Here is a 71,281-nt window from a genome sequence, read left to right as displayed (position 1 = left end):
TAAATGAGTAGCTTAAGGGATCCGTGTGGTGATTGGCTGTTTTGCATCCTGATTGTGGTGGTTTCACATGTGATAGACACCACACACACACACACAAACGTGTGCAGGGAAAATTGGTGAAAGTCTAAACAAACTCTGGATTGTGCCAATGTCAGTTTCCTGGCTTTGATGTTGTACAATAACACATAAGAAGTGCCCATTAGGAGAAATTGAGGGAAGGATACATGGAACTTCCCTGCATACTCTTTTTTTTGGGGCAATATCCTGTGAATCTATATTTTCAAAACAAAAAGTTTTTTTGGAAAAACACAAGCAAAATCCCAGTGGTAGACATTGTGCCCATGTTCCCCACTATGGGTTGATTCTGTGTGCTGATCACTCTCCCCTTCCCACAATGCTGTCCTGCCCTGCACGTGCTCCTACGGACAGGGAACTGTAAGAATTAAAGAAAGAGGAAAGAAACATGAAAGGTAGCTTGATGGTCAAGACAGGATTATTTTAGAGAAAACAAACCTGAGAGGGGCATCTGGCCATATTAGGTCAGAGGCACACTTTCTTACAGGCTAAGAGTTTTTAAGGATTTAGGGTGGGAGAGTTTATCAGAGGCTTGGACTCCTTCTGTGTCTCTTTGTTGTGCTTATCTGCAAGGGAGAGTTATGTGTCTGTTCCCATACATCTTTCTGCAGCTGCAGGCATACCCCCGAGTCTGCTTTTATGTTCCCTATCTTAGTGCACCTGAAGGGAAAGGAATGTGCTTATTAAGGCCCACTGTTTTACTGGGGCCCATGGTACGAGGGTGAAGTTTGGCAGTTACCCAAGAGAGTTTCCCCCACCTCCCCTCTGGGCGGGGGCTGTCTTCTCTGTGTTTTACTGACTGCTCTTTCTGGCTGCTTGTAGTTGAAAAGAAGTGATTTCCTTGAAACGCATGAGGCTAGAAAAGGAGCTGGAACTTAAAGTGTCTGAGATGTTGGTGCTCCTGCTCTGTCAGGAACCAGCCTCTTTGCTACACCGCACCACCAGCAAACACACAGGAAACCATTCCCCAAGGCTTTTGAGAATGCCGCAGAGCACGCTGACGGCTTGAAGGAGGCACGCACAACCAGTCCTTTAGTAAGACACATCTTTAAACGATATTTCGGCCATTTCGCAGGATGGTTTGGTCATCCCCTTTCCCCACTTCCTCTCTGTTCTTTTCATGTCCCACCCCTTTGAAATCATACACACAAAAAAACAAAAAGCAAAAGTGAGGAGTTCTCCCTTTCTAACACGGAGTCCTTTGGCTTTCTCCCTTCGTGTCTTGATCGGGGTCTTTCCTTCCACCCTCAGGTAAACTGTCAAGGTGATTTCCTGAATCAGGACAGTTCTGCTGTCAAGAGAAGAATAGGGCAAGCTGCACCAAACAACGTCCTCTCCTCTGGTCCCTGGCTCTGAGAGAGTGTTTCTGGCCGGAGCCGCACCCTTTGGGAGTCCAGCTTTATCAGCCTTCTCCAGCCTCCCTCTGACCCATAGTGGGCTGCTTGTTCACTGCCAACCTGCTCTGTCCTTCTTTCCTTCCTTTGCTTTGCAGATACTTGGTCAGCCTCTCCCTAGGGCAGCCCTGAAGACCCAGAATTGAGGAGGAGCCCCTCAGCATATGGAAGACAAAGCAGTCTCTTCCCATGAGATCTCTTATCGACCTAAATGTAGCCCTTGTTCCAAATGAAAATTGTCCCTTCCCTGTCCAGGGCAATGATTCTGAATTTTAATTCTGGAGAAAATATGTTTTGGAACCTGTATCAAGAAGAAGCCAGAGGTAATTAGAGCAGGAAAGGCAAACCATGAATATGTTTTCAGCTACAGTTTGGGGATTCTGTTTTATATTGTTTTATTATAGTAAACAGCCTTTATAATTTCTATAAACAGAGATGTTAAAGAAGTGCTAAGGTGCATATCATGTTAAACTTAAATATAGACAACTAATCTTAGAGATAAACCAAACCCACTGCAAATTTATTTTGAACACTCAGCTCTTAGAACCAGGTAAGCTTATTGCACAATTGTACGTTCAGGTTCATTCATTCAACAGACATCTGTTGATTGACTGCCATGTGCCGTGCACTGATCTGGTACTGGGGAGAGAACCGCAGCAGAAAGAACCCTCACCTTGTCCTAACCTAGGCACATTGTACGTTTTAATTACATTTATCCATAGCAGACCACGAGCACCCAATTTTTGGAGGAGATACCAGCAATTCTTTTTTTTTTTTTTTTTTTTTTTTGAGACAAGGTCTTACTCTTTCACCCAGGTTGGAATGCAGTGGTGTCATCATGGCTCACTGCAGCCTCTGCCTCCCGGGCTCAAGCCATCCTCCCACATCAGCCTCCCGAGTAACTTGAACACTGTCATGCATCACTACACCCAGCTAATTTTTGCTTTTTTTTGGTAGAGATGGAGTTTTGCTATGTTGCCCAGGATGGTCAACTCATGGGCTCAAGTGATACGCCCACCTCAGCCTCCCAAAGTGCTGGGATTACAGAAGTGAGCCACTGTGCCTGGCCCCAGCAACTTTTAATCCTGGGGAAAATAAAGGAGACAAGGAAAACTGGGGTTGCAATTTTTTTCTTTTTTTTTTAAGACAGGGTCTCATCCTCTTGCCCAGACCAGAGTTCAGTGGCACAATCACAGCTCACTGCAGCCTCGACCTCCTGGGCTCAAGCAATCCTCCTGTGGTTGTAATTTTTAATAGGGAGGACTGGGAAGGCCTCAGAGACAGAGCAGTTGAACAAAGACTTGCAGAAAGTGGAAGAACAAGTATTGCTATTGGGGGGAAGAGCATCCCCACAGAAGGAACATCAAATGCCAAGTCCCTGGGGTATCAGCCAGCTTGGGGTGTCTGAGCAACAGCAAGAGGCCACAAGGTGGGAGCAGGTGGAAGATAGGGTGGCCCACTGTGATGTCTGAGAGGAGAAGGGCACCGTGGAAGGGTCCTGCTTGGGTGTGGTGGCGTTGGGCGTGGTGGCGTTTGGAGTGGTGGCGTCTGGAGTAGTGGCATGATAGACAGATCAGGGTGGGGGCCAGGAGGTAAGGAGAGGTGGCCAGATTCTGAAGACACTTTTGAGGTAGATGCATTTGCTGATGGAATAGATTCATCTGTGAGAGAAAGAGGAACCTCTAAGGTGTTCAGCCAGAGCATCTAGAAGGATCCCCATTAGCTGTGATGGGAAGACTAGGTAAAACAGCATTCAGGTGGAGGGAGCAAGTGTTCTGCTTTGGACAAGCTACGTTTGCCCATTAGACATTTTGACAGGGATGATGGGGGGCAGATGGATCCCAGGGTCTGGAGTCAGGGAAGCAGTCCCCATTGGAGAGGGGAAGCCATCATGCATACCCAGTTCACTGAAAACATCGAAACTGGATAGGATCCCCAAGGGAAAGTGTGGGGAGAGGAAAGATCCAAGGGCTGTGCCTGGGTTCCCCCATCTTTTCTTGAGAGGCCAGGAGGAGAAACTGGAAGCAGCACCGAGATGAGGGGGTAGCCGTGAAGAGGGAGAAGCAGAGGTGTGGGGCATCCTGGATGCAGGAAACTCCTGTATGCGTTTCCCCCAGCTGCTGTAATAAATGACCACAGACTGAGTAGCTTAAAGTTCTAGAGGTCAGAAGTCTAAAACGAGTCAGCAGAGCTGTGTCCCTTTTGAAGGCTCCAGGGGAAAATCTCTTTCTTTGCCTTTTCCAGCTTCTAGAGGCCACCACCATTCCTTGGCTTGTGGCCCCTTCCTCCATCTCAAAGCCAGCTGCCTCTAATCTTCTAATCTCTGTCTCTCTGCTTCCTTTTCACATTTCCTTCTGACTCGGATTCTCCTGCTTCCCTTTTATCAACCCTTGGGATGACATTAGGCCCACCTGAAGAATCCAGGATAATCTTCCCACCTCAAGATTCTTACCTTTCTCTTTGCACTATTAATGTGTACTTTTTAAAGCAATTATGCAAAGGAGAAAAAGTCATCCTTCACATCAGCCCCTTCACCATCTGCCACCCAAATGACCATTTATGGGTTAAAATGCACTTTCCAGATTCTTCTCCCCCAAGATGCTTGCCTTCAGACCCCATTTAATGTGGGCAGAAAGGGGACCTCCAGCTGAGTATGCTAAGCACGAGACATGGTTACTTCTCAGATGTTCCAGAAAGTCCTATCCCCTTTTCATGGAGAAAGAAATAGAAAGTTTAAGAAGCTTGCTCAAGGCCAGGCAGGGTGGCTCACACCTGCAATCCAAGGAGGGAAGGTAGGAAGGTGATAAAGCTTTTATTTGCTGATTTACCAAATGCTTCTTCATGGATAAGTAGGAGAAGGAAGAGGTTTTAATGATAAAGTTCTGGGGAGTTCCAGAACACCTGCCACACTTGTACAGTCGAATTCCCATTCTTTACTCCACCTCTTCCTCTTCACAAACATTACAAACAGTCTTAAAAATTCTCTCTTGGGCTTCATGTGTCCCAAAACTCCTCACCTCTGTGGCCAATTCCATGAGCAAAGCTGAACTGCTTGTTCAATAAGGGTACACCCTCTCTGTGTTCATATCAAAGTTCAAAGTATAGTGCTCTGTATATAAACAACATTTGCCCAACAAGTTAACTGACATGCTCTGAAACGGACACTCCTTTGCCATTCATTGGTTGAAATCAGGTGAAAGAGAACTAAACTGTTTATGTGCTTTTTTGGTACAAATTACCTTTATAACACTAAGAGGAGCCAGACACCACGTAAGCGTGGATGAAATAACAGTTTACATTCCAGCTGCTGGTCAGGCTTCAGAGTGATAATAAATAAATACAGAAGAATCAACTGTGCAGAAGAAAAACTTGGTGTCTACCCTCTAGTTCTGCCATTTGACAAGGTAGCAACCCACTCCCAGCTGCTTTTCCTGAGAATTGAGCTGATTATAGTAATGCATGCAGTCGAGGCCGTACTAATAAATCTTAACACTAAGACCTATTTCCTGGCCTGGTATGTGCTAACTTCTCTCTGCCTTAATGCAGGTCCATAGTGTATCCAGGGGAACTGACACATAAAGTGTCAAAGCTGGAAATTCTGGGCACCGGATTACATTTCAGAAAAGACTTCTGGGCTGGGTGCAGTGGCTCATGCCTGTAATCCCAGCACTTTGGGAGGCCATGGTGGGTGGATCACTTGAGGTCCAGAGTTCGAGACCAGCCTGGCCAACATGATGAGACCCCCACGTCTCTACTAAAAATACAAAAATTAGCCGGGCATGGTGGCGTGCACCTGTAATCCCAGCTACTTGGGAGGCTGAGGCAGGAGAATCACTTGAAACCAGGAGGCGGAGGTTGTAGTGAGCCGAGATCATGCCACTGCACTCCAGCCTGGGTGACAGAGCGAGACTCCATCTCATGGAAAAAAAAAGAAAAGAAAAAGAAAAGAAAAGCTTTCTGAGGACCCCGTTTCTCCACAATATAGATATCACAGTTCATTATAAATACCTATGGCATCAATAGACAACTGTTGAATGAAGTAAAAAGTTCTTGAAAGGTTTCTTAAAATGAAGAGGTCAGAGACATCATTAAACTGTCCGGGTAAATATCACTGCAGAACAACAAGAGAAAACGCATCATGACATTTATTTGTGTAAGGCTGTGGGATATAAAACTCAGATTCACCCTTCATGTATTCCAGAGGGGCCGTAAAAAAGAGTGGCCGAAGGCCAATGGACTCCAACACTCAGTTATTCCACAAATTGTTGTCAAGGGTCCTGTCCCAGGCACTTTGGATACAACAGTTAACAAAACTCACAAAGATCCTTACCCATGTTGAGCTTTCTTACCATATATATTACATAGCACATATATGGGGAACATATGTAGAAATATGTATTTAATATATAAGTATATATAATATATATTTAAAAACATAAACATACATATAATTTCCCATGTGGAAATTAAGAAGAAGCATAATAAATAACACATTATAAAGTATTTAAGACAAAGATCCCTGAATAACTGTTTCCACCACATGAGCAAGTTTTTATTTTTTACTTTTTTGGTTTTTTTGTTTTTGTAGAAACTGAGTCTCACTATGTTGCCCAGGCTGGTCTCAAACTCCTGTCCTCGAGTGATCCTCTGGCCTCAGCCTCCCAAAGCACTGGGATTGCAGGTGTGAGCCACCATGCCTGGCCTTGAGCAAGTTTCTTAACCTTTCTATTTCTTTCTCTGTGAAAAGGATATTATGATACTGCCCCCTCACAGGGCTTTCTAGAAGATTTGAGAGATAACTCATGTCACTTGCTTGGCATACTCAGCTGGAGGCCCCCTTCCTACCCAGACTTTAGGGCAATTCCAGCCTTCACTCACCATTTCACTATCGAGCTCTTTTATTCCTTGGGTACTTCAAGTACTTATGTGCTTACCAAGTGCCTCATAAAGATTTTACAGTCAACTTAGGGGAGCCAGGGAACAACTAAGTAATAAACCTCATGACACTTACTTTGAAAGCAGTGAACATGGCATTTTTTAAAGACAATGACAGCACTCAATGGCCTGTTTCATCCACTGCTGCCTCATAGAATTTTTTTTCAAAATATTTTTACATTTCTGATTTGTCCATCTCGATTTGAATCTATGCCAGTTCCAAATAATGCTCTAGAGCTCACCTGTCCCCATGCCCACCCGGTCAGGCACACATGCTGGGGATAATTCTTAGCCCAAAGGGCTAAGTGAAATATGTTTTCCAACATTTGCTTTCAGCAGCCATGCAGTAGCACAGCCTCCCACACTCGGTCCCATTTGCGTGGTGTCAGCCTACATTGGTGTGAGCCTGCACTGGTGTGAGCCTGCACTAGTGTGTGCCTGCACTGGTGTAAGCCTGCATTGGTGTGAGCCTGCATTGGTATGTGTCTGCATTGGTATGAGCCTGTACTGGTGTGAGCCTATCCTGGTGTATGCCTGCACTGGTGTGAGCCTATCCTGGTGTGAGCCTATCCTGGTGTGTGCCTGCACTGGTGTGACCCTATCCTAGTGTGTGCCTGCACTGGTGTGAGCCTGTCCTGGTGTGTGCCTGCACTGGTGTGAGTCTGTCCTGGTGTGTGCCTGCACTGGTGTGAGCCTGTCCTGGTGTGTGCCTGCATTGACGTGAGCCTGCACTGGTGTGTGCCTGCATTGGTTTGAGCCTGTCCTGGTGTGTGCCTGCACTGATGTAAGCCTGCATTGGTGTGAGCTTGCACTGGTGTGAGCCTGTCCTGGTGTGTACCTGCAGTGGTGTGCTAGAGCTGCCGTAACAAAACACCACAGACTGAGTGGCTAAGAAAACAGATATTTATTTCTCATAGTTCCGGAGGCTGGAAGTACAAGAGCAAGGTGTTGGCAAGTTTGGTTCTCCCGAGGCCCCCTTCTTGGCTCGCACAAAGCCATCTTCTTGCTGCTCTCACGCAGCCTTTCCTCTGTGTGTGCCCTTCTCTGGTGTCTTCTCTTCTTATAAGGACCTCACCCAGGTAGGCTTGGGACCCCATCCTCTCGCCATCATTTTAATAATCACCTCTTTGGAGGCCCTAACACAGTCAGGTGGCTTAGTTCTCCCCGACCCCTACTGCCCCCAGTGGCCTTTGTTCAAACTGAATTACCTCTTTAAAGGTCCTACCTCTAAATATCGTGACATTTTGTACCCCCAGGTACTGGGGGTTGGGACTTCAACATATGAATTTGGGGAGACACAGTAATATGTGTATAGCCCCTACCTGTGCCACATACTTCACAAGGCCTTCCTTTCCTTTGAGCACATTGCCTGATAAGCTCATAGTGTGGACCCACCACGAAGCAATACCACCTGCAAAACATGTGCACTACAGCCAGCTGGCAGCTGGGAGAGCAAAGCTCACCTGTCCACCACATGGAAGTCCCAAAACATTGGGTACAAAAGGCATAATAAATATCATTGTCACCCGGAGGATGCAAGCGACCGAGTTCCACAGCAGGCACTGGGGGAACCCATGGCTGGCCCGTCACCACACCTGGGCATCTGTAAGAGACCGAATGGCATTTGCTACGAGGAGGGCCTGGGTCTCAGCAGATTTTGGATGCAAGGAACAAGACACACTGTCCCCTTACATCCACTTCTAGCACAGCCCCTGGGAATAAGGAGATGGGTCTGGATGGAGCAGAGCAGAACTCTGTAGATGAAAAGGCTGGACAGGTGCACAGCATTGGTTAAAGGGGGAACTGAAGCCCATCTGAGGAATTGAGACTTGACAAGGAGGATGTGGGCCCAGGAGTCCACTGTCCTTTTCATCTGAGACTAAATGCAAGCACCTTGCCTTGCAGTCTATCTTGATCCCCTAAAAAGCAGAGATGGAAGGTTTACCTGGTAGAAACTGCTCCACACTCTCAGGGTACAGATAGGATCCTACCTCCTACTTTTCTGAACAGTTTCCTGGGCCGTACAGGCCTATGAGCAGGAAATCCAGCAGGTCTGGTTTGGAGTGCCTCCCGGCAAATATTATCCAAGAACGCGGGGAAGGAGCAAAGTTTAGCGACTGCAGGCCTGCCTCCCCTGCCTGCTTGGCCCTCTCGCCTTCTCCTCATCCCTCCTTTCCATCTCTTTCTCTTTTTAAGCCCCTTTGTCCCCTTCAAATTTAACTCAGTTTCCCCTTTCTCTATCCCTCCTCCCACTGGCTTTATATCTCCTTTTAAAAAATGCCTTTTAAATTGGTATTTGAAATTTTCTAAACATGATTCTATAATACAAACTCTGAAAAACTTCCTAGCAATATGAGTGTCACAGCCATCACACAAAATTACCCAAGAAGGTACTAAATAGGTGCTGATTGCTCAAGCAGAAAAACTCATTTAAATGATTTAAAATAAGTCATTACAGCACACTACTTTCCCAGTGACCTTCAAATATTTATTTTCTTTGTATAGTACATATACTGTGACAGAAACCCCAGACACCACACAGAAACTAGGGAGCCAAGAAAGTCACTGGCAAGTGTACCAGTACCCACTGGAAATGGGTGTCTTTCAAAGCTGAATTTAGTTCTATCTTTTATAATATTGAAAATGAAAACAATATTTGATTATATACTATTCGCGAATGACAAAGTGGGAGCTGTGGAGAGCAGGCAAACATAGAAAGCACTTGGATGGATACAGAAAGTTCTCTGGCTATGGATGGGAGGGAAATCCATCCCCAGGACTGGAAGATATGTTTAAACAAAAGAAGGCCAAGAGAAAGCCATTTCTTCATCCAGGTCAATTTTCGTCACTCGAGGAGTTTTGGGGTCCAATCTCCAATCTCCTGTTTGCCACACTTTCTCCTTTGAGCTGTTGGTTTTGGATTTGCTTTTCGCAGCATACAAATATTTATTCACAATCAGCAAACAAAATGCCATTAAGATTTTGAAACAAAAGTGAAAACAAATAGAACAATTTCTGGAACGTTGTAAACTGTGCCTTAAAAGAAATCAGTGAGGTACAAATTATTTCATTCACTCGTTGGCTCCAAATTTGCATTTTTAAAATCTGTTTGCAGGTATCAACCCAACTTCTTCTGGAGACCATCAATATGATTAATTTCCATTAAAAGTAATTGATTGAAGTGAAAACACACGTAACGAAATGAACCACTTTAGAGTGAACAGTTCAGTGGGCTTCAGTCCGTTCACAGTGTTGCCGCCCCTCCACATCCCCCACCCTCCCACCTGCCTTAAATGAGCTCCTGGGAAGAACGCATGAACTCCGATGCACCCCTGCTCCATCGGCTGCCTCCTCTCCCTTTCCAGCCCCCACATTCCTGCCCTTTCTCTGCTCAACTCCCCCGTCTTCTCCCTTGGACGCTCATCCTCCTCCACACCCGCCTATGCTCTCCCTTTTTTGCCCTCGTCATCCCCTCTCTTCCTCGTTCCTCGAGCTCCCTCTGCTCCCTCGAGGGTACTCAGGACCCGGCAACTCTGCACACCTCAGTGCCCCGGAGCCCTCGGAGTTCCTCCCCTTTCCCACCACGATGCCTCTTTTTTTCCATTTATTTCCATCCCCATTTCCAGACTCCCATGTCTGGGGTCCCTGTCAATCTCCATCACCCCTGCCGCCCTATCTCCCCCTCCTTCCACGTCTCTTTTCCTGCACATTCCCAGCCCCCACCTAGCTCCTGCTCAGGTCTCCAGGGCTCACAGAGGGCCCTCGTCATCCTCCACTCTGCCCTGTCCAGCCCACCCCATCTCCTGGAACCGTTGTAAGGTCTCTCCCCGCCCAGTCCCCGCTGCGTCCATTTCCCACCCAAGTCTCTAGGCACCCCGTTCCCCATCCTCTCCCATTGCCCCTCCTTATCCTCCCCCGACCCCAGGTCTCCCAGCGCCCCCTGCAAGGCCCTCCTTCCCTCCTTCCCCATTCCCCACCCCCGCCCCGCCCTCCCAGCGCCCCCTGCAGGCCCTCCTCCCCTTCTTATCCAAGCCCCCCAAGTTCCCCAGCGCCCCCTGCAGGCCCTCCTCCCTCCTTATCCATTCCCCACCAGGTCTCAGTGCCCCCTGCAGGCCCTTCTCCCCTCCTTATCCATTCCCTCCACCCCTGCCCAAGTCTCCCAGCGCCCCCTCCAGGCCCTCCTCCCTCCTTATCCATTCCCCTCCAGGTCTCCCAGCGCCCCTTGCAGGCCCCCCTCCACTCCTTATCCATTCCCCGCCAATGTCTCCCAGCGCCCCCTGCGGCCATCCTCCCCTCCTTATCCATTCCCCCCTGAGGTCTCCCAGCGCCCCCTGAGGGCCCTCTTCCCCTCCTTATCCATTTCCCCCAAGGTCTCCCAGCGCCCCCTACAGGGCTCTCCTCCCCTCCTCATTCCACCCCTCCCCCCAATATCTCAGTGTCTCCTGCCGGCCCTCCTCCCCTCCTTATCCATTCCCCTCCCCCAGGTCTCCCAGCACCCCTTGCAGGACCCCCTCCCCTCCTTATCCATTCCCCTCCAAGGTCTCCCAGCGCCCCCTGTGGGTCCTCCTCCCCTCCTTATCCATTCCCCTCCCCCAGGTCTCCCAGCACCCCTTGCAGGACCCCCTCCCCTCCTTACCCATTCCCCTCCAAGGTCTCCCAGCGCCCCCTGCCGGGCTCTCTGCCCCTCCTCATTCCACCCATCCCCCGAGTATCTCAGTGCCTCCTGCAGGCCCTCCTCCCCTCCTTATCCATTCCCCCACCCCTCGGCCCCCGCAGGGCTCCCAGGGCCCCCTGCAGACCCTCATCCCCTCGTCCTCTCCTATCCATCCCCCAGGTCTCCCAAGAACCCCTGCAGACCCTCCTCCCCTCCTCATCCATTACCCCCCACCTCAGGTCTCCCCGCCCCCCTGCAAGGCTCTCCCCTCCTCATTCCACCCCTCCCCCCAGTATCTCAGTGCCTCCTGCTGGCCCTCCTACCCTCCTTATCCATTCCCCTCCCCGAGGTGTCACAGGCCCCCTGCAGGCCCCCCGTCCCCTCCTTATCCATTACCCACCCCCCCATCCATTACCCACTCCCCCTCATCCATTACCCAACCCCCACCCCAGGTCTCCCAGCCCCCCTGCAGGGCTCTCCTCCCCGCCTCATTCCACCCCTCCCCCCAGTATCTCAGTACCTCCTGTGGGCCCTCCTCCCCTCCTTATCCATTCCCCCTCAGGTCTCCCAGGCCCCCTGCAGGCCCTCGTGCCCTCCTTAGCTCCCCACCAGATCTCCCAGCACCCCCTGCGGGGCCCTCGTGCCCTCCTTAGTTCCCCCCCAGGTCTCCCAGCGCCCCCTGCGGGGCCCTCCTCCCTTCCTCATCCACTTCAACCCCGAGGTATTTCCGTGCCCCCTGCAAGACCCTCCTCCCCTCCTTAGGCGCCCCACCCCCCACCCCCGGTCTTCCAGTGCTCCCTGCAGGCTCTCCTCCCCTCCTTATCCACCCCCCGCAGGTCTCCCAGTGCCCTGTATGGGACCCTCCTCCCCTCCTCATCCACCCCCCCAGGTCCACCAGTGCCCCCTGTGGGGACCTCCTCCTCCGTTCTCCCCCTCCCCCTCGCTGCTCCCCCTCCCCCCTGCCCCCACAGTACATCACCCCCTCCCCCAACCCTGCCTGGCTCCGCCCCCTTCACGCCCCATCTTTTCCGCTCCGCGCCTGCGCACTGCCACCCTCCACTCTCGCGCCAGCCCTGCGGCGGCCGGCTGTGGGCTGCAGCACGCGGTGCACGAGGCAGAGCCCACAAGCCAAAGACGGAGTGGGCCGGGCACTGCGGCCACGCCTTCCGCGGTGAGAGGCCAGTCCCGGGCAGGGTCAAGCCCACCTGCTCTCCTCCAAGAGCATGGGCTGTTCTGGGCGTGGGCGTGGGCGGAGGGAGGGGCTGGCCGGAAAGGCCCAAGGGCGGGCAGCAGACGCTGAGGGGCTGCCCGGGAGGGTCTGGGCGGGGCGTGGAGGGCAGGGTAAAGCAGGGGCACTGCCAGGCCTCCGAAGGAGTGTGCTTGGCCTGGCCGAGGGCTGCTTGGCCAAGTCTGGGTGGACTCGAGGCCACTAGGCCCAAAGCCTGCCTGGCTGTGAGGGTGCTAGGTCTAGAACCGTGCACGAGGGGAATGCCTGCTCGGGCCCGAACTTCGCTAGGCGCAGGATGTGCACTGGCCCAGGGCCTGCTTGGACCTGAAACTCCCTATAGGCCCAGGATGTGCACTGGCCCAAGGCCTGCTCGGGCCCGAACCTCGCTAGGCCCACGTTGTGCACTGGCCCGGGGCCTGCTCGGGCCCGAACCTCGCCAGGCCCACGTTGTGCACTGGCCCAGGGCCTGCTTGGACCTGAAACTCGCTAGGCCCAGGATGTGCACTGGCCGAGAGCCTGCTGGGCCCAAACCTTACTAGGCCCAGGATGTTCACTGACTGAACCGGCTCAGGCCTAACCTTGCTAGGCCCAGGATATGCACTGGGCCAGAGTGTGCTCAGGCGGAACCTTGCCAGGCCCACGGTGTGTGCTGGCCCTAAGTCTGCTGAGGCCTAAAACCTGTTCGTTCTAGGGTTTTGTACAAAATCCTGCTTTAGCCTAAATCCTGCTTAGCCTTGACCCCCTCCTAGACCCAGGCCAGCTCAGCATTGTTCTGACCCTACTAGGTCCAAAGCCTTTTGAGGCCAGACCTTGTTTCAACTCCAAAGCCTGCTAGGTTCCAGCACCCCCCATCCCTCCTCATACCACCCCCTTCTCCCCCTATGAAAACCGCTTGCTTATTTTTCAAACAGGCCAAGTCATCATGGCAGCCACTGAGATCTCTGTCCTTTCTGAGCAATTCACCAAAATCAAAGAACTCCAGTTGATGCCGGAAAAAGGCCTGAAGGAGGAGGAAAAAGACGGAGTGTGCAGAGAGAAAGACCATCAGAGCCCTAGTGAGTTGGAGGCAGAGCGTACCTCTGGGGCCTTCCAGGACAGCGTCCTGGAGGAAGAAGTGGAGCTGGTGCTGGCCCCCTCGGAGGAGAGCGAGAAGCACATCCTGACCCTGCAGACGGTGCACTTCACTTCTGAAGTTGTGGAGTTGCAGGATATGAGCTTGCTGAGCATACAGCAGCAAGAAGGGGTGCAGGTGATGGTGCAGCAGCCTGGCCCTGGGTTGCTGTGGCTTGAGGAAGGGCCCCGGCAGAGCCTGCAGCAGTATGTGGCCATTAGTATCCAGCAAGAGCTGTACTCCCTGCAAGAGGTGGAGGTGTTGCAGTTCCACGCTCTAGAGGAGAATGTGATGGTGGCCAGTGAAGACAGTAAGTTAGCGGTGAGCCTGGCTGAAAGTGCTGGACTGATTAAGGTACAGCTGGTTTTAATAAATGACCCCTTACACGAGAAAGAAAAAATGCAAGTCGGCTTTTATGCAGTATTATGTCTGGACAAGGTATTTTGCAGTTGCAGATTAAAGACCGTAAAAATACTTCCCAGGAAAATCTTGAGAGTTCTTAGGTTCTTTTTTTAAAAAGAGTTTTAAAAGTTGTGCTAATTGGAATAGTGTAAAGTGCATTATGTTTTAAAAAAAAGTGTTAAGTTTCACTGCCACAACCCTGATGCGAAATAATTAACATTGTGATGCATAATCTTCAACTTTTGCTTTTCTTTTTGTATTCTGTGGTTCATCCAGGCAAAAATCTAATGTTGAAATTAATAGTATCATATTTGTTTGAATATTTGTTGTTGTTTATTAGCTCCAGGAAGGGCAGGAGAAGAACCAGTTATTGGCTGAAAGAACAAAGGAGCAGCTCTTTTTTGTGGAAACAATGTCGGGAGATGAAAGAAGTGACGAAATTGTTCTCACAATTTCAAATTTAAATGTGGAAGAACAAGAGGATCAACCTACAGCTGGTCAAGCAGATGCTGAAAAGGCCAAATCTACAAAAAATCAAAGAAAGACAAAGGGTAGGCCAGTTCATCTCATAGAATACACTCCATAACACTGGGCTGCTGTTTTTCTTTATGGGCAGGTGATGGTAATTGAAGCTTTAAGTGGTTGACTTTTACTTTCAAAATGTCAGGAGATGGGAGAAATTTTAAACTAATGTTCTGTATTGTGAATCAAATCCAGACGGGTTTTGCACTTTACACACAAACGTTTTGAAAGCACAGTAAAAATGTTCCCGCAAAGCCTTGTGCACGTAAGCATAGAAGACCAAGCCCTGGTCTCTGCTGCCTAGTTTGCAGCCCCAGAGGGATATGGGGGACAAGTCATTACAGGACAGGTCACGGTGAGGCCTCGTGTGCTTCAGGGCCAAGAGAAGGAGTGATTCCTCCTTCAGGAAGCTGTAGAGGGTGCCTTCTAAGGGAGGTGATGTTTAGGTGAGTCCAGGACAAAGAAGCCATTAAGATGGGGATCAGGATTCCAAGTACTAGGAAGTGGTCTGGGCGTGTAGCTCTGGAAGTATTTACTTTGTGTGTGAGGATGGAGAGCTCTACTGTGTCTGTAGAGCTGGGTGGGTGCTCAGAGAGGTGGATGGGTCTAGATTAGGAAGACCCTGAAGCAATATTAAAGCCATATTAAACTGAGATTGCATTCCAGCAGCCCACAGGATGAATTTGTCCTATGAAAATGATTTGTTTGGCTTATTTTTTAAAAATATTAGTTTCTCACTTATTTAAATCAACATATTTCACCCCCAAAATTTCCATTTCTAGCTCTTTTAAATTATATCTGGCAACATTTGGCACAGTTTTCCTTCCTCCTGGCATCAGGTGCCTGGGATTGGAAGGTGACTCAGTTTAGAAAAGGAGAATGCCACCCAAACACACTGCCACCACCACCCCATTCTTACATGTGGTCAGGGCCCTTCACTTAGGTTTCTTGCCTCTGCGTTCCATAGGTGGTTGAGTTTGCAGCCTTTTGGTATATGACAGTTTCTCATATGTTTAAATCAAGAGCTTTGCACCTCAAGTTTTAAAATTTCTAGCTCATTTTTAGGTTTTTGATGTATTCACAAATTTGTAGGCCCATCACACTGTCTAAATTCCAGAATATTTTTATCACCCCAATAAGAGGCCTGTACCGATTAGGCAGTCACTTCCTACTCTGTTCCCCCTAGCCCCTGGCTCCTGCTAATCTACTTTTTGTTTCTGTAGATTTTCCTGTTCTGCACATTTTCCAGAAGTTGAATCATATATGTATACCATGTGCCTTTCGTGTCTAGGTCCTTGAGCTTAGCATCATGTTTGCAGGGTTTGTTGGTATTGTAGCGTGTGTCAGCGCTTCATTTGTTTTTAATGGCTAAGTAATAATCCCTGTATGGGTATAGCACATTTTATTTATCCATTCATTCATCAATGCACACTGCAGTTGTGTCCGCCTTTCAGCAAGTGTGAATGGTGCTCTTATGACCATCTGTGTACAAGTTTTTTGTTTAAGCACCTGTTTCCAATCCTTTTGCGTATATACTTAGGAATGGAATTGCTGGATGGTGTGGTTACTCTATGTTTAATTTTTTGAGGAGCTACCACACTATTTTCCATAGCAGCTGCACCAGTTTGAATTTGCACCAGCAGTGTGTGTAACTTCCAGTTTCTCCACATCCTCACCAACACTTATTTTCCATTTGTTGTTGTTGTTTAATTATAGCCATCCTAGCAGCTGTGAAGAGGTATCTTGTAGTTTTGATTTCCATTTCTCTAACGACTAAGGGTGTTGAGTATCTCTTCATGTGTTCATTGGCCACTTATGTATCTTCTTTGGAAAAAATGGCTATTCAAATCTTTGGCCCATTTTTAACTGGCACTGTGTTAGCTTCGCAGGGATGCCATGACAAAGCGCCACAAACTGAGTGGCTTCAAACAACAGAAACATACCTCTCACAGTTGTGGAAGCTACGAGTGTGAAATGGAGGTGTTGGCAAAGCCGTGCTCTCTTGCGAGGCTGTCGGGGAGAATATATTTCATGCCTCTCTCTTAGCTTCTGGTATTGCCAGCAGTCATGCCATTCATTGGCTTGCAGATGCATTACTCCAATCTCTGCCTCTGTTATCACATGGAATTATTCCTGTGTGTCTCTATATCTCTCTTCCTCTTCTTATAAGGACACCAGTCATATTGGCTTATGACCCACCTTCATCCAGTATGACCTCAGCTTAACTTGATGGCATCTGCAAAGACCCTTTCTGCACATAAGATCACATTCACAGGTATCTGGCGTGAGGACTTCACGTATTTTTGCAGCAGGGTCACAACTCAACCCATAAACCTCCTATTCCAAGTTTGTTGAGTATTTTATCGAGAAAGCGGTGTTGGATTATATGAAATGCTTTTTCTGCATCTATTGAGATGATCATGTGTTGTTTTTTTCTTCATTCTGTTAATATAGCCTGGATTGTTATTTTCAAGGCCACTCCTGAGCTAGGGAGCAGAGAATGGAACCCAGAATAAGTTAGAATTCCACCAAGCTCTCTTTTTTACTGAGAATCAGCTAGATTTTTTTAATTGTTTCTCCTGGTTGCTGGAAGCTTCCAATTAGTTTCCAGTGTCCTGAAAAAGTTGCTTGTGACATTTTTTTGCCAGTTGTTTTCATTGCTTTTATGGAGGGATGGATTTTGAGAATAACAACTCAGCTATATTCTGTATTTGATGATTCCAACATCTGAGGTCTTTGTAGGTCTGAGTCTTCTGTTTGTTTCCGCTGCCCTTGCACTGGCATCTTATTTATCACTGTGAGCTGATTGGTTCTTTTTACTGTTATCTATGGGAATCCCTTGAAGCCTGGGGTGAAAGTGGGTTCTTCAAGGGATGGTATATATTAATTTCTGCCAGGCAGTGATGGTCAAAAACTGTCTTAAACCAGATCCCCCAAGGGTTACTGTTAGAACCACCCAGGACATGCTCACTGGGGCCACCTTCCCTCTTTGGAGCCATCTTCCTAGGGCAAATTTTTTCAGCTCTCCGTCAGTGCTAGACCAGCATCATCCAAGAGAACTTCCTTTGCTGATGGAAATGGTCTTTATCTGCCCTGTTCAGTACGGTGGCCACTATCTCCATGTGGCCTTTGGGCAGTTGAAATGTGGCTTACAACAGAGGAACTAAATGTTTATATTTAATTTTAATTAGTTTAAGTCCAAATTTAAGAGTCACACATGACTTGTGGCTATGGTTTTGGATGGCACTATTCTAGATGGTTTTTCTTGCAGTCGCCTGGCTAGAGAGAAGGATGCAGAGATGGGGCAGGTTATCTTTAGTTCACCCTCCAGAGGATGCAGGGCCACATTTTTATAGGAGAACCTCTTCTAGGGTGCCCCACTTCAGGTAGGCGGTGTGCCTTTTCTCATCTCTCCTTAGGTCTACAAGACATTCTGAAATGTTCAGGCATCTCCCCCCTAGCATTTTTTTTCTCAGCAAGAAGGATGAGCAGAGTACCTAGTCCACTCTGTGCCCAGAAACAGACATCGGCCCATCTTGAAACAGCGAAAATGCATTGTTCGTTATCCAGGAACATGGTGTCCTGAATTGCTTCGATCAGCTTATGAATATAAATAGCATGTGCTATTGTTCAGTTCCCACATTAGTTGAAAAGACGATGTGCTGATTTACTTTCAAGTGTTTAAATGGAATTTGAACCTCTGACAAATACATAAATTGTCTATTTCCTGCCTATAGGAGCAAAACGAACCTTCCACTGTGATGTCTGCATGTTCACCTCTTCTAGAATGTCGAGTTTTAATCGTCATATGAAAACTCACGCCAATGAGAAGCCTCACCTGTGTCACCTCTGCCTGAAAACCTTCCGTACAGTCACTCTGCTGCGGAACCACGTTAACACCCACACAGGTAAAACTGCTGGGAAGGCTGTTTCTCCAGAATCATGTGTGTTAAGGCTCATGTTAAGAATGTGAATCCACCTGTTTCTACAGTAGAATCCTGTAACATTTTATACTTTAGTTTTGTCTTTTTTTTCTTGAATTTCCATTAAAAATACTGTTACAAAGATTTTTCTCACATGTATCTATGGTATTTATAGTTTAAAGAGCCTCTTCTTAATTTTTAAAGCATTTTTGAGACTGAGTGTAATTAAAAAACTATGAATTCCTTGGAATGTTTCTGGTTAAGTCTTGTTTTGAAAGTATGAACTATGTGATTTTACAGGAACCAGGCCCTATAAGTGTAACGACTGCAACATGGCATTTGTCACCAGTGGAGAACTCGTCCGACACAGGCGCTATAAACATACTCATGAGAAACCCTTTAAATGTTCCATGTGCAAGTATGCCAGTGTGGAGGTAAAGCCATTTTTGGACTTGAAGCTTCATGGCATCTTAGTAGAGGCTGCTGTACAAGTTACTCCAAGTGTAACTAACAGTAGAATCTGTTACAAACAGGCTTTTTATTATTCGTATGAAATTTATGCAGGAAATAATATGCATTCTCTGTTATGAAGTTAAAGTAGAAAATTGGATTTCTTTGTTTCTTTGATTACTAATTAGTGAAAATAATATGTAAAGGTACGAATTACAAATAAACTATCTGTGGTCAAGAAATAAGTCCCACATTTGTTTAAAAGTTCTGCATTTTATCTAGTACTCTGGGCCACAAAATCAAAATGTATTTGCTCTAACGTAGAATGCAGATCCAGTCTCAATGTTGGCTGAAATTTTTGAGCTTGATTAGATACAAAGCAGCTTGCTTGAAGATTTAAGCATAGACGTTTCTGTTCTTAATTACAGAGAGACCACCCTTTTCAAACTTCAGGTGTGCCATAGTCATTTTAATTAATTTGCTTTATTTGTACCTTCTAACAGGTTTGGCGGTACTCACGTGAAACAGGCAGAGCACTGCTTTTACTAGTCCGTACCAGTTTCCACCAGTTAATTGTCAGGGTCCCACTGTGTGCTGGGAAACAGGCTGAGGCCCGGTTTTAAGCCTGGTTGGGACTGGGTCAACAGTACACTCAAATGGAACTAAGTTAAAGGGAACAGCTGAAGATTAAATATAGTAACAGTGCAGCCGGGTTTCACAAATTGGGAAATTTCATGGTTAGGGTCAGAATTTGATTCCAAGAACTTTTTTCTGCTGTTACTATTTTTTAAAAAATTATTTCTCATCTGAGTTAAAGGTTGTGATTGTAGTATGAGAATGCAAAATGGAGGGTTCAGGGAACAGAGTCACCTGGGGATCCTAAGCCTGGAGTGGACTTTTTGTTGGTGTCCTGCCAGTGCTTAGTACAAACTTCCTAGGTCCACGAGGCCCTCCCCCAGTGCCAGCGGTCTGCACGCAGCCTGTGGGAGGTACCTCAGCACAGGGGTCTCTACTGCTTCCATAGCCCCCCATTTTTGCACTCTCCTCAAGTCTTGCCATGCTTGTTTGTTCCCTCATCCCATCCCGTGACAAAAATGCCAGCAGGAACTTATCAAAGCTGTGGTGCAGATGTGCCCCTTTTTTAAAAAAGCTTTTGAATTGGCTAGGTGTGGTGGCTCACGCCTGTAATCCCAGCACTTTGGGAGGCCAAGGTGAGTGTATTGCTTGAGGTCAGGAGTTCAAAACCAGCCTGGCCAACATGGTGAAACCCTGTCTCTACTAAAAATACAAAAAATTAGCCAGGTGTGGTGGCACATGCCTGTAGTCCTAACTACTCAGGAGGCTGAGGCAGGAAAATCACTTGAACCTGGGAGGCAGAGGTTGCAGTGAGTCGAAATCGCGTGCTCCAGTCTGGACAAGAGTAACACCGTCTCAAAAAAAAAAAAAAAAAGCATTTGAACTCCTATTGTCCTCCCATCCCACCTTTAAGAGTCATCCAGAGTCTTTTTTAATGGCCTTCTTTGCTCATTCATACCACTTATCCTCCTCAAAACTTTCATGCTATACGGTTTTTAAAATTCTTTTGTTTTGCTTTCTAATATACTTGAAGGCATTTACTTTTCTTCTGAAAATCTAAGTGAAATTTTTTGGCTTGGCTATTGTTTTCCATTCTAAGCCGCCTTTTGTTCTCGAGTGTTCCTTAGGCTTCTGTGCGCTCATCACTTCCTGAGGAGGCAGATGGAGTGTGGTATCCCTGGGTCACCAGCAGGACTAATGCAGCTTCCTGATGTCTGTAGTCCACGTGTAGCTGATGGCCCCATTTCCTGCTAGCAGTAGATAAGGGCCTGTGGTACACGAATACAGAATAAGAATAGTTCTGGAAGGCAATAAACGAGTCAGGCAGTGAATGCTCAGATGGGAGGTATTATGTTGTTTGCTATTTAACTGATTGCCTGGGATACATAATTATTCAAATTAGAATTTAATTTCTTCTACTGAAAACTTAATTCTTCTTAGGAACCCGCTGTCACATGGCGCCAATGCTGAATAGCCAGGGACGCCTTCCTCCACTCACACTGTTACCCTGGGGCCAGCCAGGGTGGAGTCTGCAGGACTTGTGACCATGAGGCGACACATACAGATGTTCCTCCATTAAAGAGCTAGGGTTTCGTTTTTATTTTTATTTTTATTTTTATTTTTTGAGACATGGTCTGACTCTGTTACCCTGGTTGGAGTGCAGTGGCGTGATCTTGGCTCATTGCAGCCTCAGCCTCCCAGGCTCAAACAGTCCTGCCACCTCAGCCTCTCGAGTAGCTGGGACCACAGGCGTGTGCCACCATGCCTAGCTCATTTTTAATTTTTGGTAGAGACAGGGTTTTGCTATGTTGCCCAGGCTGGTCTCAAACTCCTCAGCTCAGGTGATCCACCCCTCTCAGCCTCCCAAAGTGCTGGGATTACAGGCGTGAGCCACCACACCTGACAAGAGCTAGAGTTTCAAGATTTTCACTTTATGCAAGGAAAAAAAATGTTTGCCTTTGTGCTTTTACAGTGTAATCTAAATTTTGTAACTGTTGAGCATATATTGCCTTAGAAATGAAAACAAAATCTTGTATGGCATTCGGCAGGTAGGCTTAAAGTGAAGGTGAATGCGAAAGCTCTCAGAACTGCTGCTCATTTTCCCTAAAGGAGCTTATACACCCACACATCAAATGAAATAAAATCACCCATAACAGATGATCAAAAGTGATGACTTTTTCATGTTTTTTCAGTGAGTGAAATATGCTCTGATGCTCTGATGTTAAAATGTGATTAATTTAAATCTCTTTTATAATGCTGATTAACGGAACACTGCCATTTTTTAGTTTCTATTGCAACGAACATCATTTATGTATGTATTAGGCAAGTAAATTGAAGCGCCATGTCCGATCCCACACTGGGGAGCGCCCCTTTCAGTGTTGCCAGTGCAGCTATGCCAGCAGAGACACCTACAAGCTGAAACGCCACATGAGAACGCACTCAGGTAAGGGCTCTGGTGCTGAAGGCCTGATACCTACAGTGTTAACTCTTAAAGCAAGCTTTAAAAAATTACTTTTTATTGGCACAATTAAAGTTCAAAGGTAAAAGTGGATTTTTGCATGCCTTCATGATACGAGAATCTTGATCTGTACCTTTACCTTTATTTAGCAGTAAGAGAGTCTGCATAGATACTGTGCCACAACCCCACTGTGTGGAGTAAAACACGAAGTATTTGCTTCCATAGATTTTTCAGGTATTTAAAACTCAACTCCTGGCCAGGCATGGTGGCTCAAACCTGTAATCCCAGCACTTTGGGAGGCTGAGGCAGGAGGATCCCTTGAGTCCAGGAGTTTGAGACCAACCTGGTCAACATAGGGAGACCCTGTCTCTACGAGTAATTTAAAAATTAGCCGGGCCTGGTGGCGCACACCTGTGGTCCCAGCTACGTGGGAGGCTGAAGCAGGAGAATCACTTGAACCCAGGAGGTTGAGGCTGCAGTGAGCCGGGATTGTGCCACTACACTCCAGCCTGGGTGACAGAGTGAGAACCTGTCTCAAAAAAAAAGTAAATAAAAATAAATAAAAGTCAACTCCTTAATTCATTCTTCAACTTTAAGGCAAAACATAAAGTGTGCTGGTTTTGTAACAGAGGTACTTGATGTCTTGTGTTAAGAATACATTTATGTGTACTTCTTGGTTCTTCGTACAGCCCCATGGATGTGAACTCTTGCATAGCCACCAGATGCGGGGAAGTCATGCCTCTGGTCCATCATGGACACAGCTGTACTTGACATAAGCTGTCTGGGCTTGATTTGGGAGTCTCATACTAATTGGGGGTTGTCCAGTGAGAAGGGGGTTGATAAAGGAGGCTTGGGGCAAAAGAAACATTTTCAGCACAGGTGGCCTTTGGCAAGGATCGGGCCTGGAGGGGTATCACTTTGTTGTCTGCATCTCAGGTGAGAAGCCTTATGAATGCCACATCTGCCACACCCGCTTCACCCAGAGCGGGACCATGAAAATACATATTCTGCAGAAACACGGCGAAAATGTCCCCAAATACCAGTGTCCCCATTGTGCCACCATCATTGCACGGAAAAGCGACCTACGTGAGTGGTTTAGTGATCTTTCTTTTACTACAGCATTTGCTGGCTCTTTGGAGCGATACCCTATAAACCTGCAAAGTACTGGCCCTGACACTGGGAGGCCCAGTCCTCGGGAACTTGGCCCTGGGACGAATTTTCTTCCAGAAGTCCTGTCGCACCATCTGGTGGCTGGATCTCATAAGTGCAATTTATAGCATGTTTTTAGAATCCAGGCCCAGGCCTGTTCCGTATGCACATGATAAGACCTTTCACAGATGGGTATTACTTCATTCCACATTGGGCCTATTTTTCAGATGAGGACACTGGGGATCAGAGACATAGAGTAACCCGCCTGGGAGTCATATGAACCAAGGGTGCTAGGAGGTGGCTGGATTCCAGGTTCCTATTTATCAGTGCTCTATCTGTGACACCCAGCAAGCTTTTGTTAAACCCTGGCTGTGGGCCTAAGAAGTTTTGGAAGCAGAAGGTTCAAAAGACACAGTTTTCCCCTTAAGACAGTCACTTCGGGAAAGGAGGCGGGCCTGTAACATGTAATCCGCATCTACCATGGTGAGCCTTTTAACTGTCACACCCTGCAGAGTGGGAGAAGGAATCCAGAGGGTCTTGGAACAGCAGGCCTAGGAGCTGGGATTTGATACTGCCTGTGGGGAAGCCAGCCAATGTTGAGCAATGGGAGGGAGGGTGTGGGAAGCGTGGGTGAACGAGCCTCTTCTTTGTTTCAGGATTCCTGGGCCTCCCTTTTCCATGATCTTATTTCTCTTTCCAAAATATATGACACTGTGATACACAAAATATGTTAGCAAAACAAAAAAATTGACCCTTTTGCCCAAAGAAATTCTGGAGATGAGATGAACTTTTTTGAAAACCTTTCTGAAAGGTGAAAGGTATTCCACAAAGTCTTAACTTTTATCTTTCATCTGGACCATTCTGTCATTGTTGCCATAGATACCAGCACATCACAAAACACAGTCCAGTGGGGCTTGGTGGGGCACAGGTCTCGCCAGTTGCTAGACTTTGACACCATGGCAAAGTAACATGGTTTATATCCATCTCATGCCAGTGGGTGACACACTCCACATAGCCCTATAAGATGCTTTATAAACACATTAATTCTTCCTTCCCATGACTGTATGAGAAATCAAGCTCTCTAAATGCCTGAGTCACTGTGGGTAAGGTGGAATAGCTCCATCACACAGCTGCCCATTGTCATTTGGCTTCTTACACAAGTATCACAAGACCATCATGCTTTAGACTTAGATGAGCAAACCCAGCCAGACCTTACCATGTGTCTCAGGTTAATTTCAACATAGGAAATACCAGGGCACTGACTTCTAACAACGAGTGGATTATTTAAGGTAAAATAAAGATGTTATATCTTTTTATATAAAACCACCTTAACATCATCCTAAAATTCACCTACCCCATAATAGTTCTCAAAGTGCTTTGTTAAATGAACATTTTAGGTCCAGTGTGACACACCTTATATAACATTTAACTCCATATTGAAAGAGTATTAAAATGATATTTCAGCATTCTGTTCGTTTAAAGCAGTGGTTCTCAGGTGAGAATGATTTTACCGCCCAGAAGACAGGTGGTGATAGATATCTAGAGGTATTTTGGCTTTCACAACTGGGGAAAAAGAGGTGCTGCTGGCATCTGGTAGACAGACACCAGGAATGCTGCTTAACATCCTACAATGCACAGGATAGCCCACCCTGCCCTGCCCAGGAAGGAACTAGCATGTTCCAGCGCCAAGGCTGAGAAACCCCGGTTTAGAGGAGAGGGGAAGCAGGCTAACAGAAAACAACATTCTTGAAGTATATAATGTTCTGTAACCATTTTAGGTGTGCATATGCGCAACTTGCATGCTTACAGCGCTGCAGAACTGAAATGCCGCTACTGTTCTGCTGTCTTCCATGAACGCTATGCCCTCATTCAGCACCAGAAAACTCATAAAAATGAGAAGAGGTTCAAGTGCAAACACTGCAGTTATGCCTGCAAGCAGGTATTGTACTTTACTTAATTTGGAAGAATGGAGGGCTGGGGTGAGATTCTCTACCACCTTGAAAATATTGAGAAAAGTCATGCTTTTAATAGAGTAGCCTATTCAGAATAACCAGAAAGCAACTGTGAGCCAGTTGTTCAAAACAACAGTTCTTAAAGTATGTTCACGTACCCCCAGAGCTCCCTGTGATCAACTAGGGCCCCACAAGAGCCAAGCCTTTGTTATGATAATGGAAAGGTGTCATTTGCCCTTTTGAGACATTGACATTTGCACTTTTGGTGCCAAAGTAGTGGTGGTCCTTAGCCCGGATCAAGGCAGTGACAGCCAGTGGAACTGGTCGTTGTGGTATTCTTCACCTTCACACACTGGCAGCAAAAATAAAGGGCAGTTTTACATGACAGTTTCCTTGAAGAGGAACTAAAAGTTGTTAACTTTATTCAATCTTTACCTAGAATACTTTCCTTTTAATAATCTTTGTGATGAGATGAGAAGCCGGCATACTCACCTCCACTGTCTTCCAAAGCTTGGAGGAAAAGCACCTGGGGGCTTGTTTGAATTTCCAGCTCAAGTAGCCACTTTCTCAGTGAATGTCATTTTCCTAAGAAAGGATCAAGATAAATTCCGTTTACTCAGTCATTGGGCGTTGGTGGGCTTTTTTTTAAAAAAAAAATGGACAATGTAGGCCAAGTGCGGTGGCTCACACCTGTAATCCCAGCACTTTAGGAGGCCGAGGCATGTGGATCACTTGAGGTCAGGAGTTTGAGACCAGCCTGGCCAATATGGTGAAACCCTGTCTCTACTAAAAAATACAAAAATTAGTTGGGCGTGGTGGCACGTGCCTGTAGTCCCAGCTACTCAGGAGGCTGAAGCAGGAGAATTGCTTGAACCCGGGAGGCGGAGGTTGCAGTGAGCCAAGATCACGCCACTGCACTCCAGCCTGGGTGACAGAGCAAAACTCCATCTCAAAAAAAAAAAAAAAAAGGGATTGGAGTGATTTTTTTGAAGCAATTTTTATATTGTGTAATGAAATATGTCAGCATTTAGAAGATCTGCATAACTCAGTGAACTAATATTTTCCAAATGACCAATCCATGATGTTACAGACTCACACACAGATAAAAGATCCATTCAAAGTAAAAGATAGACCAAGAGGTTTGAACGTCGCAGAGGAGAACAAGTTCCCTGTCAGGGTTTCAGATTGCACCTTGCAACCCATGGGTAAGAAATTACCGTGGCCAGACACACCGGCTCACACCCATAGTCCCAACACTTTGGGAGGCCGAGATGGACAGAACTCTTGAGCTCAGGAATTCAAGACCCATCTGGGCAACATAATGAGACCCTGTCTCTACAAAAAAAATACAAAAATTAGCTGTGTGTGGTGGTGCACATCTGTCCCAGCTACTCAGGAGGCTGAGTTTGGAGGATCACTTAAGCCCAGGAGGTTGAGGCTGCAGTAAGCTGTGTTCATACCACTGCACTCCAGCACGGACAACTGAGTGAGACCCTAAAAAAAGTTACTACTAACTGAGTTTTAGGGTAATAGTGGAGAAGAATGCCCACAATTATTTGGAAGAGCTAGTAAAATGTTGCTCTCTTTTCAAAGTACATGTCTGTGAGACCAAATTGTCTTTATCACTTAACATGCTCCAGTGGACTGAGGGAAGAGCAGAGATACGAATCCATCTGAATTCTTTTTTATTTTATTTTTATTTTTTTTAGACAGTCTCACTCTGTCGCCCAGGCTAGAGTGCAGTGGCGCGATCACTGCAAACTCCGCCTCCCAGGTTTACGCCATTCTCCTGCCTCAGCCTCCCGAGTAGCTGGGACTACAGGCAGCCGCCACCATGCCTGGCTTATTTTTTGTATTTTTAATAGAGACGGGGTTTCACCATATTAGCCAGGATGGTCTCGATCTCCTGACCTCGTGATCTGCCCGCCTCGGCCTCCCAGAGTGCTGGGATTATAGGCGTGAGCCACCGCGCCTGGCCCTGAATGCTTTTAATAGAGTTGTCAGACTTAGCAAATAAAAATACAGCACACTTAGTGACATTTGAATTTCAGACAACAGTGAATAGTTTTATATACAAGTAGTTGCAGCCTGTATTTTAACTGGAAACCTTATCTATTAGGACAGAAATTAGGTTTTGTTTTGAAAAATAGATAATTTTACAGAAATAATATGTAGTTGGTTGTTATTTTTAAATGAGTTAATAAATTGTTTTATTTTAAAAAATACTTAAGAATTCCTTAGGTTTGCTTTCTAAGAAAGTAAATACTAATACATGCCACCTGTATAAATAAAAGCTTTTCAGAGGCGACAGTAATTTTTTAAAGTATAAAAGGCCCTCAGAGTAGAAGTTTGAAAACCAAACCGCTGCTTTGAAGCATTGCATGCTATTGGTTACCAAAGGTGAAAATCAGTGCTTACTGTGTTTTGAAGTGTGGGCTGTAAACTGTAAATGCTTTGAATAAAGGAAAAGGAGTTTTTCTGGTAGATTTTGAACAAAGAATATTCTGAGGCCCCAGGCTCATATTTATTCAAATGAACTAGGAGGGCTTCCTGAAAGATGGATAGGACTTGGAAAGGATGAGGGGGCCCTGGAGCAGGCATACAGTGGGTATGTGGGAGCAGAGAGCAGCCAGGCAGGCCATGGCTGTGGGCAGAGGCTTGGAGCACTTCTGGGTGCTCCTGGCTGCCACGGTCCTGGAGAGTCAGGCTCCCAGCAGTGAGAGCCAGAGATGCTGTCCCAAAGGAGGGTGATGAGGTGAAAGCTGTGCGTGGAAGAAGGTGTTTAGTGAATTGGGTGCGAGAAAGATTAGAAGAAAGACCATCAGTTAGGCCACTGACAGTAATGCAGAAATGGCCGAATATATATTTAATCCAAATAATCATCACATTTTAAATAAAACAAAATGTGTATTTTGCTTGACTTCATACATATTTTTGTCCGGATTTCCCAAATTATTTTCTCCTGTCTAAGATAAAATCTCTATTTAGGCCAGGTACAGTGGCTCACACCTATAATCCCAGCACTTTGGGAGGCTAAGGCAGGAGAATTGCTTGAGGCTAGGAGTTTGAGACCAGCCTGGGCAACGTAGTGAGACCCTGTCTCTACAAAAAATACAAACTGAGCCAAGCATAGTGGCATGCGTCCACAGTCCCAGCTACTCAGGAGGCTGAGGCAGGAGGATCCCTTGGGCCCAGGAGTTTGAGATTGCAGTGAGCTATCATTGTTCCATTGTACTCCAGCCTGGGTGACAGAGTGAGACCCCGTCTCAAAAAAAAAAAAAGTCGGTATTAAGATCTGTTACGATACTATTGGGAAGTAAATGGAAAAATGTTGATACTTAATGTACTTGCAACCCCAAAGGTCTGCTGAATTTAAACTCTGACATTTGATTTTTAAGTTTGCAGGTTCTGTTTGCCCTTTGTAAATTCAGGTAATTGTAAATAGTGGTATAGAAGGAGGACTCCCAGTAATGAGGGGACAAAGGACCATCCTTTCACACCCTGCAGTGTATACTCCCACATCCCAACAGGACGGGAGAGCCAGCAAGGAATCCACTGCAAGACCTTTGTCACTTGCTGCTGCTGCATACGAGTTTGTTTCCTAGGCGGCCACTTACTGAGAGTGAATGCTGCCTTGTTCAGAATGTGTTTGCAGTAATTCTGCTTAATAGTGGCCTCATCTTTGGGGAGGGAAATAAAAGGTATTGTACGATAAACAATGTCTAATATCAAGAAAACCCTTTGAACTAGACAAGCTGCTTTCTTCCCCTTCCCTCTTAGGAACGTCATATGACGGCTCACATTCGTACCCACACTGGAGAGAAACCATTCACCTGCCTTTCTTGCAATAAGTGTTTCCGACAGAAGCAACTTCTAAACGCTCACTTCAGGAAATACCACGATGCAAATTTCATCCCGACTGTTTACAAATGCTCCAAGTGTGGCAAAGGCTTTTCCCGCTGGGTAAGCTTACTTAAGTCACAGTAAATCCCCCATGGAAAGATCCCTCTATCTCAGGAGGACAGTGTCACACCAGAAGAGTTTAAACCCGATTATAGAAACCTGCCAGGACTTCAGGAGCATCTGTCATGCCTTAGGAAAGTGGTTATTAGTTTTTTAAAATCACAAAATTCTTGAAGAATCCTATGAAAGTGTGGTCTCCTCATCCCCTAAAAAAAAAAAGGACAATCCAACACACAAAATGTTACAATAGAGAGTTATCAGACTCCCCAAAGAACCCCAGCTTTTAGTGTAATATTTTCAAACAGTGAACTAGATTTAGGCTACTTGACAGAGAGAATGCAGTTTTCACACATTTTTTCAGATGTCCCTAGAATAATGTTATTGGTGTCTATAATCCCAGCTACTTGAGAGGCCAAGGCAGGAGGATTACTTGAGGCCAGGAGTTTGAGATCAGCCTGGGCAACATAGGAGACCCCCATCCCTTCAAAAAAATTAGCTGGTTGTGGTGGTGCACCCCTGTAGGCCTAGCTGCTCAGGAGGCTGAGACAGGAGGACCACTTGAGCCCAGGAGTTGGAGGCTACAGTAAGTCACGATCGCACCACTGCACTCTGGCCTCAAAGACACAGTGAGACCCTGTCTCTAAAATAACTTTTTTAATTAAAAAAAAAGAATAGTGCTGTTGGTACTGGACTAAGCAATACATTTGTGGTTTTATTCTTTTAGGTGTTGTATTAGTTATCTATTTCTCCATGACAGATTACCTCAAAATGGAGTGGCTTAAAACCACAAACATTTATCACCTGACAGATTCTCTGGGTTGGGAACTCGGAAGTGGCTGAACTGGGTGGTCCTGGCTCAGGGTCACTCCTGAGGCTGCAGTCAGGATGTCTGCTAGGGCTGCATCATCCGAAGGGTGGACTGGGGCCAGAGGATCCACTTACAGTACAGCTCCGCCACACAACTGCTGGCACCAGCCTCAGTTCCTTGCCACAGGGACCTCTCTGCAGGGTTGCTTGAGTGTCCTCCTGACTCAGAGCAAGGGAGAGAGTGCAAGTAGGAAGCTACGGTGCCTTTTGCAGTCTAGTCTTAAAAGTGGCACAACAGCCAGGTGTGGGGGCTCACACCTGTAATCCCAGTACTTTGGGAGGCCAAGGCAGGTGGATAATTTGAGGCCAGGAGCTCGAGACCAGCCTGGCCAACATGGTGAAACCCTGTCTCTACTTTAAAAAAAAAAAAAAAAAAAAAAAAAACTAGCTAGGCGTGGTAGTGCACGCTTGTAATCCCAGCTACTTGGGTGGTTGGGATGGGAGGATCATTTGAGCCCAGGAGACAGAGGTTGCAGTGAGCTGAGATCGCGCCACTGGCCTCCAGCCTGGGCGACAGAGCAAGACTCTGTCTCAAAAAAAAAAAAAAAAAAAAAAGTGGCACATTACTTCTAGTCACAAGAAATGAACCATGAAGTCCCACCCACACTCAAGGAGTGGGGAATGAAGTTTCTTTTGAAAGGAACAGCATCAAATAACTTCAGGACATTTAAAAACCACTGCACATGGCTAGCTAGATCCTTGGACCATGTAGGCTTCAGCCTAACTTTATAAAAGTTTTATAAAAGTTGGATTTCATGAAGTTGACGATTTTTAAAAAATATTTCTTCTTAAAACAGTAGTGTAGTTGTGTTTTTCTGAGTAGCATAGTGGGATAGTTCTGGAATGTCAACCCTATTAGTTTAAAATTTCAAATAAAAGCTGTGGCAGTGCTCCCAAAACACCATTGCTCATGCAAAAATTGTAAAGAGTTAACGAGTAGAATTCTAAAGAGAAAAAACTGCTCTTTGGTGCAAGAAATAAAAACGTAGAGAAAAGAACAAGTCCACCTCATGCAGTCCCTCAGAACATAAAATTTTTGAAATTCCTATTCAAGAAAGCATATTTGGACTTGTGTCTAAAATATAAAAAGAACTCTTATAACTCAGTAAATAGACAGATACCCAATGAAAAACAGGTAAAGTATCTAGGCCAGGCACGATGGTTCACACCTGTAATCCCAGCACTTTGGGAGGCAGAGGCAGGTGGATCACAAGGTCAGGAGTTCGAGACCAGCCTGGCCAAAATGGTGAAACCCCATCTCTACTACAAATACAAAAATTAGCCAGGCGTGGTGGCACATGCCTGTAATCCTAGCTACTCAGGAGGCTGAGGCAGGAGAATTGCTTGAACCCAGGAGGTGAGGTTGCAGTGAGCTGAGATTGTGCCACTGCAGTCTAGCCTGGGCAACAGAGCGAGACTGTCTCAGGAAAAAAAACAAAACAAAACAGTTAAGGTATCTAAATAGACCTTTCTCCAAAAAAGACATACAGGTGGCCAGTAAGCACAGCGTCATTAATCACCAGGGCAACGCAAATCCGTTTCTGCCACGACTTCTTGAGTCTGCCCTTGTGTCATGGAAGCAGCTGTGGATGCAGTGTGTAAATGAATAGACGTGGCTGCGTTCCAGTAAAACTTGCTTTCACAAACAGTTGGCAGCCAGATTTGACCCACTGGTTGTCGTTTGCCAACCCCAGTGTCTAAGCATAAAATGGAAGAAGCTTAAACAACCTGTTACATCACCTCCATTATGTGTAAATTCTTCCTCCTTCCATCATAAACGCAGATAGTCCTGTTAAGCACAGTGGGAAAGTCAAAATGGAAATCAGGCGGGATGTTTCGTATAATTTGCAAATTTCAACACCTGTTACCAGTTTTTTACTTTTGCCTAGGACCTTTTCAAAAAGTGAAAATTTTCTTTTTTTTTTAATTTAATTTAATTTTATTATTATTATACTTTAAGTTTTAGGGTACATGTGCACAACGTGCAGGTTTGTTACATATGTATACATGTGCCATGCTGGTGTGCTGCACCCATTAACTCGTCGTTTAGCATTAGGTATATCTCCTAATGCTATCCCTCCCCCCTCCCCCCACCCCACAACAGTCCCCAGAGTGTGATGTTCCCCTTCCTGTGTCCATGTGTTCTCATTGTTCAGTTCCCACCTATGAGTGAGAATATGCAGTGTTTGGTTTTTTGTTCTTGCGATAGTTTACTGAGAATGATGATTTCCAATTTCGTCCATGTCCCTACAAAGGACATGAACTCATCATTTTTTATGGCTGCATAGTATTCCATGGTGTATATGTGCCACATTTTCTTAATCCAGTCTATCATTGTTGGACATTTGGGTTGGTTCCAAGTCTTTGCTATTGTGAATAGTGCCACAATAAACATGTGTGCATGTGTCTTTATAGCAGCATGATTTATAGTCCTTTGGGTATATACCCAGTAATGGGATGGCTGGGTCAAATGGTATTTCTAGTTCTAGATCCCTGAGGAATCGCCACACTGACTTCCACAAGGGTTGAACTAGTTTACAGTCCCACCAACAGTGTAAAAGTGTTCCTATTTCTCCACATCCTCTCCAGCACCTGTTGTTTCCTGACTTTTTAATGATTGCCATTCTAACTGGTGTGAGATGGTATCTCATTGTGGTTTTGATTTGCATTTCTCTGATGGCCAGTGATGGTGAGCATTTTTTCATGTGTTTTTTGGCTGCATAAATGTCTTCTTTTGAGAAGTGTCTGTTCATGTCCTTTGCCCACTTTTTGATGGGGTTGTTTGTTTTTTTCTTGTAAATTTGTTTGAGTTCATTGTAGATTCTGGATATTAGCCCTTTGTCAGATGAGTAGGTTGCGAAAATTTTCTGCCATTTTGTAGGTTGCCTGTTCACTCTGATGGTAGTTTCTTTTGCTGTGCAGAAGCTCTTTAGTTTAATTAGATCCCATTTGTCAATTTTGGCTTTTGTTGCCATTGCTTTTAGTGTTTTAGACATGAAGTCCTTGCCCATGCCTATGTCCTGAATGGTAATGCCTAGGTTTTCTTCTAGGGTTTTTATGGTTTTAGGTCTAACGTTTAAGCCTTTAATCCATCTTGAATTAATTTTTGTATAAGGTGTAAGGAAGGGATCCAGTTTCAGCTTTCTACATATGGCTAGCCAGTTTTCCCAGCACAAGACAGGGATGCCCTCTCTCACCACTCCTATTCAACATAGTGTTGGAAGTTCTGGCCAGGGCAATTAGGCAGGAGAAGGAAATAAAGGGTATTCAATTAGGAAAAGAGGAAGTCAAATTGTCCCTGTTTGCAGATGACATGATCGTATAACCAGAAAACCCCATTGTCTCAGCCCAAAATCTCCTTAAGCTGATAAGCAACTTCAGCAAAGTCTCAGGATACAAAATCAATGTACAAAAATCACAAGCATTCTTACACACCAATAACAGACAAACAGAGAGCCAAATCATGAGTAAACTCCCATTCACAATTGCTTCAAAGAGAAGAAAATACCTAGGAATCCAGCTTACAAGGGACGTGAAGGACCTCTTCAAGGAGAACTACAAACCACTGCTCAATGAAATAAAAGAGGATACAAACAAATGGAAGAACATTCCATGCTCATGGGTAGGAAGAATCAATATCATGAAAATGGCCATACTGCCCAAGGTAATTTATAGATTCAATGCCATCCCCATCAAGCTACCAATGACTTTCTTCACAGAATTGGAAAAAACTAAAGTTCATATGGAACCAAAAAAGAGCCCACATCGCCAAGTCAATCCTAAGCCAAAAGAACAAAGCTGGAGGCATCATGCTACCTGACTTCAAACTATACTACAAGGCTACAGTAACCAAAACAGCATGGTACTGGTACCAAAACAGAGATATAGATCAATGGAATAGAACAGAGCCCTCAGAAATAATGCTGCATATCTACAACTATCTAATCTTTGACAAAAAGTGAAAATTTTCTAACTTAAGATTATCCTAAGTGTTCGTTAGATGAGAATATGTTGTATACAGTTTCATAACTGTCACCCGTGACCTCTGCTCAGTAGCTTCAAGAGAGAAGCTAACAGAAAAGTAAAATCTTTATGGTATGTAGTTGATGGTTATAAAATTGACCGATGTATTGAATTTTTGGTTCAACATCAGTCTTCACTTTAGAGAGTAGAAACATTCTAGAAAAATAAATTTTGTCTTCTCATTGATTTCTATTATTAAAAAAATACTTAAACCAAGCTAGCTTTTGGCTAGACCTAAGCACAACAGAAAGGGTCACCTTTAAAAAGTCATCATTTTTGCACAAGATTATCAAAGGTCCATGCTACCCACAGTTTTCCCAAAGCCCATCTCTTTAACTGTGCATTTTTCAGTGCCTTTGGGGAAGCCGACTCTTGTTATAGAACCAAACTGGGGTCTGCTTGCCTGGTGCAGTAAGACCAGATATCCACACCGCAGTTTGCAGCAGGAGTTTATTTGCAGGGTGCCAAGGAAGCAGAAGCTACAGACAAAATTATAAATCAGCGCATGGAGGATACCTTGCCCTAAAAGGGCAGGATATCTTGCAGCAAGGGCTTACAGGTTGTAGGTAGATTCAGAGACTCTGGTTTGCAATTGGTTAAGGAAGAGAAGTTTTGTTTAAAATTTTGAGAAAAGAGTATTAGCTCTGGTTCATGGGACATGACCTCCTCTAGCCCTCTCAGGAGGAAATTAAGGACAAAATTAGAACAAATTTAGCAGTGGTCAAATTTCAGCCCCCAGGTCGCCCTTATCTTAGGTCTCCCTGCCGGTGGACCTGTTTGGTAAAGAGCCAGGTTTCTAAAAAACAACTCAGGGACGGATGTTAGGATGTTACCTTGGCAAGTGCGGTGGTTCACACCTGTAATCTCAGCACTTTGGGAGGCCAAGGCAGGTGGATCACTTGAGGTCAGGAGTTTGAGTCCAGCCTGGCCAGCATGCTGGAACGCTGTCTCTACTAAAAATACAAAAATTAGCTGGGTGTGGTGGCACTCACCTGTAGTCCCACCTACTTGGGAGGCTAAGGCAGGAGAATCGCTTGAACCTGGGAAGTAGAGGTTGCAGTGAGCTGACACCATGCCACTGCACTCCAGCCTGGGTGACAGAGCGAGACTCCCATCTCAAAAAAAAAAAAAAAGGTGGGGGGGCGGGTGCAGTGGCTCATGCCTGTAATCCCAGCACTTTGGGAGGCCGAGGTGGGCAGATCACGAGGTCAGGAGATCGAGACCATCCTGGCTAACACGGTGAAACCCCGTCTCTACTAAAAATATAAAAAATCAGCCGGGCGTGGTGACGGGTGCCTGTAGTCCCAGCTACTTGGGAGGCTGAGGCAGGAGAATGGCGTGAACCCAGGAGGCGGAGCTTGCAGTGAGCCGAGATGGCGCCACTGCACTCCAGCCTGGGCGAGTGCCCCAAACATCCTGAGTGTAGCTTCCTTGGCTATTGTTTTAGGTTCCTATCACCTTTTCTTTTCTTTCTTTCTTTTTTTTTTTTTTTTTTTCTATCACTCAGGCTGGAGTACAGTGGTGCAGTCAGCTCACTGCAGCCTTGACCTCCTGGGCTAAAGCGATCCTCCCACCTCAGCCTCATGAGTAGCTGGGATCTCAGGGCACATGCCACCACAGCTGGCAATTTTTTTATGTTTTATCTTTTGTAGAGATAGGGTCTCACTGTTGTTGCCCAGGCTGGTCTCAAACTCCTGGGCTCAAGCAACCCTCCCTCTTGCGCCTCCTAAAGTACTGGGATTACATATGTGAGTCACAGTGCCTGGCCTCGTATTACCTTCTTGCTTATCAAGTTGCTTATTTACTTCTTAGGGCTAGTGAGGTGCGTGGAATTTCCCTCGAAAGAACTCAGGATTTTCCTTTTTTCCATGCTTGGGGTCCCCACAGGCCCCTGAGAGGGGTCCCTGCCCCGTCTCACTCGCCTTGTGTGTTCTGTGTCAATTCTCCGACAGAGTAACCTGCACAGACATTCGGAGAAGTGTGGATCAGGGGAAGCAAAGTCGGCTGCTTCAGGAAAAGAAAGAAGAACAAGAAAGAGGAAGCAGACCATCCTGAAGGAAGCCACGAAGGGTCAGAAGGAAGCTGCGAAGGGATGGAAGGAAGCCGCGAATGGAGATGGTACTGATTTTATGCAGATTTGTTTTTACCGCCTCAGTGATTTTCTGGTTGTGACTATCCTGGGTGCCGAGTGTTACTGTCCAGGGGATGTGTCTAGAGCCCCTATTTGTCCACCAGTCGGTCCTGCGAGGTGGCTGGTGCCAGATCTCTCAGAATGGCAATGGGCATAGCGTGAGAAAGTCAGTGTGAGAGCCCCACGCAGGTCCACGTGTGGTCCCCACCCCCAGGAGCCCTCTTCCATCGCATTGGACTGTCGCCTGCAGCTACAGGGACTGTCCTGGGCTGTTGCAATAGATGACCACAAGCTGGGTGGCTTGGGACAACAGAAATTGATTTTCAAATAGCTCTAGAGGCCAGAAATCCTCAATCCAGGTGTGGGGAGGGCCACCCTCCCTCTGGGGACCTAGGGGAGGGTGCCTCCTAGCCTCTTGCAGCTCTGGTGGCTCCACCATTGCTCAGTTTGTGGCCACATTCTCCAGTCTCTGCCTCTGTCTTTTCCTAGCTCTCTCCTCTCTTCTGTGTCTGGGCCTTCTCGTCTGCCTCTTACAAAGACATTTGTCATTTAGGATTCAGGATTTCTTTTGAAAAAAGGAGGTCAGCTATGGGGCTTAGGATATGGACATATCCTTTTAGGGGTCATCATTCAGCCCCTGCAGCCATCACAGTCTTCGTCCTCTGGCCTCTGGGAGCTGAAGTGAGTTCCCAGATTGGCCGAAGCTGGGCCCCGTCCTGTGTGTCCTGTGAATGGCTCTGCTGTAAGAGGGGCCGACCTGACACCTGCACAGGCGAACACCTGCACTGTTCACCTTCTCCATTCCTTTCCTCTGAGAATCTCAGAACAGTAGATGACTGGAAACCGTCCAGCCTTTTACGGCACAAGCAAATACCCCACGTTCTGATTCCAGACTCAGTCCCTGCCTTGTGAATGTTCCCACAGATGACGGTCGCCCTCCACCTGCCTTTCCTCAAGAGTTACCAGATCAGATAGAGGATGCCCAGCTCAATCTGAATTTCAGATACACAGTGAATCATTGTTTAAATGTGTCCTGTGCACTATTTGGGATATACTTATACTAAAAAAAAATGTTCATCATGTATCTGAAACTCAAGTAGAAGCAGGCATCCTGCAGTCCTTCCCACTCCCTCTGTGTGGAGTCAGTTCTGGGTCCCTGGTTCCAGTCGCTCTGTCCACAGGCAGCACTCCCCCACTCTTTCTCTGTGTCTCACCATCTGGCAAAGCCCTAAGCCTGGGTGTGCCCCTGGCCTGCCTTTCCCATGCTGCGTCACACAGCCAGGCCCTGCCTGGCAGCGAGCTAGTGAGACTGAGGGGTCCCAGGCAATGCCCCATCGCTCAGCTCAGTCGGAACTCTCCAGAATTGTACATGCTGCCCATGCACAGAGCACCCTCCTTTCTCCTCCAGGCATCAGCAATTACCACTGAGCTCATGCAAGTCCCTTCTTATCATGACCACAGGCCTCTGGAGGGGGCCCTGTCATCCATCTGGCAGGGAGAGAGCTCCATCGCAGGGTGGGGACGAGCCTGCCCAGGTGCCCAGAGCCCTCATTCTGAACCTCAGCACCAATAACTTTTCCACTGATTTCCAGTGAGCACCTTCATCCCAAACTCCCAGCCCCTGCCTCCCTCCCTCTGGGTGGAGGCCTCGCTGACTCTGCACCAGCAGATGGGCCCTGCCGCCCGCTGCCCTGGCATTCCTGTGTTGTCTCACTCCCAGCTGGAGTTCCCTCCATCCTCCGCCAGCTCCTGGGGCTTCTCCATCCGGCCCCGCAGGGCACAGGGCTGTCCACAGTGCTCATAGGGGCAGATCAGAAGAAAAACCAGTGTCTCACTGATGGGTCTCAAGGAATGAATGCAGCCTGGATTCCATCTGGATTCCTTTATACCAGTGATGTTGTAAAATATCATTTTTCACATTTTTTAATGGAGGAAGGGGCTGGAGGAGCCACCCCTCCCATCTAAGGTCCCTTCTGACTCTGAATCTGGAACCCACCCCCCAGATCAGCAGCTTTATGTCCCCCACCCGCCCTCCTCAGCCAACTCACCCCTCCTGGCCTGCTCTTTCCTATCAGCAAACATGCTCCGTGTCTTCAGAAAAATAAAAGCACTTCGCACGACCACCCACCTGGTCCTGTGCTGCCCTCCAGTGCACTTCACGCTTATTTGGTTCTTTAATAAGTGCCGGATTCCCACATGCAGCGCACTACAGGCTCCTCCAAGGCGGGCCTGGCCCATCGGGTCCATCCCCAGTTCCTGGCACTAGGCCTGGCCTTAGCATTGCTCGTTAAGTCACCACTTGTTGACTAAACAAGTGAATAATAAGCACAGTCCTTTACTGGAGAAGACAGACCGGTGAAATTTGACCCACAGTTCGTCAGCCCGCAATGTAGGAACCCAAGGCCGGGCTACTGGCCGCCTCAGCTCTGAGTTTAAGTCAGATCCTAAAGGGTCCCTGGAAAAACATGACTTCCCCGCTGATTCCGCACCTAAAGGGCACTTGTGCAATTCTCCACATCTTGACACCTAAATGTAGTGGTTTGGTTTTGTTTTTGTTTTGTTTTGGTTTGGTTTTTGGTTTTTTGTTGTTGTTAATTATCTCTTAAACCTCCAGAAGACCAAATGATTTGGGGTGAATTTTGAACATGTCACCCTCAGTCGGTGACATTTTTGCTGTGGAGAAGAGTTGAGAAGGTTCTTATAGGCTTAAAAACTGATGACAGGAATTGTACATATACAAACTTTTTTCATATTTTTGATGGTCAGCAGTCATATCCAAAGCAAGTGTGAATTAAGGCAAATAACCTGGCAAAAAATATGACTTAATCTGCATTTCAGGGTCTTTGTAGCCTGTGTTATCCAGACAATTGTCTCACTTCTGTGTCTGCTCTGCCGGTACACCAGCACGCAGCACCTCTTCAGTTCATTGATAGATCTCAACGGGTGACTATCTGATGGCACCAGTTTTTGTTTTTGTTTTTTTAAGACAGAGTTTCACTTTATAGCCCAGGTGTGATCTCAGCTCACCGCAACCTCTGCCTCCTGGGTTCAAGTGATTCTCATGCCTCAGTCTCCCAAGGAGCTGGGATTACAGATGCCCGCCACCACGCCTGGCTAATTGTTCTATTATTTTTAGTAGAGACGGGATTTTACCATGTCTCAAACTCCTGACCTCAAGTGATCTGCCCACTTCGGCCTCCCAAAGCGCTGGGATTACAGGCATGAGCCCCTGTGCCTGGCCTGATGGCACCAGTTTTGTGGATCTCTGTGTTTCTTTTCATATCTAAGAACTGGGTCTTGTCTCCCTCCATCCGCCCAAAAAAAAAAAAAAACAATACTTCAAGGAAGCATGGACAAAAATATCCTCAGACAAGTTAGAACTAACATGAGGCAGTCGTGTTCTTCAGTGTGGCACTCTGTGGATGTTTGGGGAAGCAATTTGGAAAATTAGTAGAGCAGGGCTCCCCAACCCCCAGCCCGTGGACCTGTGGGCTGTTAGGAACTGGGCCTCACAGCAGGAGGTGAGCAGTGGGTGAGGGAGTGAAGCTTTGTATTTACAGCCGCTCCCCATCGCGTGCATCACCGCCTGAGCTCCGCCTCCTGTCAGATCAGCGGCAGCATTAGATTCTCATGAGTGTGAACCCTGTTGTGAACTGCACGTGCAAGGGATCTAGGCTGCACACTCCTTACGAGAATCTAATGCCCGACGATCTGTCACTGTCTCCCATCACCCCCAGATAGGACTGTCTAGTTGCAGGAAAACAAACTCAGGGCTCCCACTGATTCTACGTTACGGTGAGTTGTATAATTATTTCATTATATATCACAATATAATAATAAAAATAAAGTACATAGTAAATGTAATGTGCTTTAACCATCCCAAAACCAACCCCCTCACCCCAACCAGTCCATGGAAAAATTGTCTTCCACAAGAGTATTCCCTGGTACTGAAAAGGTTGGGGACAGTAGAGGGTTGAATATGGGTCAGCTCACAGTGGTCTGTTTTAAACCCACTAAGTTGTGCATACTGGCTCCTGAGCTGCTGGAGGGGGGGTAGGTTATGGATACACGCCTGGCGTTGGCCCCAGCATCCCTAGCAGAACGCGCAACCCAGAATCAGTACTCAGTATATGTCAATTGGCCAAAGGGACAAATGTCCTGGAGGCAGCTGGCTTTCTTCATGTAGGCAGCATCATTACATGGGTACTGAGACAAGACTTAGGTGAGCAGCTCAGCCACGATATAAATGTCTAAGATCCACCTCAATATAAATCTGTAAGATCCACATTCACCTACAGCAGCTGATGCCAACTGGGAATGACTGTGTCCCCCCCTTGTCACCTTCAGGGGACACTGGCAATGTCTGGAGACATTTTTATGGTTTTTGCAGCTGGAGAGGAGGGTGCTGCTGGCATCTAGTGGTAGAGGCCAGGGTCGCTGCTAACATCCTACAGTGCCCAGAACAGCGCCCTGCCCCCAGCAGACAGCTCTCTGGCCCCGAACGTCTGGAGCGCTGAGGCTGAGAAGCCCTGACTTAAGGCAGTAGTTGAGATCGGGAGAGTGCCATCTTATCAATTAGATTGTTTTCTAACATGCTTGCTGCCGTGTTCAAATTTAAGTGATGGTTTCCAAAATATATTTGCACAGTTTATAAATTCCAATTCCTTGGCTTTCTGATAAATTTGCTCATCCTGGACTTTTTCTCAAGAAGCTGCTGCTGAGGAGGCTTCCACCACGAAGGGAGAACAGTTCCCAGGAGAGATGTTTCCTGTCGCCTGCGGAGAAACCACAGCCAGAGTCAAAGAGGAAGTGGATGAAGGCGTGACCTGTGAAATGCTCCTCAACATGATGTATAAGTGAGAGGGATTCAGGTTGCATGTTCACTGCCCCCAATTCCTAAAGCAAGTCAGAATTTTTTAGCATTTAAGGCGTGAAATGCTCCTCAACACGATGGATAAGTGAGAGAGAGTAAGGTTGCATGTTCACTGCCCCTAATTCCTAAAGCAAGTTAGAAATTTTTAGCATTTTCTTGGAAACAAGTTCATGACAATGGATGACACAAGTTTGAGGTAGTGTCTAGAATTGTTCTCCTGTTTGTAGCTGGATATTTCAAAGAAACATTGCAGGTATTTTATAAAAGTTTTAAACCTTGAATGAGAGGGTAACACCTCAAACCTATGAATTCATTCACTTGATATTGGCAAGGTGGCCCACGATGAGTGAGTAGTGATTTTTGGATATTTCAAAATTGTCTAGACCAGCTAGTGCTTCCACAGTCAAAGCTGGAAATTTTTATGTTGCATTATATACACCCATGATATTTCTAATAATATATGGTTTTAAACATTAAAGACAAATATTTTTATACAAATGAATTTTCTACAAAATTTAAAGCTACCATAATGCTTTTAATTAGTTCTAAATTCAACCAAAAAATGTTTTAATCTTATAAAAAGGAAAACTGAGTAGGAAATGAAATACTAGATTAGACTAGAAAATAAGGAATAAATCTATTTTACTTTGGTATAGGAGCAAGGTTCACCTTTAGATTTTTGTATTCTCTTTTAATTACGCTCCTTGGCAGGTATGAAATTGCCCTGGTTACAGTCCATTATTGCTTATTAGTATTTCACTCCATAACCCTTTTTCTGCTAAAACTACTCTTTTTATACTTTTAAAATAATTGGCAGAGTGAGAAGAAACATAAAATCAGATAATGCAAATGTGTACCTGTAAGGAATTTGTACTTTTTCATAATGCCCAGTGATTAGTGAGTATTTCTCTTTTGCCAGTTGACAAGATTTTTCCACCCTCGAGCAGCATGAGAGATGCCTCTTTAACACTTGAAATTAATTTCTATCTGTATACACAGCCAGATTTTTCTTCATTGCTTAGTTGAGCAGTTTCTTTTGCTGCAAACCTGTCTCCACCCCTGTATTTCAAGATCATTGATAAGCCCTAAATTCAAATTCTTAAGATATGGACCTTTTATTGAAAATATCACAAGTTCAGAAGCCCTATACAATGTGAATATGTGGAAATAATTTCCCAGCAGGAAGAGCATTATATTCTCTTTGTACCAGCAAATTAATTCAACTCAACTCACATGAGATTTAAATTCTGTGGGCTGTAGTATGCCATCATTGTGACTGAATTTGTGCAATGGTTTCTTAAATTTTTTTACTGTTATTTTAAGATGTTTTACATAATTCAATAAAATGAAATGACTTAAAATTGCTGTATTTGTTATATGTCAGCATTGGTCTTTAAAAACGTCTTCTTTGTCTGGAGAGAATGTGGAGAAATTGGAACTGTTGTGCACTGTTGGGGGGAATGTTAAATGGTGCAGCCACTGGGGAAAGCAGTATGGCAGTTTCTCAAAAAAAAAAAAAATGGAAATAGAATTAGTATCTGACCCACCAGTCCCACTTCCAGATATACCGTATACCCAGAAGAACTAAAAGCAGGGTCTGAAAGAGGTATTTGCACATCTGTGTTCATAGCAGCATTTTTCAAAACAGTCAAAGATGGAAACAACCCAAATTCCATGGACGGGTGAATGGGTAAACAAAATGTGGTATATACATGCAGTGGAATATTATGTAGCCTTCAAAAGGAGGGAGACCCTCACACATGCTACAACATGGGGGAACCTTATGGACGTTATGCTGAGTGAAATCAGCTAGTCACAAAAGGACAAGTATTATATGATCTTACTTATAGGCGGTATCTAGAATAGTCAGTCATAGAGACAGACGGTAAAGTGATGTTTGCCAAGCACTGAGGGCTGAGGGAGAATGGAGAGTTAGTGTTTAATGGACACAGGGTTTATTTGGGATGAAGAAAGAGTTCTGGAGATCAGTCGTGGTGATGGCCACACAACAGTGTGAATCTACCTAATCATTCCACTGAACCATACATTTAAAAATAGCTAAAATGGTAAATTTTATGTTGTATTAGTCTTTTCTCACATTGCTATAAAGAAATACCTGAAACTGGGTGATTTATAAAGAAGAGTTTTAACTGACTCATAGTTCCACAGGCTGTACAGGAAGAATGATGTTGGTATCTGCCTGGCTTCTGGGGAGGCCTCAGGAAACTTACAATCAAGGAGGGAGGTGAAGACGGAGTAGGCGCATCGCATGGTGAAAGGAGCGAGAGAGGGGGAGGTGCCGCACTCTTCTGAACAACCAGATTCCTTGAGAACTGCCACTCATGAGGACAGCACCAAGGGAAGGTGCTAAATCATTCCTAAGAAATTACCCCCGTGATCCAGTCACCTCCTACCAGGCCCCACCTCCAACATTGGGGATTACAATTCAACATGAGCTTTGGCCAGGGACAAATATCCAAACTATATCACGTATTTTACTACGACCAAATGTATTTTAATTTCAAAAACAGATAACATAAACATGTTTGAAAATGCAAGCCAAATTGGTATCTAAACACTGTTTTAAATAAATAAATAAAACTCCTAGGCCGAGCGCAGTGGCTCACTCCTGTAATCCCAGCACTATGGGAGGCCGAGGCAGGTGGATGACCTGAGGTCAGGAGTTTGAGGCCAGCTTGGCCAACATAGTGAAATCCCATCTCTGTTAAAAATACAAAAATTAGCCGGGCGTGATGGCAGGTGCCTGTAATCCCAGCTACTTGCGGGGCGGAGGCAGGAGAATCACTTGAACCCGGGAGGCAGAGGTTGCAGAGCCGAGATCACGCCACAGCACTCCAGCCTGGGCAATAGAGTGAGACTCCGTCTCAAGATGAAATCTCCTATAAACACACTTTTATAAATAGTTGCAGTGTTTCGTGTGTGTAACACCTGTTGAGATGTAGAACAAAATTCAGATGATCAATACCTACTCAGTTACCTGCGTGACTGTCACGCACACCTGGCAAGAAGGTGAAACACCTGGTCCTCAAGTGCAGTTAGTGCCTTTGATACCAAAATAGATGCAGTGACAATAGTGCCCGCAAGAGGGCAGTCGCTTCTGTCTTTTCCAACATTGAGACAGGTTCACTACTCGAGAGTAATAAGCACGGAAAGTTATAGCAAAGTCTTGGCAATTTTATTAATTCCGTGATACAGAAAGAGAAAATTTTTTCCTTGCCAAGGAAGAGAGGGGACCTTTGAAAAACCTGGGAGTGAGGACACTAGTTGGCTCTGAGTTCGTGAATGCTTGGTGAGTGACATGCTTTTGCTTAAAATAGTTTTGAGATCCAGCAGGAAATAATTCCGGAATGTACACCTCTTGCAAAGTTTAACATCTCTGTTTTGCAGGGAGGGGGTGTTTAAATTACAACATTGTTTGACAACAGTTTTACTATATAAAGGATGGCTTTTAAACAAACCTAAGACCTGGCTGATGCATGTTAACAGCCTCTATTGTTTGAGATCGGTCACTGAAAAGGCTGGATAGGCGTGATGAAACTGAAGTCATTTTATATGATAAAGTTTGACAGCCTACCTTTTGAAACTGGCAAGATATTTTCCAGATATTATTTCCAGTATAAATGTTTAATTTTTTTCTGATAACCATTGAATAGTCCCTGTAAATGCATTCTTTATGACTATTAGTCACTAAAGGGCATTGTTAGTTCTGCTTAAATATGTTCCATTCAAGCCTCAGGACATTTGGCTTATCAAATCGACTTTCCGCATCTCCTCATGCTTTCATTGCAGTTTATTTTTAATTGACAGTATCAGATAAACACAGATTTTAAGTGGCAGCCTAGTTTATGCTATTTTTAGTAACTTTTGAACCATTTCCAAGGCATGGGTGTGATTATGAACCTGGTTCCTTTAAATCATTTTTTAAAGTATGCACAATTTAGCATTTTAAGATGCATATGTTTATTTTTCTGTGCATGGCAGATAGAGTACTATATGGGATGCTCACTGTGCTTTGTCAGGACAAAAAGTGCCATCAACAAACTTAATTAGGCTGGGCCTGGTGGCTCATGCCTGTAATCCGAGCACTTTGGAAGACCAAGGCGGGCAGGGTTGCTTGAGTCCAGGAGTTAAAGACCAGTCTGGGCAACATGGTGAAACCATGTCTTTACCAAAAAAAAAAAATATATATATATATATATATATGTGTGTGTGTGTATATATATATATATATGTGTGTGTGTATATATATATGTGTGTATATATATGTGTGTATATATATATGTGTGTGTGTGTATATATATGTGTGTATATATATATATACACACACAAAAATTAGCCAGATGTGGTGGTATGCACCTATAGTCCTCACTACTCAGGAGGCTGAGGTGGGAGGATCACCTGAGCCAGGGAGGTTGAGGCTGCAGTGAGCCTTAATGACCTCACTGCACTTCAGCCTGGGCAGCAGAATGAGACACTGTCTCAAAAAAATTAATCTTAATTGAGACCAGGCGCCCAGCACTTTGGGAGCAGAGGCAGGAGGACAGCTTGAGCCCAGGAGCTCAAGACCAACGTGGGCAACATAGGGACACCCCATTGCTACAGAAAATAATTTAAAAAATTAGCTGGGTGCAGTGACAAGTGACTGTGGTCCTAGCTACTCAGGAGGCTGAGATGGGAGGATCACTTGATCCCAGGAGGTTGAGGCTGCAGTGCCTGAGGCTGCTTGCACCACTGCGCTCCAGCCTGAGTGACACAGCAAGACCCTGTCTCAAACAAAAAGACTCTTAATTGTGCCACAGTGGATGAAAGCTGGCTGCAGAGTTCATATAGAAAGGCTGCTAATAGCTCCACTCAGGAGCAACTGTGAGCCTAAACACACGCTCCTATCATTCCCCTTAATAAAGTATGACTTTGTGTACATGAGTCCAAAGGTTGCTGATTAAAAGACTCATTCTGGTCATTGCTATAATCATAACCTAAGGCCTGAACTATCGGAAGCAGTAAAATGGCAGAAAATAACATACTAGACAATGAATTATTATTATTATTATTATTATTATTATTATTATTATTTTGATACAGGGTCTTGCTTTGTTACCCAGGCTGGAGTACAGTGGTGCAATCTTAGCTTACTGCAACCTCTGCTTCCTGGGCTCAAGCGATCCTCCCACCTCAGCCTCCTGAGTAGCTGGGACTACAGGTGCACACCACCACGCCTGGCTAATTTTTGTACTTTTTGTAGAGATGGGGTCTCACCATGTTCTCAGGTTGGTTTCAGACTCCTGGGCTCAAGCAGTTGGCCCGCCTCGGCATCCCAAAGTGCTGGGATTACAGGTGTGAGACACCGTGCCTGGCAACAATGAATTCCTTTAAATCAGTCCCCATGGGTCACTCGATTCCACAGAAAAAGATGTGTTTTCTCTTGCTTTTCCAGGGTAGCCCCTTCACCTAATGGCTATGTGACAACTTAAACACATACTTGTGTATGGAAAGAAGTCCATCCAGCATTTTCACAGCATGAGAACCGCTTACTCCGCAACAGGGAGAGTAACATACTTGCGGCGCTAAAATTATCTGTGAATACGACAAAATTTTAAGCGGGATCCAAGGATTTTTCTGTTAGATAAAAAGCAATCATTATGTCAGTTACATAATTTTTCTTAAGCAGAAAACAAAACCGTTGTTACACAGGCATGCCCAGATTTACCGATCATATAGAAGGAGTTAGATCCAGCTGCCCTGGAGTTCAAAAATTGATTTAAAATGGATACAGAAACAAGTATGCCTGTTCTATCTCTGCGGCAGAGCGTCAGTAAGTAGTCTGCAGCCTCCTGCTTGCAACCCCTGACAAGAAGCTGATATTTGAGTCTTCTTCCAATGAGGCGGAAGGAGTCAGAGAGTTTCATCCATGGATGTACCCAATTGAGCTGCCAGCTCCCTGGCACACTCACTCCCAGGACAAACACCGGCGGCCCCAGGGTCAGCCCCACGTGACTTCGAGCTCAGCAGCCTCCCCGAAACGTGGCCATGAGTGCTGACCTCACTCTGTTTTGACTCTGGGTGCCTGCAATTTTAGAATGTGATCCCAAGGATGTTGATATACAATATACTATATACAGCACCATGTTACAGTTGACTACTAACATCCGATTGCCTCAGAGACAGTGGAAGTAAAATGCAAGTTTTTTTTTGTTTGTTTGTTTGTTTTTGTTTTTTTTTTATGAGATGGGAGTCTCACTCTGTCACCGAGGCTGGAGTGCAGTGGTGCGATCTTGGCTCACTGCAACCTCCACCTCCCTGGTTCACGCCATTCTCCTGCCTCAACCTCCCGAGTAGCTGGGACTACAGGTGCGTGTCCGACTAATTTTTTGTATTTTTAGTAGAGATGGGGTTTCACCATGTTAGCCAGGATGGTCTCAATCTCCTGACCCTGTGATCTGCTCGCCTTGGCCTCCCAAAGTGCTGGAATTACAGGCATGAGCCACTGCGCCTGGCCAAAATGCAAGCAATTTTTAAGGAAAGGGTGAGAAGCACAGTAGGGTGTAGAGGTGCTTTTGCTGAAAGGCACATGGTGTTGGGGGAGGTGAGATGCCTTCCAGGACAGAATGCAGTTGCTGCAGCTGCTGTCGGGCAGCTGTGGATGGAGGGAGAGCCTGGCTTTTGACTGGAACATGTGGGGATCGACCTCCGTGCACCTACGGGTGGCACCCAGTCCCTGTGGGGATACTTCCCACTAGAGGCAGCCTGGGCAGAGCCCCTGGATCCTCTCACTTGGTTGTGCACTTCTCGCTGGGTCACCAGTGGCTCCATCTGCCTGGGCCGAGGTGCTCCTTCCTCTTGCCGCGTGGCCCTGCTCAGGTTTTGACATGTGACACCCCTGGCCTTCCTTTGATCCCACTAGCTGGAGGTTCAAGCCCAGCTCCCCCACCCGACATTCAAGGCCCTCGACCACAGTGGCTCATAAATTTCTTTGGGCCTAGGGATCATCTAGGGAGCTTGTAAAAAGTACAGATTCAGGAACACTCCCTCCCCTACCCACAGACCCCCAGAAACAGGATCTCTGGAGTGGCGCGGGAGCACGGGCCCCAGAGGCCACCTGCTCTCCAGTGTGTGTTTCTTTCCTGCTTTCACAGATGTTCGAAAAACTGGAGATTCTCTCAGTAGCCAGGCCCTTAGCATTTTATTCTGGGTGGTTCAACCCAAAAAAGCAATTCAGCATCTCTCTGCTGGCCTGTCACCCGGTCTTTGTTCCAGAGCCTCTGGAAGTGACACAGGACCCATGCTGTGGAATTTGCCAGGCCTCCTCCACGGAGTGACCAGCACAATTGCATGCCCAGGTGACATGGAAGGGGAGACAATGAGACCCCAGGTTTGCAATGGCCAGGCAAGGCCCGGGGGACGGGAGGGAGGCAGCAAGAAGACTCAGGGTCTGACTACACAGTTTCCTCTTCCACCTGGAGGCAGATGCGGTCACGTGGAGCGTGGGCAGGATTCATCAACTCATCTGTCTGACTCTGCGAGTTTGTTTGGAGCTTGTTTGGTCTTATATCTGGGTGATATTCCACCCTTGGTGATACGGGCCCATTTCCAAATAAGTGCAACTGGTGCTTTTTAAAAATTATCCTTACCATGTATTGCCATGAGTAGGATGACTTCAGACGTTTGGATGGATGGATGCAGACAGGTAGATAGTTCCTGATAGATATGTTTTTTTAATTCCATAAAGAATCAGAAATCAGTCGTGAGAAGGTGAAGCCTCCACTTGGGCAAACGGAAGGGTTTCCTCACGCAGCTTTTGAGCTCAGTGACGTGCAAAGCAGAATTCTTCTTAGTGCAATTTTCCAACAATGCATTGTTTTACATATTTTTAAGTCTTTAAAAAACCTTTCTGAGGTATAACTTACATACAGTAAAATTCCCCCTTTTAAGTATCTATGAGTTTTGACAAATGAATGGTCATGTAATCACCACTTCAACCAAGACACAGGGCACCTCCATCACCCCAGGCATCCCACTGTGCTCCCAAAATTAGAACAGGGACCCCTTTTTAGGGGCCTGTGGACCCCACACGTAAAAAGCCCTGAGTTCCTTCAAAAAGAAATCCAGACACCTAGCTAGCCCTGAAAGTAAAGAACTTACTAAAACAAAATAATAACCTAAGACAATAACTAAAAAAGTTAAAGTCCCCAAAATGTTTACTTTCCCTGTAAAACCCAAAGACACATCTTAACATATGTTACTAAGTCGTTCAAAACCTCAGAATCCCTCTAAGATCTCCCATCAGACAGATCCAGACACATAAACCTCAAATTTAAGAAAAGTAAAAACTAAACTTTAATCATCATCCTTTGTTCTAAGCGGTCACTCCCCCTAGCCAGTGAACATTTTTCTACCAACCCCAGATCGTTAAACAAAGCTTCTCTTCCTTAACCAATTGCAAATCAGAAAATCTTTGAATCTATGTACAACCTGTAAGGCTGCACTTGAAGACATCCTGGCCCTTTTAAGTCTAAATCAGCCAACAATAGAACTTTCTATATTAATTTATAATTTTGCCTGTAACTGTTACTTTCCACTCACCTTTAAAAATTGTTACCTGCAAGTCATTGGGGAGGTCAGAATTTAAACATTCAGCTGCCTAGTTCTCCATACTCGACACCCTACAATAAAAACCTTTCTTCCTATCACTGGAAACCTTGGTGTAAATGTCCAGTTTGACTATGGCAAACAGACTCCAGTTTGACTATGGCAAACAGACCCCAGTTTGGTTCTGTAATACTCGTTTGTAGTCAAGCACTACCCCTACTCCCAGCTCCCAGCATCAGATTTTGTTTCAATTGTCCTATATAGTTTTGTCTTTTCCAGAATGTCACAGAGCTGGAATCCTACACTATATATTTGCGTGTGGCTTTTTTCATTCAACAAATGACTTCGAGATGTCTTCCTGCTGTTTGGTGGCTCACTGTTCCTTTCTTTTGATTGTTAAGCGATATTCCATTGTCTGATCACTCCACAATTGCTTTATCATTCACCAGTTCAAGGACGTTGGCTTTCTTTCCAATTTGAGAGGTTTATGAATTAAGCCATTATAAACATTTGCATACAGGTTTTGTGTAAACAAACATTTTTCTTTCCCTTGGGCAAATACCTAGGGGTGAGATTTCTAAGTCACTAGGTAGATGTATGTTTATAAGAAATTGCCAAACCGTCTTCTGACGTGAATGCACCACTCTGCACTCCCACCAGCAAGGTTCGAGCATGCCCACTGCCCCATCAGAAATATTCGCCACCACTTGGCATTGTCAGGCTTTCTTTTTTTTTTTTTTTTGACAGAGTCTCATTCTGTCACCCAAGCTGGAGTACAGTGGCGTGAGCTCTGCTGACTGCAACCTCTGCCTCCCGGGTTCAAGCAATTCTCCTGCCTCAGCCTCCCGAGTAGCTGGGACTACAAGTGTGTGCCACCACGCCCAGCCAATTTTTGTATTTTTAGTAGAGATGGGGTTTCACCATGTTGGCCAGGCTGATCTTGAACTCCTGATCTTAAGTAATCTACCGGCCTCGGCCTCCCAAAGTGCTGGGATTACAGGCGTGAGCCACCACGCCCAGTCACACTTTTGTTTTCATTTTTATTTTTATTTTACTTATTTATTTATTTTTCTATTTATTTATTTTGAGACAGAGTCAGGCTCTGCCTCCCAGGCTGGAGTGCAGTGGCTGTGATCTCGGCTCACTGCAAGCTCTGCCTCCCAGGTTCACGCCATTCTCCTGCCTCAGCCTCTCAAGCAGCTGGGACCACAGGAGCCCACCACCACGCCCGGCTAATTTTTTTTTTTTTTTTTTTTTTGGTGTGTGTTTTTAGTAGAGACAGGGTTTCACCATGTTATCCAGGATGCTCTCGATCTCCTGACCTCGTGGTCCGCCCACCTTGGCCTCCCAAAGTGCTGGGATTACAGGCGTGAGCCACTGTGCCCGGCCTTGTTTTTGTTTTTAATTTTAGCTTTTCTACTACGCATGTAGTGACATCTCACTGCAGTTTTAATTTGCATTTCACTAATAGCCAATGATTTGGAAAATCTTTTCACATGCTTCTTTGCCATCTGCAGATGGTTTCTGTGAGGTGCCTGTTCATAGCTTTTGACATTTTATACTCTGGGTTGTTTGAGAGTTATTTATGTATTCTGGACACAAGTTCTTTATCAGACATATGTTTTGTAAATATTTTCTTCCAGTCTGTGTCTTGTCTGTTCATTCACTTAATGGTGTCTTTCAAACAGCAAAATTTTTTTTCAATTTTGATGAAGTCTAATTTATCTGCTGTTTTTCTTTGATGAATCATTCTTTCTTTTTTTTTTTTTTTTTGAGACAGAGTCTTGCTCTGTTGCCCAGGCTGGAGTGCAGTGGCATGATCTCGGCTCACTGCAAGCTCTGCTTCCCGGGTTCACGCCATTATCCTACCTCAGCCTCCCGAGTAGCTGGGACTACAGGCACCCGCCACCGTGCCTGCCACCACGCCCGGCTAATTTTTTGTATTTTTAGTAGAGACGGGGTTTCACCGTGTTGGCTAGAATGGTCTCGATCTCCTGACCTTGTGATCCACCCACCGTGGCCTCCCAAAGTGCTGGGATTACAGGTGTGAGCCACCGCGCCTGGCCAATGAATCATTCTTTTGATGTCATATCTAAGAAATCTTTTCCATAACTCAAGGTCACGAAGGTCTTTTCCCAGGTTTACTTCTAGAAGTTTTATAATGTTATGTTTTACATTTAAGTCTGTGATTCATTTTGAGCCAAATAGCGCTTATGACCCAAGGTGTGGATCAAGGTTCGCTTTTCCGCACATGGTTGATGTATTGTTTTAGCACCATTTATTTTAAAAACTATCCCTTGTCCCTTGACTTCTCTTTGCAGTTGTGTTAAAATGTATTGACAGGCACAGTGGCTCACGCCTGTAATCCCAGCACTTTGGGAGGCCGAGGCGGACAGATAGCCTGAGCTCAGGAGTTTGAGAGCACCCTGGGCAACATGGTGAAACCTCATCTCTACCAAAATACAAAAACTTAGCTGGGTGTGTCGGCGCACACCCGTAGTCCCTGCTACTCAGAGGCTGAGGCATGAGAACGGCTTGAACCATGGAGGCGGAGGTTGTCGTGAGCCAAGATCACGCTGCTGCACTCCAGCTTAGACTACGGTGAGACTTCGTCTCAAAAAAAAAAAAAAAAAAATAGTATTGGCCACATGTGTGGGCGTTTTAGCTCCATTCTTTCCCAAGCTAGTCCTTCATCAGAACCAGGCTGTCTTGATGATGACAGCATATAGTCAGCCTCAAACTCAGATAATGCAAGTCCTCCAGCTTTGTTCTTCTTTTCTAAAGTTGTTTTTGGTGATTCTGAATCCTTTGCCTTTCCATCTAAATTTTCAAATCCACTTGTGAATTTATGCAAAAAGAAAATGTTGCTGAGATCTTTGGGGGAATGAATTTCTAGATCCATTTGGAAAGAATTTTACACTTTAACAATACTGAGTCTCCCAATCCGTGAACAGAAGAGTGTATCCCTCCAATCATTTAGGCCTTCTTTGATTTCTTTCATCATCTTTTTATATCTATTGTAGACGTCTTGCACAGATGTTGGATCTGTATCAAAGTTTGTCATGGATTTTCCTTTGGGGAGAGTGCTGTTATAAATCATACTGTTAGCCATTGCAGTACATTGAGCTCCATAGAGACAGCGCCGGGGCAAGTGAGAGCCGGACGGACACTGGGCGACTGTGCCTCACTAAGGAAAAATAACTAAACATGGGCAAAGGAGATCCTAAGAAGCCGAGAGGCAAAATGTCATCATATGCATTTTTTTGTGCAAACTTGTCGGGAGGAGCATAAGAAGAAGCACCCAGATGCTTCAGTCAACTTCTCAGAGTTTTCTAAGAAGTGCTCAGAGACGTGGAAGTCCATGTCTGCTAAAGAGAAAGGAAAATTTGAGGATATGGCGAAGGCGGACAAGGCCCTTTATGAAAGAGAAATGAAAACCTATATCCCTCCCAAAGGGGAGACAAAAAAGAAGTTCAAGGATCCCAATGCACCCAAGAGGCCTCCTTCAGCCTTCTTCCTGTTCTGCTCTGAGTATCGCCCAAAAATCAAAGGAGAACATCCTGGCCTGTCCATTGGTGATGTTGCGAAGAAACTGGGAGAGATGTGGAATAACACTGCTGTAGATGACAAGCAGCCTTATGAAAAGAAGGCTGCGAAGCTGAAGGAAAAATACAAAAAGGATATTGCTGCATATCGAGCTAAAGGAAAGCCTGATGCAGCAAAAAAGGGAGCTGTCAAGGCTGAAAAAAAGCAAGAAAAAGAAGGAAGAGGAGCAAGATGAGGAAGATGAAGAGGATGAGGAGGAGGAGGAAGATGAAGAAGATGAAGATGAAGAAGATGATGATGATGATGAATAAGTTGGTTCTAGCGCAGTTTTTTTCTTGTCTATAAAGCATTTAACACCCCTGTACACAACTCACTCCTTTTAAAGAAAAAAATTGAAATGTAAGGCTGTGTAAGATTTGTTTTTAAACTGTACAATGTCTTTTTCTGTATGGTTAACACACTACCAAATGTGTCTTTAGATAGCCCTGTCCTGGTGGTATTTTCAATAACCACTAACCTTGCCTGGTACAGTATGGGGGTTGTAAATTGGCATGGAAATTTAAAGCAGGTTCTTGTTGGTGCACAGCACAAATTAGTTATATATGGGGATGGTAGTTTTTTCATCTTCAGTTTTCTCTGATGCAGCTTATACGAAGTAATTGTTCTGTTAACTGAATACCACTCTGTAATTCTCAAAATAAAAAAAGTAGCAGCTGTTTTGTTGACATTCTGAATGCTTCTAAGTAAATACAAGTTTTTTATTTAAAAATAAATAAATAAATAAATCGTACTGTTTTTGCAATTTCAATTTCCAATTTTTTGGTGCTAGTATAGTTAATTTTTGTTCATTGACCTTGTAACCTGAAGCCTGGCTAAACTCACATGTGAGTTGAAATTGTTTATTTGTAGATTCCTTGGGGTTTTCTATATAGATAATCATGCCATCTGCAAATAGAGACTGTTTTATGTTTCCGTTTCCAAACTGTATGTGTCTGTTTTAATTTTCTTGCCATATGGCACTTGCTAGGACCTCGGACATGATGTTGAATAGGAGTGCTGTGAGCGGACATCTTTGCCTTGTTTCCAGTTTAGAGGAAGATCATTGAGTTTTTTTGCCATTAAGTATGATGCTAGCTGTAAGTTTTTGTAGGTACTCTTTTTTACATTTTATTTCAAGAGTTTTTGGGGAAGAGGTGATTTTTGGTTTCATGGATGAGTTCTTTGGTGGTGGTTTCTGAGATTTTGGTGCACCCATCACCTGAGCAGTGTACACTGTACCCAATACGGAGTCCTTTATCCCTCACTCCTCTTCCACCCTTCCCCCCGACCGAGTCCCCAAAGACCATTGTATCATTCTTATGCCTTTGTGTCCTCATAGCTTAGTTCCCACTTATAAGTGAGAACATAACGGTATTTGGTTTTCCATTCCTGAGTTACTTCCCTTAGAATAATGGTCTCCAACTCCATCCATGTTGCTCTGAATGCCATTATTTCATTCCTTTTAATGGCTGTATATACCACATTTTGTTTATTCACTCATTGGTTGATAGGCATTTAGGCCAGTTCTATATTTTTGCAGTTGCAAATTGTGCTGCTATAAACATGCATGTGCAAGTGTCTTTTTCATATAACGACTTCTTTTCCTCTGGGTAGATACCTAGTACTGGGATTGCTAGATCAAATGGTAGTTCTACTTCTAGTTCTTTAAGGATTCTCCATACTAGTTATACTAGTTTACACTCCCACCAGCAGTAAAGTGTTCCCTTTTTACCACATTTACACCAACATCTATTTTTTTTATTTTTTAATGATGGCCATTCTTGCAGGAGTAAGGTGGCATCTCATTGTGGTTTCAATTTGTATTTCTCTGATAATTAGTGACGCTGAGCATTTGTCATCTGTTTGTTGGCCATTTATATATTTTTTTGGGAATTGTCTATTCATATTCTTTACCCACTTTTTGATGGGATCATTTGTTTTTTTCTTGCTGATTTGTTTGAGTTCCTTGTAGATTCTGAATATTAGTCCTTTGTCACACGCATAGTTTACAAATATTTTCTCCCACTATGTGGGTTGCCTGTTTACTCTGCTGATTATTTATTTTTCTGTGCAGAAACTTCTTGGTTTAATTAAGTCCCATCTATTTATTTTTGTTTTTGTTGCATTTGCTTTTTGGGTTCTTGGTTATGAACTCTTTGCCCAACCCAATGTCTAGAAGAATTTTTCCAATATTATCTTCTAGAATTGTTATGGTTTCAGGCCTTAGATTTAAGTCTTTGATCCATCTTGAGTTGATTTTTGTATAAGGTGAGAGATGAGGGTCCAGTTTCATTCTTCTACATGTGGCTTGCCAATTAAGCCGGTACCATTTGTTGAATAGGGTGTCCTTTCCCCACTTTATATTTTTGTTTGATTTGTCAAAGATCAGTTGGCTTTAAGTACTGGACTTTATTTCTGGATTCTCTGTTACATTACATTGGTCTACATACCTGTTTTTATACCAGAATCATGCTGTTTTGATAAGGATGGCCTTGTAGTATAGTTTGAAGACTATGTAATGTGTGCCTCCAGAGTTGTTCTTTTTGCTTAGTATTGCTTTGGCTATGCAGGCTCTTCTTGAATGTAAATGGCCTAAATACTCCACTTAAAAGATACAGAATGGCAGACTGGCTAAAAATCTACCAACCAAGTATCTGCTGTCTTCAAGAGACTCACCTAACACATAGGACTTAAGGTAGAGGGGTGGAAAAAGATATTCCATGCAAATGGAAGCCAAAAGTAAGCAGGAGTAGCTATTCTTATGTCAGACAAAACAGACTTAAAAACAACAACAGTGGGGAAAAAAAAGACAAAGAGGGACATTATATAATGGTAAAAGGATGAGTCCAACAGGAAAATATCACAATTCTAAATATATATGCACCTAACACTGGAGCTCCCAAATTCATAAAACAATTACTACTAGACCTAAGAAATGAGATCGATGGCAACACAAAATAGTAGTAGGGGACTTCGGTACTCCACTGACAGCACTAGACATGTCGTCAAGAAAGAAAATCAGCAAAGAAACAATGGACTTAAACTATACCCCAGAACAAATGGACTTAACAGCTATTTACAGGACACTCTACCCAACAACTGCAGAATATACACTCTTCACCAGCACAAGGAACATTCTCCAGGACAGACCATATGATAAGCCACAAAACAAGTCTCAATAAATTGAAGAAAATCAAAATCATATCAAGTACCCTTGTAGGTACTCTTTATCGGATTGAGGACATGTTTTAAAATTTCTATTTCTTTATTCTGGTTATTTTCTCTTTACTCTCTATATACTTATATTTACTTATTTCTATTCTATTTAAATGACATATCTTCATATTTAAAATAGGTGTTTATTATTTATACAGTTTCTTTTTCATCCAGTCCAACCATCTTTGTGTTTCAGTTGGTATATTTGGACCACTTACATGTAATGTTATTATTTATGTAGTTGCATTATTTTCTCTTTTTCCTTGCCACTTTCTGGACAGCCCGTCAGAGCCTCGGCTGTCTGCTGTTCCCCAGGGGTGACCACAGGCTGTCCTCTGTGGCTGTGTTGAGAATGGGAGTACAGTGCTTCACACAGCCTGGCACAGCAGTCAGCAGAGGCGGGCCGCTGGTAAGTGCTCTCCTCCAATAACCTGCTAACAGTGGACTTTCAGCTACTCTGTACTCTGTCGGGGGAAGCAACTCCAAGCCATGATGAACATCAGAGCCCAGAGCAGGCTGCAGTGAGCAAACTGGGTAGGACTGAAGTCAGTGGGGTCTTTTGTTAGGACCCAGCACGCTGGCAAACAGACTTCCACTGCTCTTGATGGTATCCTTTTTGTAAGTGGTAGGAAGATACACATAAAATTGGCCATCTTACCGGGCGCGGTGGCTCAAGCCTGTAATCCCAGCACTTTGGGAGGCCGAGGCGGGCAGATCACGAGGTCAGGAGATCGAGACCATCCTGGCTAATACAGTGAAACCCCGTCTCTACTAAAAAAAAACAAAAAAATTAGCTGGGGGTGGTGGTGGGTGCCTGTAGTCCCAGCTACTCAGGAGGCCGAGGCAGGAGAATGGCGTGAACCCAGGAGGTGAGGCTTGCATTGAGCCAAGATCACGCCACTGCACTCCAGCCTGGGTGACAGAGCAAGACTCTGCCTTAAAAAAAAAGAAAAAAAATTGGCCATCTTAGCCATGATAAGTACAGTTCATGGGTGTTAGGCACATTCCCCTTGTTGTACTCCCATCTCCAGAACTCTTTTCATCTTGCCAAACTGAAACTCTGCCCCCATTAAACATTAACTCCCTATCCCCGTCCACCCAGCCCCTGGAGACCTCCATTCTCCTTCCCATCCCTTATGAATTTCACTACTCTATGTGCCTGGGTTATTTCACTGAGCACAATTTATTGAGGTTCATCCATGCTATAGCCTGTGTCAGAATTTTTTTACCTTTTTAAGGGTGAATAATTTTCCTTTGCATGAGGGGGATCACATTTTATTTAACTGTTTATCTATTGATGGACACTTGGGTTGGACAGTTCTCATTTTTAAAACTTGAAGTTTAATGAAATGAGAATGAATCAACACTGGGGGGAGAAAGAATCTCCTCAGAGGGGAGCGAAAAGCCCCCCACTCCCAGTGCACATGCCCCAAGGACCACAGTACTGTTGAGAGGTCGCCAGAACCGGACAGAAGACAAACTGAAATCATGGCAGTGCCTCTCCCCTCTTGCCAGGGTGGGGGTCTGTATTTGTGTTGACCAGGAGAGGGTCATCCAGGGGCCCAGCTCTGAGAATGTTCCCGACCTGTCTGGAGCCATGCCCCCTCCTGCTCTGCTCCATCCTCCCTCAAAGCAGCAGCCGGATGAAACAAAGCTCATGTTTCACCAGGCCCCGTAGTAAATGCTATTGGAACCCGCAAAAGTTTTCTGAAGACTGGGTTTGTTCTTATTACTTAAGGTTGATCTAATCCATCCTAAGACTTGCATTGCTGAAACAGAGTGTAGCAGAAACACATGATTCTCACCTATTTAGGGATCGTTCGCACTTCCAGACACATGACATTTAGTGTATTAGTCGGTTTTCACACTGCTGATAAACACATACCCGAGACTGGAAAGTAAAAGTGGTTGAATTGGACTTAACAGTTCCACATGGCTGGGGAGGCCTCAGAATCATGGCGCGAGGTGAAAGACACTTCTTACTTGGCGGCGGCAAGAGAAAATAAGGACGATGCAAAAGCGGAAACCCCTGATCAAACCATCAGATCTCATGAGACTTATTCGCTACCAGGAGAACAGTATGGGGGAAACTGCCCCCATGATTCAAATTATCTCCCACTGGGTCCCTCCCACAACACGTGGGAATTATGGGAGTATAATTCAAGATGAGATTTGGGTGGGGACACAGAGCTAAAGCATACCAGCTAGGAAATGACAGCAGAGAAGCCCACTTTCCCATAAGTCAGCGAGCCTGTCTTTATATATGGCTCAAAGCTTTCCTTCTAACTAAAAAAAGGGGAGAAAAAAGGGTCCCTTTTGTCCCTGACATATGAAAGCCAGCATTTTCTGAGGCAGCTGCATTCCCTGAGTGGGGCTGAGGGCCAGACCCTGGGCTCCTCCCTTCCTTGACCCTCCCTGCCTGCACCAGGCCTCGGGTTCTCTGGGAAATTGAATTGGACCCCGGTTTCCCATCAAATCCAACAACTGCCCATCAGCTCAGGATGCCTTCCATAACTATCTGTAGCATTTGCTCCCCAAATTTACTTAAATAATTTTAAAAGAAAACTCTACTGTTACCAAAAATGGAAAATCATTTTCTTAATAAGTAGGAGGGATCCCCCAAAGTGAATGCATTGAACCCTCCTCATGTCTTTAACTTCTGTTGGAGACTGGGACACAGGAGACTGCCGGTGGAGCCTGCCTGAGTGTGAAAGTCAGGCTCACCCCTAAATAAGAAACCTCTTTGTAATCAGAAGGATTGGAAAATAACTGGAAAGGGCAGACCTGCCTCAACTCGCGACTCTATGTTTTTAAGTATTGTGCCCATGTACTTCCACAAGTCATCTTGCAAGGTTGCAAGCCACTTAGAAATGAGTGCTCAAAACAGAAGCCTTGAATGTGAGGGATGTGGGCTACAGGGTGTTTCTGTCCAGCCACCTGCAGGGCCTTCATTCAGCTGAGGTGTCCGTGAGCACTGCACAAGAAGCGCCGATTGCAAGGCCAGTCCAGGGCTCCGGAGTCAAATTAAAACTGTGTCCCAGTTCCTGCTCCACCACTAGGTGACCTTAGGCAAGGCCCTAGACTTCTGGGAGCCTGATTTCCTCAAGCCAATCAATACACGTTAATTGAATGCGCTTCCTAGCTACCAGGGAAATGGGGAAGAGAAAATGTGGTTTTCACCATAAGTATGCCGAAGACCTCTCCTTCCCCACTCCTTCACCTCTCCCCCTCTCCTCCCCTTCTCCTTCCTGTTTCCTTCCTGTTGCTTAGGGTCCTGCAGAGCAGGTGCCCCCCCTGCCTGTGTTACAGGGCTTCTTTCAGAGGCATGCTGGGAAGCAATGGCTTTGGGGGGACCCCTGTTTGTAGCCTTTGCCCATTTCCATGCTGGCAGATTTCCTGCTATCCAGAGGATGCACAGGAATGCACATCCAGACCTAAAGCATTTCCTTCCCCCAAATGAAGCAGAGGTGGCACCCCAAGAGCCTGGGGCATGGTGAAGTGCAGTATGCTAATTAGGGAGTGATGAAGTGCAGTATGCTAATTAGGGAGTGATGTGTCCTGAGGAGCTATTAACTCTGTTTTTAATATAATTCCTTTAATTACATGTTTGTACCATTTAATTTTAATATTGGCCATATTTAACAACACATATGCAAATAATCTAGCCATCAGCGTTTGTAGGTTCACCGGTAGGAGCCGGGTGGCACACACTGCAGCCTGCTGAGCCTGCATAGACAGAAAGTTCCACAGTAGCTCCCCCGACACAGCCCAGGGCAGGGGCTCAGGCAGCGCCTGCACTCTGTGTTCTCCCTGCCTGCTCTTGGTTGCACCTTCTGGTGTCACTCCAATCTTAGTGGGGCTCTCCTCTCCTGGTGGCACAGAGGTGGACAATAGTCCCAGGGGGTCCCAGGGGATCCTTGGAGATCCCAACAGAAGATCTCCGGCCTCTGGGTCCCAGCGATGTCCTGAACCAGGGGCCATACAGTGCTCGACTTGGCCGGCCCTGGCCACTCCCCTCCCCTGGGTCTGGAGGCGGAGGGCAGCATTGTGTGGACCAGAGCTGGGGGCAGGTGTCCCAGGGAACATCTGGTGGCATTAGGGAAGAGAGGGCTGTGACTGTCCGGCAGTCAGAAACATGGAGGGTCCGCCACAACCTCAGAAGCTCCTGGTCAACTGTGCAATCCCGTTTCAGCATTCTGTCGGAGGCTTTACAATCTTGAGATATTTTTAAACCTTTTGGTGCTTGGGGTTGTCAGATTTCGGAAGTAATACACACTTGTTTAACAGGGGAAATGGTAATATTCAGCCCTGCATGAGCATGAGGTAATCACCTCCACAGCCCCTTCCTCCCCCACTTGCGGGGGGCTCCTTCCACGCCCCACTGCTGGCTGTGCTGACTCAGACACACGTGCACGGTGCAGGGGTTGCTTTGCGTTTGCTGCCGTAGACCCAAAACACACACAGGATTCTGCACCTGGCTTTTTTTCACTGCACAGTAAAGCTTGGGGTTCCCTACCAGAGACAGCCCTGCAAACAGGAGGGTTTGCTCTCGCTAAACTGGAGGCTGGGAGCCTTTTCATTCATTGCTCCTTCTGAAGGCGTAGAAAAGCAAAGATCTCTTGAGATTTCTAAATTTGGTCAGAGTGTACAGGGCCGTGCAGGGTTCCTGTGTGCTAAAAATACCAGCCCGGGTCTGGGGTGAAGGCTGCGCGCTCAGAGAAGGGGCTGTGGGGAAGATGGCTGAAGGCGCACCTGGGGTCCCAGACAAGGCTGCTTCAGCCTCCTCCAAGGGCCTGGGCCTCCCCACACTGACATCCATGCTGCCAGCCATGCATATGGCACAATCATTAGGGAAGCTGCCCCAAATTGAGTAACCCTTCACCTGAGGTCCTACCCCCAGGGGTTGAACACCACCTCGGGATTGGGATCCTATCTAGGATTCACTCGCACCGATATTTACTTATTTCCAACTCACTTTTTAAAATCGAATGCATTTATTTTAAAATAAAATCTCACAGTGCTACAGTACATGGGAAACCTGTATCACTTGTCTTAAATGGTAATGATAGGTAGATATCATATATCTCATATATAAAATTATAATAGGCCAGGCGCAGTGGCTCACACCTACAATCCCAGCACTTTGAGAGGCTGAGGTGGGCAGATCACCTGAGGTCAGGAGTTCGAGACCAACCTGTCCAACATGGTGAAACCCCATCTCTACTAAAAATACAAAAATTAGCTGGGCATGGTGGCAGGTGCCTGTAATCTCAGGTAATCGGGAGGCTGAGGCAGGAGAATTGCTGGAACTCAGGAAACGGAGGTTGCAGTGAGCCGAGATCACGACATTGCACGCCAGCCCAGGCGACAACAGCGAGACTCCGTCTCAAAAAAAAAAAAAACCTACAAAAATACAAAAATTAGTTGGGCGTGGTGGTGCACACCTGTAATCCCAACTACTTGGGAGGCTGAGGCAGGAGAATCCCTTGAACCCGGGAGGTGGAGGTTGCAATGAGCCAAGATCACGCCACTGTACTCTAGCCTGGGTGATATAGCGAGACTCCATCTCAAAAAAATAAAATAAAATAAAATAATAAATATTATTATTACTGTTATTAACATTTTTGGGCGTTTGTGCTGGGTCAGGCACTGTTCTGATACACTAGCATATTAACTGGTTTAATCCCTGCAACAGTCCCTGGGGGAGGTCCAGGGTTGCCACTCCCTAATAGCCTCATTTTAGGAAAGTAGTTTAGGGCCTCAAAAAGACACATCACTACTAAACCAAAGACAGGGACCACTGAAATCGTAGCGAAACACCTCTGGTGGATTTTGAATCTGAATTTACTTCTGCATTTGCTTTATTCATTCATTAATTCACTGATTCCCTCGTTCATTTGTTCGGCAAGTGTCTGCTGAGAACCCACTCTGTGCCCCACACTGGGAAGGCGGAGAGTGGGTCCTGTCCCAGCCCTCCTTAGTAGGACTGCAATGGGGAAGGCTGCATTAACCAATGGGCATGGTGTGGTGGGCACTTCGGAGCTAAAAGATGGGTGAGGAACAGGGTGTTCACCAGCCTAGGCTAGGAGGGTGCTGCTGGGTCAAGTTTCTAAACTTTTAAGGATGAAAATAGGTGAAATTAGAAGAAAGGAGGAGGATATGGGTGAAAAAATGAAAAAATGGGTGAAGCAAGTTTCATGTCTTCATTGGATACCCCTATTGTTAACATACTGGAAGAAGAATTTAACCTCATTTTCTTTATCTGTAAAATGGAAACAATGGTACCAGCTTCAAAGGATAACGTCAGATTTTTGTTTTGTTTTGTTTTTTGAAACAGAGTCTTGCTCTGTTGCCCAGGTTGGAGTGCAGTGGCACAATCTCGGCTCACTGCAACCTCTGCCTCCTGGGTTCCAAGCAATTCTCCTGCCTCAGCCTCCCAAGTAGCTGGGATTACAGGCGTGGGCCACCGTGCCCAGCTAATTTGGATAACATCAGTTTTAAAACATTACATCTGTGCCTGCCACAGAGTAAATGCTCAAAATATGTAACTAATCATGATCATTATTTTTATTACTGTTGTTGGCAAATGATCGTGTTTTCCATTTACCGTAGCTATGTTATAAAGTTTATTGTTTTCATATATTTGATTTTTTAAAGTGAGTTGGCAGTGGCAGGCTCTCAGAGAGTTTAAGCTCTTATCCTTGTGACCATCTTTGCCCTCATTTGCATGCGTCCTGGAATTTTATGAGCACACCAAAAAATTAACCTGCAATTTCCCCATGTCCCTTTTGTCTTCCTGAGGCTTTATTTAGAAAGAAGTGGAAATCCAAGACCATTCTTGTAAACTAATAGCAATTCATTTATTTGATGTGGGATTTAAATTCCTTACCAAATTGTTAAAAGCAACCCAATAACCAGCAATATTTCTAAGCAGCACAATTCACAGCATGGGGCGTCCTACCTCTGATTTAGACAGCAGAACATTTATCTTTCACGACCAAAGTCTCTCCTAGCAAAGCAAGGTGGTTTTGCAAGATCCTCTACCCAGAATAACCAGACTCAACTCAAAAAAGTTTAATTTTGCCTCATCTCTGTCCACCTCCAAATGTGTCCAGCAGGTGTGGAAATCGTGACGTTAAGGAGGAAGTGTCTGCTTGGGGAAAATTAAAACTCCAGAATCCCGTTTAAATCCAGTGACAGAAGTTAGAGCTGGACTCTGAGTCAGGTCAGCCTGGCCTATTCCAGCCACCACCTCCCATTTGTAAGGAACACCAAGCTAGTCACTGTCTCCCAGCTTCATTTCCTCATCCTCTCTCCATGCCTCAGTTACTCTCTCTGGAAACAGGCTGCCTCTGTGACCCTGGAGATCTTGAAATGAGATAATACAGGGACACCGGCTTAGTACAGACCCTCGTATTTAATTAGTGGTAAGCAAATGTTTCGTATCATCGTTACTAATACTATTATGATTATTGCCGTCTATAGAATGGGGACAAGCTCACTGTGGCTGCAAGGGGACCTGGGAATTACAAGGAGCAACACTGGGTGGCAGCTACCCTTTAAAAGCAGCTCTAGAAATCTGGACCGAGCTGTGAACAGGCATCCAGGGTGCCGCAGGGAGTGAATGAAACGCCGAAGAAGAGACATCTCAGAAGGGCTGTAAAAGGAAAACAGAAGGGAGGCTGAGGAGGGCAGAGCACTTGAGGTCAGGAGTTCGAGACCATCCTGGCCAACATGGTGAAACCCTGTCTCTACTAAAAATACAAAAATTAGCCAGGTGTGGTGGCACATGCCTGTAGTCCCAGCTACTTGGGAGGCTGAGGCAGAAGAATCGCTTGAACCCAGGAGGTAGAGGTTGCAGTGAGCCAAGATCGCACCACTGCACTCCAGCCTGAGCGACAGAACAAGACTCTGACTCAAGAAAAAAAAAAAAAAGAAGGAAAAGGAATCCTTAGGAAAGAGAATGGGACTGCAAACGCAGGAGAAAACAGGGTCTCCTTCCCCACAACACACATGGTCAAGCGGAGCCCACAGCCTATACAACTGGGGTGGGAGCTGGGTGGGGCGTTCTGCAGTAACCTGTCATGGTCATAACAGGAATCACAGTTACCAGAGCCCCTGTGGATGTCCCGGGCACCCCTTAAACCAAGCGGTTTATACCAATGATGTTGGATTGATTTTGTCTGTAATCTTCATACCTGTCCTGGGAGGAAAATGCCATCATGATCCACCTTTTACAAATGTCAAAAGCAAGGCACAGAGAAGTTAAGCAACATACCCCAGGTCACACAGCTCAAAGGTGGAGCTGGGATTTGAGCCTGGGCAAGGTGACGCCAAAGTCCACCTGCTCAACTGCCCTGGATCTGCTCCCAGCCGCCTTCAGAGAACGGGTGCTGATGGCCCCCTTGGCTCTAGGTCTCAGCAGAAAACCACCCTTGGCCATTTGGTGTTTAACTCCCAGATTCCACTCTGTCCTCTGGTGCGGCTGGGATCAGGGCTGTGAGGCACTTGCTTGGGCCTTGGGTGGGAGGGGGCGTGTCTGGGGACATGAGTGCCAGAAAGAGTGAATGGCCTTGGGAGTGGGACAGAGACAATCTAGGAAGGCAGGGACCCCCTGCGGGCCTGAAACAACAACAGCTGAAGCTGGGCAGGGAGAGGCCCAGATGGGCCCAGAGGTCTCCTCGGGATCCACGGAAGGAGGATGCTATGGACACGGCTTTCCGAAGTTTCCTTGCGACCCCAGCTCACAGCTGCCCTTCTGTGTCTGCACTGGCTACTTAAAAAAATTCAGATCTAGCAGAATTTGGAGCATAATTTCCAAATGGTAATTCTGTTCCTAAAACTGAATCCAACCTGTTGCCTAATATAATCCCAGGAGCTCATTTCTGACCCTCCAAAGAGGTCATTCCTACAGCCCTGGGACCTGAATTCTGCCAGCGACCCAAGTGGGCAGGAAACGGGCTCTCCCCGAAAGCCACCAGGAGGAACACAGCCCGGCAGACACCTTGACCTCAGCCCTGTGAGTCCATTTCATGCTTCTGGCCTCCAGAACTGGAGGGGAATAAATGTGCGGTGTTTGAGTCACTACCTTTGTGGGCATTTGTTACAGCAGCAATAGGAAACAGGTGCATTTCCTCTGTCGTTTTTATTAATAGAATGTTAGTAATTTGCTGGCGTTGCTGGAGTTGCTGAGTGGCAAGCTGGGAACTTTACAGTCATTTCGTCCACAGCCTTCACCCAAGTCTGGCCAGGAGGAGGGACCCGGCTCAGAGGAGGAAGGATGTTTCCCAGGGCCCCTCAGGACCTGAAGCCTGGTCAGTCTGACACAGAAGATACCGCACTCAGGCAGTACCCACCAGTGTCTCTACATCTTGATATGGTCTTTGGCTAAAAATGAGACAATTCTTAGACCCATAGAAGGATTCTACTGAAGGAGACACTAAAAACCATGTAATCTGATTTTAGTTAGTCAGATGAGCAAAAAGAGGCCCAGAAGGATTAGGTGACTTGTCCGAGAACGCATAGCCAATTGCCTTAAATGGAATGATGCTGTTCCATTCAGCTCCTCCCTGTGTGGCTGGAACAGATCTGATCGGGCAGACTACAGTAGTATCCACTCTCCTCTCTTGCCCTAGTTGTAAGACCCCCAGTTTTCAGGGGGTTGCAAGGCCACCCAGGATAAAGACTACATTTTCCTTGCAGTGAGGTATGGCCACGTGACACAGGGAGGTGAGCAGAAGTTTTCTCAAGTGTTCTTCAAAGGAACAGGGGACATCCTTCTCTGTTCCTTCCTTTTTCCTGGCTGGAAAGAAGATGTGATGGCTGGAGCTCACGCAATAATTTTGAGGATGGCAGAGTCATGAGTCACCCTAAAGACTTTGTGGAGCCTCCTCCTGGCTCTGGAATGCTGCCCCAGACTTCATTTTTATAGGAAAGAAATATATGCCAGGAGAATTCAGTTTCTTTTTTAAAAAGCTATTGTGATTTCTGCTTGTTTTGTTTTCTGCCCCTTGTACCCAAACCTCATTTAACTAATAAAGGAAAATATCCAAGTGACAGACCTTCTGGGAGAGAAAGATGTGATGTTTCAAAGACAGCTTCTAGTAGAGGCTCAATGCCAGCCTCCCCGTTCCACCATGACTGCTGACCCTTCTAAGATCCCACTCTGGCCTGCTGCTGCCAAAAGATGGCAGAAATGGTGCCAGCAAGTGCCAGAAATGGTGCCTTGTCTGCATAGTCCAGGATGGTTCACCCCCAACTCGGCCCTCCCCGTGCCTCTAAGAGTACCCCCCAGTGGCCTGATGCCAGCCACAGGACCTTATCCAAATCTCTAACCACAAGGGAGGTGGGAAATGGAGGGTGCGTTCTGGGCCTCCACCTCACACTCAGGGGCTTGTTACTACAGAGAGAAAGGATCCTGGGGCCATCTAAGAGTCCTTGCCACATGGGGGCTCGACAGCTATTGGGTAGACATCAACTTGATGAGCAAATCCCCTTCTTGTCCCCTAGGCTGAGGGCTATACTTCCCCAAACTCATCCTCCTACAAAGAAGCAGATATTGAGATCAGGGTTGTACCAGAAAATCCAGGCCCTCTGGTGTGTCCATACTTTCAGATGTGCAGGGACTAGCTCAGAGCTCAGGCTCTGCAGTCAGACAGCCTGGGTTCAGATCCTGACACTGTCTCTTATTTAGCTGGGTAGGTGCGTTCATTTCCTGGGGCTGCTGTAAACTGCCACAACTTCAGTGGCTTAAAACAGCACAAAGTGATTCTCTTATAGTTCTGGAAGTCAGAAGTCTAAGATGAGCTAAAATCAAAGTGTTGGCAGGGCTGCATTCCTTCTGGAGGTTACGGGGAAGAATCCATTTTCTTGCCTATTCTGGCTTCTAGAAGCCTGCGTTCCTTGGTTCATAGCCTCTTCCTCCATCTTCAAGGCCAGGAAAGACTGGTCTTGTCTTTCTCATTCTGACACAGACCCTCCTACCTCCCTTTTCCACATTTAAAGGACCCCTGTGATTATACTGGACCCACCCAGCAACCCATGATAACCTCCCTCTCTTAAAGGCAGCTGATCGGCAACCCTAAATCTATCTGCCACTTAATTCCCCTGGCGTGGAAGGTAGCACATCACAGGTTGCAGGGATTAGGACATGGATATCTTTGGGAGCTATTACTCTGCCTACCTCAGCAAATTTGAAACAATTTTACCTCCCTGAGTCTGTTTCCTCACCTCTAAAAAGAGAATAGGAAATATCTAGCTCCCATGGACATTGCGGCAAAGAAAAAATAAATGGACCTGAAGCAAGGGCCTCAAACTGGGCACCCACAGGCTCCACCCAACCAAGGAGCATGATTCGCCTCCCATCCAATCTCCATGAGTTGCTAATATTTTTTAACTGGCAAATTTCACATTAAAATTCAAATTTCCTGTTTCTCTTAACTCGTAGGAGGCTCTCACCCACTGGAGCTGCTTTCTGGGGTGTTGACAATCAGCCGCACTGAGCCGTGGCTGCCCCTTTGGGATGGGCCGTGGTTCCCCAGTTCACCACAGTCCCCGCTTTTCCCTATCGTCTCTCCCTCAGTCCACTTCTTCCAATTACACACCCTGCCTGGCCTCCAGAAGGAGCTCGATTTGGGACATTTGCGAAGAAGCATTGGCAGGCAGAAGCAGCTTCATAAAGGATAGTTAATACTATTTCTATTCACTAAGATCCATTAACAGGGCAATTCTCAAGTTTGGCTGTGCATTAGAATTCCCTAGGGAACTTTAAAAACTGCTAGTGCTCAAGCCACACCTGCATGAAATACACGAGAACTCTGGGATGAGGCTCCATTCAGGATTGCTACAGCTCCCCAGGGATTCTGGCCAGGGCATTTTCAGACGCTCCCTGGGAGCCAGAGCTCAGGCAACGTGGAGCAGACGGAGCTCAGGTGCAAGGCTGTGGGGCAGAACTTGCCTCCCCAGTGTCTCCCCGCAGGCAGAGAGGAAGAGATGGCCAGAGTGTGGATTGTGAAACCACTAATGAAACATGCCAGGCTGCAACAATGAGCTGTGGCTGTCTGCATATCCGCTTCCTGCTGTGAAAAGCTGAGGGGCTGCCCGGACACTTGTGGAAGCTTTCAGAACTCAGTGAGTCCTTCACAGAGCGGTGGGGGCGAGTCCGCAGCTTCCTTTTCTTCTCTCTGTAGACTCCCAGGATGTAGGAACCTGTGAGGCCCCCCGGCTGCTTTTGCAGTGATCATCCTCCTCCTGCTCTTTATTCCAGAGATGGGAAATCTCTGCTGCACGGGTACCTGAAAGTTCTGGCAACTCGGATGCAGGATCAAAATGTGGTTCCATCGTTGGCGATGAACCATAAGCCATACCATTTATCATTATTTATTATTATTATTATTAGAGAGAGGGTCTTGCTCTGTTGCCCGAGCTGGAGTACTGTATTAGTCCATTCTCATGCTGCTAATAAAGACATATCCAAGACTGGGTAATCTATAAAGGAAAGAGGTTTAATGGACTCACAGTTCCACATGGCTGGGGAGGCCTCACAATCATGGCAGAAGGCGAAAGAGGAGCAGTCACGTCTTACATGGTGGCAGGCAAGAGAGCTTGTGCAGGGGAACTCCTATTTATAAAACCTTCAGATCTTGTGACACTTATTCACTACCACAAGAACAATATGGGGGAACCCATACTGTTCAGTTATCCCCCCGTGATTCAGTTATCTCCAGCTAGCCCTGCCCTTGACACATGGGGATTATTACAATTCAAGGTGAGATTTGGGTAGGGACACCACCAAACCATATCAAGTACAGTGGTGTGATCACTGCTCACTGCAGCCTTGAGCTTACAGGCACAAGCAATCCTCCCACCTCAGCCTCCCAAGTAGCTGGGACCACAGGTGCCCACCACCACATCTGGCTAATTTTTAATTTTTTCACTATGTTGCCTAGGCTGCTATTGAGCTCTTGGGCTTAAGCAATGCCCCTTCCTTGGCCTCCCAAGGTATTGGGATTATAGGTGTGGTCACCGCTCCAGCCCCCATTTATTAAGTGTATTGAACAAATAGTTATGGAACACCTGCTGTGTACCAGGTGCTATTCTAAGTGCAAGGGATAAAAGGGATGGAGTCCTTGCCTAAAGGAGTTGGTGAAATACCAGGTGGCACAGAGGGTGTCCGTGCTGTGGAGGAAGGGCAGCAATGGGAGCAGGGAGCTCTAGGAAGAGGAGGGTGAGTTAACCATTTCTTAACGGGGTGGTGAGAGAATTTGACAAATGAGCAAAAGGAGAGAGTCTTGTGAGAGAGGGACGCCAGGCAGGGGACAGCAAGGGCCTGGGGTAGGGGTGGAAAGGGGGCCTAAGGACCATAGGCCACGCTGGCTCATGGGACCCTGATCCAGGATTCCAACAGGTGCTCACCTAATCCCTAAGCCCGGGCTCTGACCCCCATGCTCAGGTGGTTTTGCTCCATCTCTGCTGAAGTCTAGGTTGACCCCTCTGCAAGTTCAGAAGTACCGCAGTGGCTGCCCTGGTTAGCGCCTGCCCTGAGGTCCCACCCAGTCCATCCTGCAGCCCTGTAGGGGAAAGGCAGAGGCTCAGAGGGTACAAGCCACTGGCTGGGAAGCCGAGGGGCCTGGATAGGCATTGCTCTTGTGCCATCTAGCATCGTCCTGGCTCTTGCATTCGCCAAGTGTCCCTTGGGAAGAACAGCCTGGGTGGCCAGAACTTCCTTCATTACTCCCTCGCAAGGGAGGGGGACGGGTGAGGCCCAGATGCCTGCCCTCTTCCAGACAGTCCTCACAGAGAGAATGGTCCCCCCAAGCCAGGATGTCTCTGTGATCCTGGGGGCAGGTCCCACTTCTGGGGGCGCATAGCCCAGGCCCCTCGGGCCCACTCAGAAGGCAGACACCTGGGCCAGGGCAGGGGACTGTTCCCTGTTGGCCTCCGAATTCTGGACAGTTGGCTTTTGTGGGGAGGCTGCAGGCCCCAAGCCCATCCCCCATCCTCACCCACCCGAGCATCACCCTAGAGACAGAGGGGAGACCTGGGGAGTGTGGCAGCTGCCACTCCAACTCCACCGGCCAGTGCGGCCACCTTGGACTCGTGTGTTAAAGGAAATGGTGAGGTCAACCTAGAAACACAAATCCTTGTTACCGGCTCCCACCCCCACTGCAGCTTAGATTCCAGGGCAGGAGAAGCTAAACCACCCCCACTCCAAACCCCCACTGGGCACTTGGCCAGCACAATTGTGCCTGCCCTGGAGATTAGAGGAAATGGAAACAAGACGGGAGGGAAGAGAAAAGGAAAGGGGAGAGAGAGAGAGAGAGGATGCAGGGAAAATGAGAGAGAAGGGAAGGGAGGGAGAGAGGGGAAAGCAGGCTGTGGCTCTCCCTGCACTGCCCTGGGGAATTAAGGCTTCTCTACTGCCCTAGATGGAGGTTCCTAACTCAGCCCCTTTGCAGGACCCCAGCAGCTGCCGGACAGGAGCAGTGCTGCCACCCGCACGGGCCTGTGGGTGCTGAGCAGCTCCTGTGCACAGGCAGAGAGGCTCCCGTCCAAAAGGCAGGTGAGACTAGGCTAGGGTCAGGCGGAGGTTGGGCAGGTGTTGAGAGGTCACGGACCTTCAGCCCCCACCCCTCCTACAGAGATCACAGCCCCCTGAAGGAGACTGGCTGGTTGTCCTTGGAGCCAGTTCTGCAAAATGTATCCATGCCACTTCCAGGAACCTCACCTAAGGAGAGAGAAAAGTGGGGAGTGGAGGGGAAGGGAAGAAGGGAAGAGAAAAGGGAAGGGAAGGAGATTGTGGGTGCAGAATTCCAGAGCCCTTTCAGATAACAAAGGACTATTTAAAATGACCTAAATCTTCAGCTGAGAGGCTAAGCTAAGCTAAGGGTACAGCCTGCAAGGTCAGCTGATTTAACCCAGCCCTGCACTCAACACTTTCGGCCCTCATCAAATGGGAATCCACACAGCCACCTGCGAGGTAGGTCCCATTCCATGTCACAGATGGGGAAAGACGCTCACTGGTAGGAGGAAGGCCGAGAGCCCAGGGCGCTGATAGCATCGCCTCTCACACTCTGGTCAGCAAAGCTGTGAAGCCATTGTGTCCACCTCAGGGCGGTGCCGGCAGCCAGCTGTCTGCACTCTTGACAACATTCATTATTCTTCCTGTCACTTTAAGGCCCCTGATGCA

At 46.1% G+C, this 71,281-nt stretch overlaps 1 protein-coding gene and 1 pseudogene across 4 annotated transcripts; both read left to right on the top strand.

Moving 5' to 3' along the window:
• The first annotated feature begins 12,116 nt into the window (after positions 1-12,116).
• On the top strand, positions 12,117-42,052 carry CTCFL (CCCTC-binding factor like). 4 transcript variants are annotated; one of them, XM_003779382.3, is made up of 11 exons: positions 12,117-12,229; positions 13,198-13,751; positions 14,140-14,350; positions 18,059-18,229; positions 18,545-18,678; positions 21,593-21,713; positions 22,665-22,814; positions 24,656-24,816; positions 28,610-28,792; positions 35,635-35,800; positions 40,522-42,052. In XM_003779382.3, exons 2-11 carry the CDS (start codon positions 13,209-13,211, stop codon positions 40,671-40,673), a joined length of 1,992 nt encoding a protein of 663 aa, XP_003779430.2. In that variant the 5' UTR covers positions 12,117-12,229; positions 13,198-13,208; the 3' UTR covers positions 40,674-42,052. The 4 variants fall into 4 exon arrangements, with proteins under 4 accessions (XP_003779430.2, XP_009232016.2, XP_009232018.1 ...); XM_009233741.3 differs by lacking the exons at positions 13,198-13,751; positions 35,635-35,800; positions 40,522-42,052 and adding an exon at positions 29,601-30,408; XM_009233743.3 differs by lacking the exons at positions 13,198-13,751; positions 14,140-14,350; positions 35,635-35,800; positions 40,522-42,052 and adding an exon at positions 29,517-30,408.
• A 10,377-nt stretch (positions 42,053-52,429) lies between these two features.
• LOC100436234 (high mobility group protein B1-like) lies at positions 52,430-53,464 on the top strand (annotated as a pseudogene).
• Positions 53,465-71,281: the final 17,817 nt, after the last annotated feature.

The sequence above is a fragment of the Pongo abelii genome, chromosome 21 (genome assembly GCF_028885655.2).
Source record: "Pongo abelii isolate AG06213 chromosome 21, NHGRI_mPonAbe1-v2.0_pri, whole genome shotgun sequence".
NCBI lineage: Eukaryota > Metazoa > Chordata > Mammalia > Primates > Hominidae > Pongo > Pongo abelii.
This window is presented reverse-complemented; position numbering and strand designations above follow the sequence as displayed.

Coding starts and splice junctions, on each gene's coding strand:
- CTCFL (XM_003779382.3), top strand. CDS start 13,209: ATGGCAGCCACTGAGATCTCTGTCCTTTCTGAGCAATTCACCAAAATC. Junction 14,351..18,058: donor AAATCAAAGAAAGACAAAGG/GTAGGCCAGTTC, acceptor TCCTGCCTATAG/GAGCAAAACGAACCTTCCAC. Junction 24,817..28,609: donor GCAGTTATGCCTGCAAGCAG/GTATTGTACTTT, acceptor CTTCCCTCTTAG/GAACGTCATATGACGGCTCA.